Here is a 55,154-nt window from a genome sequence, read left to right on the forward strand (position 1 = left end):
TGTATTAAACTAACACACTGTAAAAGTAATAAATGTTATTTGCCATATAATTTTTTTTGTTTTCCTTTACAGTACAGTATTTATGGCCAGACTAAATATATTATGTTATTGTATGTGTAGACTTATCCCAATTTGGAACAGGATAACCATGCGTGATTTCTTCTCTATTATTCTTTTATACCGCTTATGCGGTAAATTAATTTGTGTTTTAAATAAAACTAGCGACAATCACAAAGGATCACACCCGTTTTTCACTAGTGTAGTATAAAATCAGTTTTTTTTCCTCCACCTTATCCCACTAGGTAGGGTCGGCACAGTTAATTATTTTCTTCCATTCTCTTCTATCAGCCGTCATCTCAACACTCAGTCCTCTCTCTCATATCGTCATTCACACACTCCATCCATGTCTTCTTCGGTCGACCTCTTCCCCCTCTACCTCGCACTACCATGTCCATACATCTTCTAGTCACATGTATCTCCTCTCTACGCATCACATGTCCATACCACGCTAACCGTCCGCATTTTAATTTGTTAATTACCGGGGCTACTTTCACACTTCCTCTGATTTATATGATTCCAATGATTCTGATTATAGACTAATTATTTTATCACTGTCTTTCACTATCCAGCCGGTACATAGCTCAGCCGGACTGCGATTCCGGATATCTTTCTTATCCGTGTCCGGTTTTTAGATGATCTCCATCCAAACAAGAGGCAGGTCCTTGTTAAAACCGAACCGAAATCCGAAGGAGAATGAGGCTGACATACTTTTTTTTATTGTTTAGGTGGGTGGACGAGCTCACAACCGACCTGGTGTTAAGTAGTTACTGGAGCCCATAGACATCTACGATGTAAAGGCGCCACCCACCTTGAGATATAAGTTCTAAGGTCTCAATATAGTTACAACGGCTGCCCTACCCTTCAAACCGAAACACATTACTGTTTCACGACAGAAATAGGCGGGATGGTGGTACCTAGCCGTGTGGACTCACAAGAGGTACTACCACCAGTAATAATTACGCAAATTATAATTTTGCGGGTTTCAATTTTATTACACGATGTTATTCCTTCACCGTGGAAGTCAATCGTGAACATTTGTTGAGTACGTATTTAATTAGAAAAATTGGTACACCTGGGGTCCATATACGCTTTAAAAAAAATTTAGAAAGTGAGTTTTTTTGCATCGTTTTTATGATATGCATAACGAAATGATTCCTATTCCGACAAATACTTCGTCGGACATTGACATAATATATTTTATACGAGAACATTAATTGTATTACATGTTTCGTAACACTAAAATAAATGTGTTTTTAAAATGAATGTTTAACGTAATTTATTTAAGTGGAAACTCACCAGTAACTGAAATGCCAAAATTGATTTTTTTGATAAGTTAATTACAAATTCAAAAAATAAAAATAAAAAACTAATTAGTTTCTCTGCTTCCCCACTTACACCGCTTCCATTGCATTGTAGCCACATTGAACAATTAGTATCCCACGAATCTAGCGAAACTAGTTTAGTATCGCACAAAAATGACTATGTTAAACACATTATAACTAACACGAACATAGGTTTTTGCGAATATGCACACATCGCCCCTCAGACCTCAGCCCACTGAGTTTTTCGCCGGATCTTCTCTGTGTCGCGTTTCCGATTCGGTGGTAGATTCTGCGAAGCACGGCTCTTGCTAGGGTTCGTATTAGCAACGTCGTCGGGTTTGAGCCCCGTGAGCTCACCTACTAGTTAAGGTTACGCTGAAATAGCATCTCAAGGCTATCAGCTTAGGTAGGAAAAAAAACAGTTAAATTTTAAGTGCACAGACGTCCACTGCTGGTTTTAGGCCTCATCCAAGCTTCACCACAGCGACCGGCTCTGAGCTGATCAAGTTACGTCTTTATATACGCTGTCACCACTTTATTTATTTATTTATTTTATTTATTTATGTACACACAAAAAAGAAGACATAGTTCAGAGTAATAGGAAAATTATTATGTACAAAGGCACTGCTTATTTCTTTAAGAAATCTCTTCCAGCAGACCTGCGAGAGGATTATGAGAATAATAATTAAAAGTGATGAGTGTGTGTAGAACAGCTAAAATAACAAATACAACATGAGAATTATAGTAATGTAACACATAGCAAATATTGTTAAACTTTAGTAATATCGGCTCCAGCATTTAGCATAATACATATTATTTACATGATGATAACATTACGGTTTAATATTGCGTTTTTATTACTATAGTTATATTGGCGCGTGATCGGCCTTAAATGCGAAGATTTTAATTAGATATGCCCACGAGTCGTGAATGGCCAAAGAACTTTAGAAAAGAAGTCTATTCATATTTACCGTGAACTGAAATTTAAGATAACCAGTGGCTTTAGTACGATTTTATAATTTAATCTATTATAGGGTGTATTGATATTGTTTTGTTAATTGCTCACACGATAATGTTAATCGATCGAGATATATAAATATCAACAATAAGATAAATAAGATGGCATAATAATTTAAACCTTGCGGAGTTTCGAAGTCGTCGCGTCGTGGCCTAAAGGATAAACCGTCCGGTGCATTCGTGTTGAAGGGATGCAACGGTGTTCGAATCCCGCAGGCGGGTACCAATTTTTCTAATGAAATACGTACTCAACAAATGTTCACGAGTGACTTCCACGGTGAAGGAATAACATCGTGTGATAAAAATCAAACCCGCAAAATTATAATTTGCGTAATTACTGGTGGTAGGACCACTTGTGAGTCCGCGCGGGTAGGTACCACCGCCCTGCCTATTTCTGCCGTGAAGCAGTAATGCGTTTCGGTTCGAAGGGTGGGGTAGCCGTTGTAACTATACTGAGACTTTAGAACTTATATCTCAAGGTGGGTGGCGCATCTACGTTGTAGATGTCTATGGGCTCAAGTAACCACTTAACACCAGGTGGGCTGTGAGCTCGTCTACCCAACTAAGCAATAAAAAAAAATCAACAATAAGATAAATAAGATGGCATAATAATTTAAACCTTGCGGAGTTAGTGTTTATGATCGAATTTCGATCGTTATATCATTCATAATATATTTCATCGTTTTCAGCAGCAGACTAACATACGACCGCGTCATAGCGATGATTCAATGTCGCTCAAGGACATCAGCAACGGGACACAGCTGCAGTCTACTTAAAAAAAAACTAAAATCTATGCTTTTTAAAATTTAAAAATCAACTTACTTTTAGCTGTGTAAAATCAAAACACAATCTTAAGTAATGGGTACACACAATATTTAGATTACAATCGAAAACAGAGATCATTATTAAAATTCTAATCAACAATTTTATCCTCTGCGTCCACTTAAACTACGGAGCTATACAAAACGACAGAAATATTTAATAACGAAAATAATAAACACGTGATTCTAACGAGAAAGAGATTTTATGTATGTAAAGAAAAACCTTTTTTTACGTAATTTTTATATAAAACCTTTTTAATTAAAAAAAAAAAGGTTTTTAAAGAAAAACCTTTTTTTACGTAATTTTTATATAAAACCTTTTTAATTAAAAAAAAAAGGTTTTTCTTATATAGATTGACTGAACTCTCTGTCATTTTGAAAAAAGAGGAGTTCAGTCTTATTTAATTCAAGAATACTGTGTAAAATAATTTGGGAAAAATAAAGGCTTTAAATGTTATTTAAATTCGATGCGACTGTGCCGGTGTTTGAATCCTGCAGACAGGTACACATTGCTCTAATGAACTACGCACTTAAAATGTCTCCAAGAATGACTACCACGATGAAGGAGACGCATAGGCACTATCACACTCCAGTTGCTACGAAGCAATCATGACTATCGTACTGAAGTATGAGACTTGCTTCGTCAATACACCCGTGTGCTTTAATGCGAGTTTTTTAACGTTCTCGATAGCGTAAAAGTTAACTCGAATTTGTATGCAGTTGGAACAGCGCCCCTAGCGGCAAACGTAGGCAAACGTTCCAACTCATACAAATTTGAGTTAACTTTTACGCTATCGAGAACGTTAAAAAACTCGCACTAAAGCACACAGATGAGCTAACAAGTAATTCACTTGTCTGTCCAATCAAAAATAAAGGATCTCTAAGCGAGAATCGAACCGCGACACGCCTTTTTGTTTTAGTCAAATGAGCATACGGTCCAGCTGATGTTGAGTGGTTACCGTCGCCCATGGACGTCAGCAAGGCCATGGACGGCCAGGGGCATGGACGGCCAGGGGCAGAGTTGAGCAGATATCCGATAGAAAAATAATAAGAATACCATAATCTCTACTTACAACTTCCTGTAAAATAGATTAAAAAAATAATTCGCTTTTAATATGACAAAATATCAGCTTCTGAATACGATTTACCCACTTTCTTTTATTTCTTAGATAAGACGTCCGTTACATTCATAACTAGCGATGCACCGGTGTTCGAATCCCGCAGGCGGGTACCAATTTCTCTAATGAAACACGTACTCAACAAAAGTTCACGATTGACTTCCACGGCGAAGGAATAACATCGTGACCTAGGATCTCTTGTGAGTCCACACGGGTAGGTACCGCCACCTTGCCTATTTCTGCCGTGAAGCAGTAATGCGTTTCGATTCGAAGGGCGGGGCAGCCGTTGTAACTATACTGAGACCTTAGAACTCATATCTCAAGGTGGGTGGCGCATTTACGTTGTAGATGTCTATGGGCTCCAGTAACCACTTAAGAACAGGTGGGCTGTGAGCTCGTGCACCCATCTAAGCAATAAATAAAAAAATAACGATTGTTTGCCCGATGCGGGAATCAAACCCGCGACCCTCGGCACAACAGTCGAGCTCAAACTACACCACCGCCTACCGCCGTGGGCTTGTCCTACCATTTAAGTAACAAAAAATAGTTAGAACTCATGTCTCAAGTTCAGTGGCGGCATTTACGTTGTAGATGAAAGAAATGTATTTTTGGTCTTTACACCTAGAGCTGGTATTACTGATGTCTACAGACCTTGATATATTAAGCTGAGCGAGGAAATCAACCAAGCGGAGGACATTAAGATTTTCGTGCGGAAAGCATCTCTTCCCCAGTTTACTGAACACCACTTCTCTCTCTCTCTTTCTTTTTCTCATTCTACCTTAGCTCCCAACCATTCCATACTGATACCTTAATATAGTTATATTCTAAATTATAATTTAAGCAATTTTAAACGATTCAACTCACATTTGTCTGAAATTTTAATGATTTAATACTTTATAATTTGTTTTTTTTTATTCCTTAATATCTTAGCTAATGTCTTTATGTCGGCAAGGAGTAATCAGTTGACTTCGGCTTTCACACAGTAGCTCGTGAATAGGTACTAAGCAAATAAAACAAAGGTAATCGGATATCGAACATAGGAGAACTGTGCTGCTTGTATTTGTGCATATTTGTACACATTTGTAGATATTTGTACATATTTATAGATATTTGTAGATATTTGTACATGTTTATAGATATTTGTATATATTTGTTTGTATTTATATATATTTGTACATATCTTTATAAGAACGGAGCTTTAAGCTAAAACTCTCCGGCGTTATGACGTGTCGCTCTTCAACCAAGACTTTAGATGTCGCAAGACAGTCTTGCGTCTGACATTGCCAATGTCCAAGGTCGATATTGTCCACTCCCCGTCAGCCGAAAGCTTGCAAAGCTGAGATTGAGAGTCAAGTGAGTGGAAATGAGGAGTGCGAAGTTGAAGTGTATGGTATATTGCTCGCAACAGACAGCCGCTGGGGCTAAAAGATACTATGTGACTTTCCATGAGGTGGACTGTGATATACTTTTGGTCGCGGGAATCTGCGGGGATGACAGCATTGTGAAGCTTGAGGTCTTGAGGTCCGAAGTTAATCATAACTTAGAAATATTCTCGCACAATACTTACGCTTAGCTGAAAATAAACAAAAAAAATTAATACGACAGTGCAATACTAAAGTAGATGCAAATTGAACTCCCGGGGCGGTTTTTCTATGGCTTAAATAGGCAAACACTTAGTGCTAAGTGGTTAATGGGGTCCACAGACATATCGACAAAGTAAACGCCGCTTTGAGACATGACTTCTGAAGTCTCAATTTTACAGTCCAACGGCTGCCCCACCCTTCAAACTGGAATGCATAACTGCATCACAGCATTCTTTGTTGTGTCCGAAGTCACCAGCTTTGGACACACCAAAAGCAGAGTTCTAGAGCCGTAACAATGCCGCATCAGCGCGAGCACCAAGTGTCGGTTCTCGCCAAGGAAGAACCTCGTTCGTTTTGACTGGCTTAGCTAAGGCTAACTCTGAGGCTATCAGCTTAGGTAGGACAAAAAAACCGCCAAGGAATTCCAGAACATTCCAAATTGCTCTTCTTTATTCTAATCTTTACGTCATTCGGTCGCGAACCAATTGACAAGCGAATGATCTCCCAAGCAAGCAAATCATAAGGAATGATAATGATCAGTCGTCGTGGCCTAATGGATAAGACGTCGGGTGCATTCTTATCTAGCGATGCAATGTTCTAATTCCGCAGGCGGGTATCAATTTTCCTAATGAATTTTTTTTTTATGATTGAAGGATTACTGGTGGCCCGGAGGCCTTTCCAGTTTCACTAGGACAGGTGGGCGAGCAAAGGCTCAGCCAGGAGGGGTGGGATTTGCTAACAGCTACCCGAGCGCCTCCGAAGAAGACCTAACAAATCAAGAGTAGCTGCTTCGCGAATGAATCTACTACCGGATCGGAATCGCGACCCGCTGAGAAGATCCGATGAGAAACTCAGCGAGCTGATTCATGGGTTAGGTTGCACGGCGAACTCTTTGTCGAGTTCGGCGAGTACGGTTACCGAGATCCCTAAGCCTGCTCCTAGTGTTAGAGCGGAAGGCGTCTAATGCAAAGGTTATTGGATCTGATGGATCCGTAAGAACGTGTCTAGGGCGTCGACGGTGACTGGCTCCTGCGTGATCAGGATTCGGGGAGTAGTCAGCGGCGGCAACGATAAGGCGATTATCATGACGCATAGCCTTATCGAAGTACCGTTCCGACGCTGACTTCATGTATTTCTGGATAGATTCGTGGCCCAGGTCGTCGTGTAGGTCAACGTTCTTCACGAACCACGGAGCTCCGACGGCTAACCTGCAAAAGCGGGATTGTAGAGATTGGAGGGTGTCTATGTGCGTGCGGGCTGCGTGAGCAAACACCACACTTGCGTAAGTCATGACGGGCCTTATGCAAGTTTTGTAAAGCGTCACCTTGTTCCCTAATGAAACACGTACTCAACAAAAGTTCACGATTGACTTCCACGGCGACAACATCGTGACCTAGGACCTCTTGTGAGTCCACACGGGTAGGTACCGCCACCTTGCCTATTTCTGCCGTGAAGCAGTAAGGCGTTTCGGTTTGAAGGGTGGGGCAGCCTTTGTAACTATACTGAGACCTTAGAACTTATATATCAAGGTGGGTGGCGACATTTACGTTGTAGATGTCTATGGGCTCCAGTAACCACTTAACATCGGGTGGGCTGTGAGCTCGTCCACACATCTAAGCAGTAAAAAAAACTTACCGGTTGCTGGAATAACAATATTGAACTATGAATATTACTTTGACAACAAGTGAGAAAGATCGATTTGTTGAGGGCACTCGGGCGCCCTCTGTCGCGCGCTCACGGTACTAAGACAGGATCCCTCCTTCCACTACCAGTTTTAACTGTATCTAGTTCCATCAGCGTTTAAATCATGACTACAAAGAGGACAAACACAAACAGACATTAATGTTTTTTATACATAAGGAGACTATGATTGACAGTGAAAATATAACGCCGCCCGTTTTCGACTAAACGTAATTGTGTGGTCTCATTAGGTTCACGGGTGCTCAAGAATGAACAGCAACTTGCTTACTGGCCCGAAAACTCGACTGCATATACCGCTATAACCCAACTAGTATTTAACTTAGATTTATCTAGGTTTCATACTTCAATGGATTTATTAGGGTCTTTTGCAGTTGTCAACGACTTGACATTGCTAAAATGACGTAGGTGACTTTTACATTGCCAATGACCTAGATGACTTTTACAATAGTTTTTTTTTTTTTTTATTGCTTAGATGAGTGGACGAGCTCACAGCCCACCTGGTGTTAAGTGGTTACTGGAGCCCATAGACATCTACAACGTAAATGCGCCACCCATCTTGAGATATAAGTTCTAAGGTTCTCAATTATAGTTACAACGGCTGCCCCACCCTTCAAACCGAAACGCATTACTGCTTCACGGCAGAAATAGGCAGGGTGGTGGTACCTACCCGTGCGGACTCACAAGAGGTCCTACCACCAGTAAAAATGTGGTCTATGCTTTTCACTGAAGTATGAAACCTAGGTCTACGCTTTTACATTGCCAATGACTTAAGTGACTTCCTGTCATGCTAGCTAGCACGTCTGCTTAAATTGTATTGAGAATAAAATAGGCTATATTTAAATCACCAATATTGACTATACCTAATACTATCTATCTATATATAGATAAAAATGAATTGCTGTTCGTTAGTCTCGCTAAAACTCGAGAACGGCTGAACCGATTTGGCTAATTTGAGTCTTGAATTATTTGTGGAAGTCCAGAGAAGGTTTAAAAGATAGATTAATATGAAAATGCTCGGAATTAAATAAAAAATAACAATTTTGTTTTTCCTTTGATGTGTCCCCCGTCGGTCTTTTATTTATCGATTGAGGCACTACGAAGTCTGCCGGGTCAGCTAGGCATTAAATAAAATGAAAAATACTTACACCCTTCAACTGAAACAAAATATAATGTGTTTTAATCATACTATTACAGACACAACACAGCTTCCCGTCCGTTCTTCTAACTAAGTGGTAATTCAGCGAAGCACTGCTCTCGCTAGGGTGAATCCGGTCATCGTTCTCGTCGAGTAAATTAACCCACAGACACAGCCCAAAGAGTTTCTCGTCGGATCTTCTCAGTGGGTCGCGTTCCCTATCCGGTGGTAGATTCTGTGAAGCACGGTTCTTACTAGGGTTCGTGTTAGCAACGTCGTCTGGTTTGAGCCCCGTGAGCTCACCTACTAGTTAAGGTTACGCTGAAATAGCGTCTCAAGGCTATCAGATTAGGTAAGAAACTAGCAGTCAATTACATATGTAATTACGTGCGTAATTCTATTGATTGATGTACAAAATGGAGCCATACTACGGAAAAACGGTACTTACATTGCCAATGAAACGTGCGACGCATGAAAGAGAAAACGTTTTAATTATCATAAATATCATTATAGTGAAGTCGGCGTGACTTAAAAGTTAACACGCCGGTCTACTATTATCAACGCGACTGTGCAAGAAATTAATTTACGTCTTACATCGTACCTATTACGTCTCTTAATTAAGAGATGGCGGTAATGTCGGAATCAAAACAGCACAAATCAAATCTGTTGCTCGTTCGTTCTATTTCACCGATCTTTTTTTATGATTGAAGGATTACTGGTGACCTGGGGGCCTTTCCAGTTTAACCAGGACAAGTGGGCGAGCAAAGGCTCAGCCATTCAACGATCTAACCACAAATAGGACTGGTTTCTTCTGCAAATAGGACTGATCAAGGATAATAGGACTGATCCTCTGCTTTCGGTCTTCTTCCAGACTGTTCGAACCCCGAATTTAGACATTTCAATCGCACCCTTACCTACCCTTAACGAATATAATGAAGTATCTTTAAAAAATTAAAACAAAACCCTTACGTATCGATCCTGTGGTAACAAATAATAAACATTATTAAATTAGATATGAGATTCAAACAAAAATAAAAATTGATAAAATTAAAACAAACAACACTTACTGTTACCTTGAAAACAATAAAATCGATTAATTGATTTTCTGCTTAAATTTAAAATAATTAGATTATTCAATTCCACGGCTAGATGTCACCACGCGTCGAAAGTTGTATTACATTCTAAAACCTAGATGTCGCTAGTAGTGTAGCTGTTATTTAATTTTCAAAAATGTCGAAAAATTAATTATACTTACAACATTCTAAAAATAAAAAATCCAATATTAGCGGACACGTAATTATCGAACTTAATTATATTAATTAATTTGAACGCCGTACCTCAGGCTGAAATCACAATCATAATTCAATTCATTAAATATGTATTTATATCGTGCACATCAGAAGAAGTATCGGTCATCGTTCTCGTCGAACCCATCGCTTGCGACGAAGGGCTCGGCGAATAAATTAACCCATAGATACAGCCCACTGAGTTTCTCGCCGGATCTTCTCAGTGAGTCGCGTTTCCGATCCGGCGGTAGATTCTGCGAAGTACTGCTCTTGCTGGGGCTCGTGTTAGCAACGTCGTCAGGTTTGAGCTCCGTGAGCTTACCTACTAGTTTGGCGAACCTAGAATAACCCCTCGTGGTTACTAGAAAAGGCAGGAAAAAAAAGAAGAAGAAGTATTATCAGAAGAATAAACGCTGAAGGATTGGCCGTGTTTTAAGATTATTTCCTTAGGTATTGAAACAGGTGGTACAGTCGCTGCTACGGTTTGATTGAGACGACCTCATTTCTTGAGACGGATTGCGGCATTGACCGTGTATGGCTCAACAGCTTCGGCAGCTGCGGACCACTAGATGTCTCATTACTCAATGTATGTACACAGAGAGAGAGAGCCCATAGGTGTTATTGGCCATGCATTTGAGACGCTCTTTTCAAAACAATTAAACCATAAATGCTAAATAAATACAGTAATCAAACTTACAGCCGTCTGTAATATTTTAAATTTGATGTTAATAATCTCTTTAAAGGAATTTAAACAAAATATGTGCTATTATAGAATTATATTAGGTATATTTGTCACTAGAACACATTAAGACGGTTGGAGGGATTTAAATGAAATTTCACGCAAGAACAATTCAAAGATTAATTCTTTTTGGACTAAAATTTGACGCGAGTGAACGTGGTACCGTAAAATGGGGGGAATCGGGACACCTTTTAAGTACGACATTGATTTTTATCGTTTTATTTTTGTAGTTATACTAATAAAACAGAGATCATATTGGTTCCGGTAGTTTAAATTTTCATTTATAATGCGATAGCATATAGTTTATTAAAGAATAATCTTAAGAAATTACGAAATCACTTGTCCCTATTCACCCATATGTTGGGTGAATCGCGTGGGGCTAATAGAGTTTTTCGCTAGGGCCGGCACTATTTAGTTGTTAGGTAGTTGTTAGGTAGGCACCTAACTTTACGTAATTAATTTTTTAATATATTTAATGAGTTACAAAACTATTTAATATTCTTAAACACAAAATAAAAGTAATTTTTAGTTCAACAAAGCTAAATCTGTAACGACTCAACAAAAGTATTGTGACATCCCAGATTTGTCCCTATTCTACATCTAGTCCCTATTCCCCCCAATCTACTGTAATACTTATAGTTACTTCGCATTTTCACATTACAAGCAATATTTACGCGTTCCATGTGTTACGCCATTAATAGCTAACGTTTACTGATTGTAGCAACCGCCTTGACCTGTCCAAGTGCTTTATGTAACTTCAAACCTCAGAGTACACACAGAACCGATCCGCGGGGGTCTAACATCTCTGAGGACAAACAAACGCAGATCCGACCTACATCGGGCGTGTTGACGAAACAGCCGTCTTTCTATTTATTTATTGCTTAGACATTGATGTCTACAATGTAAACGCCGCCACCCACCTTGAGATATGAGTTCTAAGGTCTCAGTTTTAAGAGTGCAACGGCTGCCCAGCCCTTCAAGCCGAAACGCATTACTGCTTCACGACAGAAATAGGCAGAGTGGTGGTAACTACCCGCGCGGACTTACAGCACGTCCTACCATCAGTAATAAAGTATTTAAGCTGAAGTATTCGTGTCTAAATCAGTAAGTCAGATCTATTGACAATAAAGAACAGGAATTAGCTCCTTCAAATGTAATTACTATTGCCAAACGTCAAAATAACCATCATAGCGTGCCGGTAGTGTAATAAAGCGTGGTATTTATATCAACAATAACATTTGTGCTTACTCACATCGTTTGTCTAAAATAAATAGAAAAAATAAATTTATAACTGTTTGCAGTATGTACTACAATGTGTATTATTGAAGTGTGGTCGTCGTGGCCTAACGGATAAGATGTCCGGTGCATTCGTGTTGAAGCGATGCACCGGTGTTCGAATCCCGCAGGCGGGTACCAATTTTTCTAATGAAATACGTACTCAACAAATGTTCACGATTGACTTCCACGGTGAAGGAATAACATCGTGTAATAAAAATGAAACCCGCAAAATTATAATTTGCGTAATTACTGGTGGTAGGACCTCTTGTGAGTCCGCACGGGTAGGTACCACCGCCCCGCCTATTTCTGCCGTGAAGCAGTAATGCGTTTCGGTTTGAAGGGTGGGGCAGCCGTTGTGACTATATGAGACCTTAGAACTATATCTCAAGGTGTGTGGCGCATTTACGTTGTAGATGTCTATGGGCTCCAGTAACCACTTAACATCAGGTGGGCGGGCTGTGAGCTCGTCCACACAGCAAAGCAATAAAAAAAAAAAAAAAAAAAAAAAAAAAAAAAAAAAAAAAAAAAAAAAAAAAAAAAAAAAAAAAAAAAAAAAAAAAAAAAAAAAGTGAAACTTCTTTAGGCGCATGAGGGTAAAATTTTTACAGAACGTCACGCAGGTATGCAACGGAAGTGACGTTTAATTACTACTATTAAAATTAACTACTTGTCAAATGTCAGTAGTAGTAGTTGTTGTATTTTTCCAACTGGAAAGGCAAATGTATCATACCATACAGCCTAATATTTCATAATTTTTTTGTGAAAAATGTTAATAGGAATTGAAATGAAATGAAAAGAATTTGGAACATTAATCAAATAGCATGAAATTAAATTAGTCAATTCAATTGGCAAAATATTGGTCATTTACAATTTAGAAATCTAAACATAATGTGACTGTCAACACTGAGGTTTGAGATTGACATTTGACAGACTTTTGGCGGGAACATGTCTTTCTTTTTCCCTTCCTCAAAGTCTCGGAAATCTAAAGTTTTAGATTCGTATAAATATAAGCAAGACTCATAAATTAGTTCGCCAAAAAAGTTTCACTTCTGACATGTATACTTTGTACGCACGCACTTTTTTTTAAATTTTTTTTTCAAGTTAAACTTAACAGCGAATTCTATCATCAATTAATATGACACGTTTTTGGTTGTTACTTTTTAATGCACTGATGGGTGGACCAGCTCACATCCCACATGGTGTTAGGCGGTTACCGGGGCCCATAGACATCTACAACGTAAATGCCACCACCCACCTTGAGATATGAATTCTAAGGTCTAGTTACAACGGCTGCCCCAACCTTCGAACCAAAATGCATTACTGCTTCACGGCAGAAATAGACAGGGCGATGGTACCTACCCGTGCGGACTCACAAGACGTCCTACCACCAGTAATTACGCAAATTACAGGGTTTGATTTTTATTACACGATGTTTTTCCTTCACCGTGGAACTCAATCTTGAACATTTACGAGAGAAATGAGACGTGGTATACTTAAATTTGGTTTATGATTGCCTGTCTATGACCTCAAAATTGGATTTGAGCACCTGTATTTTGAGAGATCCTTTGCATATAAATGCTTTATTTGAATATTTAATCACAAAATCACACAAGTTAGGGACGAGCAACTTTATTTCTGCAGTGAAGTGAACACGCGTTCTTGTTTAAAGACTTCCCAATCTTCGCCCCTGCCATTGAGGAGGTCAATTAAGTCATAAACATGTTCCCAGGTAGATAACATCCATTTTTCATTACCGTGAACACCTGTAACAGCTTAAATAAACCGTGTACTCATTCAACAATCCAGTGAAATGTAATAATGTTAATAACTTACGCCAATCTGTAAATGAAAGCGAATTTTAAAAACCATATTTAGTTTTCTTAAGAGAACCATTTTGAAAATTAAACTTCAGTTGTTTATTTTTAAGCTTTTCTCTTTTAACTTTGTGTACTTTTTTTTATTGCTAATTGGCTGGACGAGCCACAGCCCACCTGGTGTTAAGGGATTACTGGAGCCCATAGACATCTACAACGTAAATGCGCCACCCACCTTGAGATATGAGTTCTAAGGTCTCAGTATAGTTACAACGGCTGCCCCACCATTCAAACCGAAATGCATTAATGCTTCACGGCAGAAATAGGCAGGGTGGTGGTACCTACCCGCGCGGGCTCACAAATGGTCCTCCTACCAGTAAAATCGTTTAACTTAGTGTTGCGTTAATGGCAACCATAACCAATGGGGTCGCGATTTCGACGGCTTAGATTCGGCGGAACACTGCTCTTGCTAGGACCAGTGTTAGCATTGAAAGACTTCCCACGACACGTTTTCATTTTTTTAAATTCATGTAAACTCACCGTTAGCTGAAATAAGTAAATGATAATTGAATTACAAAATGAAAAAAGAAAAAAGAAACAAATTAATTGTTTGTCAGTAAAGTCGTCTTACGGACGATAGTTTTACGTGATGACGTCAGTAGCGGAACTAATCGAACTCCTAGCTGTGACGACACGCGGAAGAGAGATAAACGTGTCACAAGCTAACGCTTTGTTTTTATTGCCGTATAGGCAGACGAGCATACCACCTGATGGTGATTGGTTAGAGTCGCTGTTGGACTTCAGCAATGTCAGGGGCAGAGCCAAGCCGCTGCCTACCATTTAATACTCTCCACAAGCCTCGTTTGAAGAAGGACATGTCATAGTGCTTGGGAAACACCGTGGAGGGGAGCTCATTCCAAAGTCGGATGGTACGTGGTTAAAAAGATGTCTGGAAACGCACTGTTATTACCGCAGTGGCTCCAGGTAGTATGGATAGACTATACTCCGGTGGCGGACGGTGCGATGGTAAAAACGAGACGATGGTATCATCTCGAAAAAATTGCTCAGAGCACCTCCTTGGGCCGATCGTGCCTCTTTATCGCTTATTCCGCGCTCTCACTCGCACGCTCAGGCTCAGACGGAACGTGACACTTTTTCGTGCGTGCAGCCGGCGTTCGCCGAAAATTATAAGACATTATCACGTCAAAAATGTTTCATTTTATTTCACATATGATTATAAATATGGTTCTCTTTACGTACCGTTACTTCGTGCTGGAAATAAATTTAACTGTCAGTCTTTAACTGGTACACTTGTTAAAACTACGTTATTCTTTTGTTTAGTGCTTGGATGGGTGGACGAGCTCACGGCCCACCTGGTGTTAAGTGGTTACCGGAGCCCATAGACATCTAGAACGTAAAGGCCACCCAACTTGAGATATGAGTTCTGCGATCTTAATTTTAACAGCACAACGCTTGCCCCAGCCTTCACAACAAAACGCATGGCATGGCATTATGGCAGAAATAGGCAAGGTGATGGTACCTACCCGTGCGGACTCACAAGACGTCTTACCACTAGTAATTACGCAAATTAACATTTTGCGCGATCGATTTTTAATACAGTGATGTATGTCCTTTACCGTGGAAGTCAATTGTGAACATTTGATAAGTACATGTATTTCATGAGAAAAATTGGTGTCCGCCTGCGGGATTCGAACACCGGTGCATCGTTAGACACGAATGCACCGGACGTCTTATCCTTTGCGACTTCGACCAATCTAGTCCAAAGACACAATCAACTGAGTTTGGTTCGATTCTGATTCGGTGGTAGATTCAGCGCAGCACTGCTCTTGCTAGAGCCTAGTGTTATCTCTCTCATCCTAAGTCCTGTGGACTCACCTACCAAGCTACGCGTAGTCGAAAAATCATCAAGGATTGGATAGGAAAAGAAACAGGTATTACTGTATAAACGAATAGTATCTTCACAGTAGAAGTATGTAGTTAACTTCTTGTTTCTAGACGTTTGTTCTAGCGACGCTCACGCCGTGAGCACCAATGACCCCACGACACCGTGTCAGCTATGTGAGCTTAATTATTTGACAAAAATGTAAGTTGTACTCACAGCGGCCGTACTATTTAGCTGTTAAAAACAAAACAAAAAACTTATTAGATCGCTTTTGTGTTTTTGAATTTACTATAAAAATTAATTTTAAATGTTGTTTCTTTGTTTTTACAAGTCAGTATAGTATTTATTAGTTGTAAGTGGTATGTAGGTTGATAAATTAATGAAACAAATTAAATAAAAATAAAAATGGTGGGCGTGCAACTTGAAAAAAGTGAAATTTCTTTTGTAGTATTGTAGTTTTCTTCACGTTTCATCCATAAATCATATTTCTTTTGTAATAGGGAACGCTGTGTAAAAGAGAAACGACCTAGCTCGCTTAGTCCTCTCCCTCTCTCCACGGTCGAGTGTTTCGCGAGACGCTCTGTCTATTTTCTCACTCTCGCTCGTCCTAAATTGTATCTTTTCTCTCTAGCCGTAACGAATCTGTCGCGAGTTAAATTTTACTCTCAAAGCGCCTGAAGAAGTTACACTTCAAGAAACTTTGTTATTACAGAACAACATATTGAAGTCTTAATTAAAATTACAACTATAAGTATAATTAGAAGTTTTTAGATATTATGCATCTTCCACCTCCTTGCTTCGACTATATTACTATCACGACACGTCAATCTGCTCTCGGCGACGTAGACCGCCTCACTCTCGGCCTTCGGCTTTAGCGACATTTTTGCAACATTACAGGAGAACCATTTAAAGTTTAAAATTTGGAAAAAAATATCATTTAAAATTTGGAAAAAAATATCATTTAAAATTTGGAAAAAAATATCATGACCCAAAAAATTCTTTAGATATTCGAACAGGATAAACTTAACAGAAGTTCAATTAAAGACATCGAACTGTTGATGCTGATGCCATATAAAATGCACCTTTAATTACAGAGATAAATGTCGCGTGTTAACCGAAATGACGCTTAAACCAAATAGCATTTCACTCCTCCGATTCTATTCAACATATTGAAAGTATTCGACACTTCGCTAACATCCTAATAGGTACTCTACCTACGACACATGAACAATATCTGACAAACGTAATACAGGTATCATGCGACAGAGACAACGCTATAGCCGACCTAAGCCGACTGTCTCTTTCCAACGACCGAAGTGCAACATTTATTGCCGGGCACTGTACAGCTTACATGCCAATATAAATGAAAATACTTAAATCAAATTATATTCCAAACTCTTACTGGCTCTGTGTCGTTGCCAACTGTGTTCTGGAAAGAAAATTATAACATTAGATGTTGGGGTATTTGAGACAAAGGGCAGATCTTCCACTGAACGGCTGTTGTGTTCTTTAGACCTATGCAACGATCCAAATGTTCGGACTTGTACCTTGAAAATGTGTTATGCCCGATATCAAAATATCTTACTCCCTATTATACCCAGAGATTTTATGGTTTTTTTAAATAACAATCCAATATCCATAAAGTAAAACTATATAGTTTGATCTGGAATCTAACTATAGATTTTTGAATTACAACAGCAGACCTGTATTAATTTTAATTAAACTAAAATATAATTGTACTCATAACAGTTGCTCAGTACTCAATTTAACAAACAAAACTTGGCCACCCTATTACGCTAAAGGTTCATTTCTTTTCGCAAATACACCTAAACGCAGTGAAAAAATTCAATACTTAGGTATCAATACAGCCAAGTCTTCATTTTTTTATTGCCTTTGTAGGCTGACGAGCATACGGCCCACCTGATGGTGAGTGGTTACTGTCGCCCATGGACTTAGGCAATGCCAGAGGCAGAGCCAAGCAGCTGCCTACTAAATTTTATTTAATTCCCTCACCATTTTTCCTACCCGCATCCCCTTCAAACCGTTCGCTATTAATCCTAGAAAGAACGCACCGTAACATACAAGCGCTCATTAAATTACTTACTGTAGTAGCTGATTTTTCAGACTGAAATTAGATGGATAGATTAATAGTAAATGAATAATAAGATTGAATCCTTTACTATGGTTTGAACATGGTCATGTTCTCGTCCGTTCTAAACAAACCTTCCATACAGATGGAACGAATGGGTCGAACGAATTATAGATCCAATATTATTAGTACGTAGATTCTTTTTTTCCCACTTAATCGTTGGTAAATTAAGACCGATTTCAGTTACCGGTAGGTGAGCGCATAGGGCTCAACCTGAGAGAGCTTGCTAGCACTAGCCTTAACAAGAGCAGCGCATGTGGAAATGGAGACTAGGAACAAAAGCATCTCTAGCCTATGTAGCGCCCGTGTTCAATTATTCCGATCCTGCGGACAGAATGGAAAACAGTTGACGTCGCCCAAAACACGTCATTTCGCATGCACCGGTCGTGGTTCTCGTCGAACCTGTCGCTTGCGACGAAGGGCTCGGCGAGTAAATTAACCCACAGACACCGCCCACTGAGTTTCTCGGCGGATCTTCGCACGTTTCCGATCCGGTGGTAGACTCTGCGAAGCACGGCTCTTGCTAGGGTTCGTGTTAGCAACTTCGTCAGGTTTGAACCCCGTGAACTCACCTACTAGTTAAGGTTACGCTGAAATAGCCTCTCAAGGCTATCAGCATAGGTAGGAAAAAAAATTTTCAATTATTACCCTAGCGACCTCTAGCAAACAGGGTACAAATCTAATGGGTTCATTGGAACCACTGTGCCTAAGCCCTGCACCATAGGAGAAGCTGCCACAAATTAATTAATAAAAAAAGTGAGCTAATTAAAAATTAAATACGTTCTGTTGACTCACCACAGCTGAAGGAGTCTGTAAAAATATATTTAATATCAAACATTATAAGAACTTCGAGAAGGAATCAATATTAATACTGATTTATCTGCTTACAGTGACAGCTACTGATGAATTCTGAAACAAAAATATTTCTATGTTAGCTTTTAACGCCTTCAAGATTCAAACTGGTGGTAGGTCCTCTTGTGAGTCCGCACGGGCAGGTACCACCACTCCGCCTATTTCTGCCGTGAAGCATAATGCGTTTCGATTTGAAGCGTGGGGTAGCCGTTGTGACTATACTGAGACCTTAGAACTTATATCTCAAGGTGGGTAGCGCGCTTATGGTGTAGATGCCTATGGGCTCCAGTAACCACTTAACACCAGGTGAGCTATGAGCTCGTCCGCACATATAAGCAATAAAAAAAGACCTTCACAATAAATGCTAAATTCAGAAAAAATATGGCTGCACTCACTTCCGCCGCGGCTGAGTTATTCTAGACAGGAAACAGAAATAAACACATTAATATAAAAATAACTAGGAACAAATCACGCACGGTCATCTGGCCCCAAATTAGGATTCCCTGTGTTATGGGTATCAGAGACTGATAAACATACTTGTATATATTTTAATTTATATATAATATTGTTACGCGCTGGGGTTCGGGATAAATAAAAATTCTACCGAAGTACAAATGAGAACTGTATTAACACTTAAAACACTTAACAAACACTTTAAAATTCTTAAATCCACTTCTTCCGTTCGCTATTTCCCTTCGAGTAGATCCGATTACTAACTGACTGCGTGCCATCACTGCAACGCTTTTATAGTCGATACGACATCCCTTGAATTACCGAGAGCATTCCTCACAACTCGAGTATTTTCGATGTGTGTTCCGCTATCTGACAATAGATGGCACTGTACTTCTCAAGCGTTCTGGATGTTTCTAGATCCTTTGATATTCATTTTGGCTCTTTGGCGATATATGGCGTTACTCCTGCCGGCGTAACCATATATAACTAGTCAGGTCATAAGTATTGTCACACAGTAAAAACTTTTCTTTTAGAATGCTGGCCACAAAAAAGTTTATTGAATTCGAATTTCGAATTGTTCATGAAAACAAAAGTGTATACTTTTAGAATTTTACTCATTTTTAAATACGGAGTGGACGCTTAAAGAAGACCGTGTTGCAGTTAATGCGTTGCATCGTTGCGGTTACGCGCCAATTCAAATTTATAACATACTGAAAAATTTGAATATAACCAAAAGATTCGTTTATCGTTCCACCAAACGATACAATGAAGACTCTAGTGTAGATGACAGGTCAAGAAGTGGTCGCCCTCGGTCTGTTAGGACTCCAGCAGTGATAAAAGCTGTGAAGGCGCGAATTCAAAGAAATCCCAAACGTAAGCAGAAACTGTTGGCCCTTCAGATGGGGTTAAGCAGAATACGCTGAAAAGGGTGTTAAATGAAGACTTAGGGCTTCGGGCATATCGAAGAAAAACAGGACATCGTTTGAATGCTTGTCTAATGGACCTGAGACTGAAGAGATGCCACGCTTTGTTGAAGCGGTACGCGGGAAAAAAATATCGGGAAATTCTTTTTTCGGATGAAAAAATTTTTACCCTAGAAGAGAGCTACAACAAACAAAATTATAAGGTGTACGCACACAGTAGTGAAAAAGCGAGCAACCGTATTCCGCGTGTCCAACGAGGTCATTTTCCATCCTCGCTCATGGTATGGTTGGGAGTTTCTTATTGGGGCTTAACAGAGGTACATTTTTGTGAGAAAGGTGTAAAAACGAATGCAGTTGTGTATCAAAATACAGTCCTGACGAACCTTGTGGAACCTGTTTCTCATACCATGTTCAATAACAGGCACTGGGTATTCCAACAAGATTCGGCGCCAGCTCATAGAGCGAAGAGCACACAAGACTGGCTGGCGGCGCGTGAAATCGACTTCATCCGGCACGAAGACTGGCCCTCCTCCAGTCCAGATTTAAATCCGTTAGATTACAAGATATGGCAACACTTGGAGGAAAAGGCGTGCTCAAAGCCTCATCCCAATTTGGAGTCACTCAAGACATCCTTGATTAAGGCAGCCGCCGATATTGACATGGACCTCGTTCGTGCTGCGATAGACGACTGGCCGCGCAGATTGAAGGCCTGTATTCAAAATCACGGAGGTCATTTTGAATAAACTTTAGTATCATAAGAATCTATGTTTTGTTAAGTTCATTTTGGTATATGAATGGTTACATAATGAATAAACTTGTTTCAATTATTTTACATTAAACAGGTGACAGAATTTATGACCTGACTAGGTAGATAATAAACGCACAGACAAAGAGCAAACAAACCTGTTCATTACACAATGTTTGCCCGATGTGGGAATCGAAGCCACGACCCTTGGCGCAACGGTCAGAGGAGCTAACCACTGCACCACTGAGTCAGTCGAAAAGAAACTGTTTCCACGATTAATTGAAACAACTTTATACGCTTTAATCTGGCGTTTTTTTACGATTCGTTACGTCCGTGACCAAGGAAAGGACCAGTGCTCGATACCATGTAACATATTTTTTTTTAAAGGGATTTTATGACCTGGTAATTAAGACCTACGTCATGTCCTTATTTACATTCTTATTTTTATGATAAATGATAATATGGAATGAAATGAAGATGATAAATTTGAGACATTAATCAACTGGGATGAAATTAAATGAAACGAGATGAGATGATACGGGATGAAAATCTCAGTAAAATGGTGGTCATTTACTGAGATTTTTTCAGTGGACTTTTTGGAGGAACTCGAGAAGTTACGTCCAGCAGCTTTGTTTCATTTTCCCACATTTGTGCACTTTCACGGAAACTAAACAGTTAATAAACCACCGTTATTACACATTTAAACCTGAAGAAACACTAAATAAACAAAATAAAACAAATCACACAACTTCACTCCTCGCGTTCCCGCCAAAAAGTCCACGTTTTTATTACCATTGTAATGACAGCTACCGTCACAATGGTAATAAAAAGATTTTAGGTATATTCGTTTCCGAATTATTGGAAACATGGTAAGTTGAAAGATTCCAGATGTGATATAATCTTCCAAAGTAATTTTCATTAAATACATCTCCGATTAACTTGAAAACTTTAACAAGGATTAAGGACCGGTGACGTTACAATAATTTAATTACTCCATATTATTTCATAAACGAAGAATAATTAGATATAAGTACACCTTTGAATCCAAACGAAACTTACATTCGTGTGGTGTGTAGCCATCATAAAACACAAGATATTTGACAGATGCCTGAATCCCGCTTAAGACATTTTCAGGATAAGCTTGCATATATACAAGTTCCGAACAACCTTCGGAGCGTCGGTCTACCGAGCAATATCACCCGCTCGCTGGAAAATCTTCCCTTGTCGTATATTCCCCACGATTTGTTCATGTTACATTGCGTGTCGTAAAACGTTTTTGTGTTACATTGCGTGTTTCAAAGACATCCGGTTATTGAAACCGGCATTACTTACCATCTTTGTTTCCTAGAATCAATCCTTGTATGTAAACTTACCGAGGCTATATCTGCTGAGCTCTAAAAGAATAGAGAATGTTTATGAAATGGTTTTTGGAACAGTTGGTAAGGATCTTGTTAATAATGTCTGCTACATTAGATTTGAAATAAATCATTAGTGGTGTAGCGAAGGGTCATAGCTTCGCCGAATGCGAAGGCGACCGCAGTGGCGCTCAGCTTGAAAGAATTTGCTAATACTAGCCCTAGCAAAAGCAGAGCTGAATCTACGACCGAATCGCGAACAACTGAGAAGATCCGGCGAGAAACTCAATCGGTCCACGAACTACATAACCTACATACGCATGTGTCTAATGCTGCCAAGATTCCGGCTTGGGAATGAGCTCCCCTCCACGGTGTTTCCCGAGCGCTATTACATGTCCTTCTTCAAACGAGGCTTGCGGAGAATATAACACGGTAGGCAGCGGCTTGGCTCTGCTCCTGGCATTACTGAAGGCCATGGGCGACAGTAACCACTCACCATCGGGTGGGCCGTATGCTTATCTACCTACAAAGGCGATAAAAACAAAATAAAAAATAAAGAATTCCAAACGGAAGAAGATGTAACTAAGTGTACAGGGGCGTCCCACTAAATGCGACGTTAATGCAACTAAAGCCCGGGGGTAAGAGCTATTACTTTTTTTTACTACAGATTTACGACCCTAAAACCCACCTGGTGTTAAATGGCTACCGAGACTTATAGACATCAATAACGTAAATGCAGCCACCCTCTTTGAGACATGAGTTCTAAGTCGCAGTTTTACAGTACAACGGTTGCCCCACCCTTCAAACCGAAACGCATTAGGTACTGCTTCACGGCAAAACTTTCAGAGTGGTGGTGGTACCTACCCGTGCGGGCTCACAAAACGCCCTACGGTCAGTAGTGTATTCGAGAAACATGTTAAGTATTAAAATCCGGGTGTAGCATTTAATAACTTACCACGGACGTGTTTGCGGAACTCTAAAATAATAAAGAATTTGATTATATTTGAGTTAAACGTGCATATTGTATTCAAAATTTCCTTAGTGTATAATAACTTACCGCAGGCGAGACTGTGGAACTCTAAAATTAAGAAGAACGTCAGCATATTTGAGAAATAAATTGTGGAATTAAAAACTATCCTACAATTAATGTATTTACTCACCGCGGCCGCATCTGTAGAGGTCTAAAATATGGCAGAATTCAAATATATTTAAGTAAAAAATAATAAGTATTAAATCAAGTATCCAAATAATAATTTTTATACAAAAAAGACATACCGGATCTTCTGATTTCTAAAAATAAATACGTTTAATTTTATATTGTGTGACATTGTTTATTGTACTCTCTCAATATATGTCAGGGAAATATTGAGGATAAGTCTTTTGGCTGAATGGCGAAGAGTTAATTGAACTTATGTAACTTATTTAACATATTTTGATTTTGTTAATATGGAGGGTTGAAATAAGGAGCACCATCTCAGTGTATTACAATTGTCCGCTAAAATGGAACCAATTAACGTGGCGCCTTGCTACTGTGGCCATTTTAAAAACAGCGCCATTAACTAGCACGCTTGAATCTTGTTATATACACATCGTTTCCACTTCCTACACTAGCGCTGAGTCTTCGAACAACAACCTGCTGTTTACAGATGGGCACCTTTTCAATTTGTCCGCTACACAATATTGGACTTATTATTATTATTATTTTTTTTATTTATTGCTTAGATGTGTGGACGAGCTCACAGCCCACTTGGTGTTAAGTGGTTACTGGAGCCCATATACATCTACAACGTAAATGCTCCACACACCTTGAGATATAGTTCTAAGGTCTCAGTATAGTCACAACGGCTGCCCCATCCTTCAAACCGAAACGCATTACTGCTTCACGGCAGAAATAGGCGGGGCGGTGGTACCTACCCGTGCGGACTCACAAGAGGTCCTACCACCAGTAATTACGCAAATTATAATTTTGCGGGTTTGATTTTTACTGCACGATGTTATTCCTTCACCGTGGAAGTCAATCGTGAACATTTGTTGAGTACGTATTTCATTAGAAAAATTGGTACCCGCCAGCGAGATTCGAACACCGGTGCATCGCTCGATACGAATGCACCGGACGTCTTATCCTTTAGGCCACGACGACTTCAAAATTTATTACCTTATTAATATAATATTATTAATTTATTACCTCTATCCTCCATATTTTTTAATTAGTATCTTTGAAAATACACTGTCTGTTTGTCTTTCAGTCCACAGACCTTGATTGCTAAACGTAAGCCTATCCAAGCCTCGCCACATCGACCGATCCGAGAGATTGCCACGATGGCCAAATCTCACCAGTGCAAGAAAAAGAAATACAAATCACTGGACTTAGCTTCTCGGGGTATTTAAATTTGTCTTTTTATTCGCACGGCGGCATCTGCTTGGGTGAACTCATTTTTAAGCCGTACTTTATGATCTTTGTGATGCATTAAGATTCCTTCATTAAGAAGAGCACTTGTTAGATATCCTAACGTGAGCATAGTTACGCCGCGCCGCTTGACGCGGATAGGGGTTAGCGGTAGGCAGCGGCTTGGCTCTGCCCCTGGCATTGCTGAAGTCCATGGGCGTCGGTAACCACTCACCATCAGGTGGGCCATATGCTCGTCTGCCCTACAAGGGCAATAAAAAAAGATATCAGGTTTGTGTTATAAGATGGAAGACCTTAAAAAACTCACCGCTGGCATCATTTGAACTAAGATTAAGCTCAAAGCAAATATGTATTTTCCTTGATGCATTCTGAAATGGTAAGCACTGATTTTTAGATTGAAATTCTATTGTCATGTGATTTAAAGAGTTGAGAAACTGATGAAAGGCAGAGGAAACAATGCAGCCACTTGGAAGACAAGTACAAAGTTGCTTATTTTAGAGAAGAAACTGTTTATCTGATGCATGAAAGAGGAGTGCATGCGGCAGAGATGCGAATGTTGAGATGGATGTGTGGAGTGACAATAATGGACAAGATAAAGAATGAGCATATCAGAGGAAATGTGAAAGTAGCCCCGGTAATTAACAAATTAAAGAGTAGACGCTTAGCGTGGTATTGACATGTGATGCGTAGAGAGGAGATGCATGTCACTAGGAGATGTATGGAAATGGTAATGCAAGGTAGAGGGGGAAGAGGTCGACCGAAGAAGACATGGATGGAGTGTGTGAATGACGATATGAGAGACAGAGGAGTGAATGTTGAGATTGCGGCTGATAGAGGAGAATGGAATAGAAAAATTCGCTGTGCCGACCCCACCTAGTGAATAAGCTGGAAACAAAGAAGAAGAAACTGTTTATCTGTTAACCCAGGATAAATCGTACTAGAATCTATACTAATGTTAAAAATGTGAAAATATACTTGTTTTCGTCTTTGTTTGTCTTTCTTTCACGTTGAAACTAAGCAACTGGTTATCTTTTTTTTAAATAGGTAACGTGGCAGGTAGCCGTCTTAAAACTGAAGTTATTTGACAGATACCTAAATCTCGCTAACGACCTTAACAAGATAAGTTCGCATGTATACAAGTTCCGAACAACAACATTCGGACCGTCGGTCTACCGAGCAATATCACCCGCTCGGTGGAAGATCTTCCCTTTGTTGTTAAAGCCGCAGTAACTATAACTACAGCAGATTGGGGGGAATAGAGACTAGAGTTAGAATAGAAAATAATCTGGGATGTCACAATACTCTTAGTGAATTGTTAGATTTAACTTTGTTGAACCGAAAATGACTTTTATTTAGTGTTTAAGAATATTAAATAGTTTAATTTAGTCATCAAAGTTTTGTAACTCATCAAAGATATAAAAAACTTAAATACATAAAAAAGGAAAAAGTTATTAGGTCGCGTAGCGTGTCTATGTCCAACAGTGGACTAAAATAGGATGTTAATGGCCATGATTAAGGAGAGTGACATAGGCTTTTTTATTGCTTAGATGGGTGGACGAGCTCACAGCCTGTTGGAAACCCAACAAAATGGTATAAAACCTTTTTTATTGTTGTCGTTGTGGTTTTTGACATTACATTTGAAATTTGCATTTTGGAATGTCTTAGTTTTGTCATTCTCTTTTCATCCGTGCTATTGTACGCGATTTATAAAATTTCTAAAATATACAAATTTTATACGTGCAATCCTCGCGAGTTTATTTATCAAGTTCCTTGCTAAACCTAATAATACAGTCCACTACATAAATTGGTCCTTCGAGCCGGATATTAATGTTAAGTGGTTAAGGCCCATACACATCTACAACGTAAATGCCACCACCCACCTTGAGATATAAGTTCTAAGGTCTCAGTATAGTTACAACGGCTGCCCCACCATTCAAACCGAAACACATTACTACATTACGCAGAAATAGGCTGGGTGGCGGTACCTACCTACCACTAGTGAAAAATAAATACAAATATATTCCGCAAAAACATATACTTCTAATGTAAAAGCAATTTTAATCCCGTTTACGCCCCACATATAATCGAAGAAGACACTAAAAATATATAGGTACATATTATTTTAAATCAGGGGCTGAGAGGTTATTTGGTTTAAACGACATTTTTAGTACTCTACAGGAGAGCCATTTAAAGTTTAAAATTTGGGAAAGAATATCATAACAAAAAATAACTTCTCCAGCTATTTGGCTAATAGAGTAAACTTAATTGAAGTTCAATTAAAAACATCGAATTGTCGTAGTTAATACCAAATAAAACGGACCTTTAATTACAAAGATAAATCGCGTGTTAAGCGAAATGTCGCTTTGTCGCGTGTTAAGCGAAATGTCGCTTAAAACAAATATATATTATCGTCGCTTTTATAATATTTACCTGTACATATAAATTTGGTTTTTCAAATACAATTTTCGAATATAATCAAGCCAGTGTGCGCTTAGCGTTTCATATAGAATTTCAGTTTCAGCAATAAAATTGTTTATCGTGAAACTAAAATTTATTATTACACGTTGTAAATTCTTAACTTGATATTCGGTTTCATTGTTGGGCAGTTATACGAGTAAGATCGATCGAGTATCCCAAAAGCGGTTTTGAGCATGGATGTGGATAGGCGGCAATTCCACAATTCGTGGCGCCCTAAAGTATAAAGCATCTATTTAATGTACAGACTGACTCGGCAGGTTGTGGGTTCCGCATTGGGCAAACATTCGTGTCAACAGCTTTGTTTGCTCTTGGCCTATGCTTATCTATATCTGTACTAATATATAAATCTACAATGGTTTTTTACGGAAGTTCCGGTATAACTACTGAACCGTACATCCGATTGACTTGAAACTTGGTATCCATAAAGAAAATACATGTACTTAATGGATAGGTTAATATTTATATGAGTGTTGGACTCCCTACACAGTTGTGAGGGCGTTAATGATGAGAATCTTTGTGGGGGTGAGAAATAATAATGTTAATTTTAAATGCCCAGCGATGCGGACGGGTACAGCTAGTATCTATATATGTATACATTTAAACGTATATAAGTATTTATGTCAGTCTCTGGTACCCGTTATTCCCGATCCTGCGGACAGAATGGAAAGCAGTCGACGTCGCCCAAAACACGTCATTTCGGATCCTCCCGATCCACTAACGGTGCTTTTAGGCACTGCAAACACCGGTCATCGTTCTCGTCGAACCCGTCGCTTGCGAGGAAGGGCTCGACGAGTAAACTAACTCTCAGACACAGCCCACTGAGTTTCTCGCCGGTTATTTTCAGTGGGTCGCGATTCCGATCCGGCGGTAGATTCAGCGAAGCACTGCTCTTGATAGGGCTAGTGTTAGCAAGCTCTCTCAGGTTGAGCCCGTGAGCTCACCTAGCCGCGCGTATATGGAATAGCCTCTTAGATTACCAGCGAATAGGTAGAAAAAAAAACATCGTTTGATAAAAACCAATTCCACAATTTTTTTTCGTAATTACTATACAGACATAGCAACAAAAACAACAACAATAAAACGAACTCTCATACAAATATATACAATAATTTTATTTACATATAATTTTTTATACAATGTTCAATTTGTTCATTTCGCTTCCTCAGTCTTCTCTTTGTACGTGACAACGCCTTTCTCGATCATCTCCGGTATTTCCACCGCCAGCCAGGGACCGAGCTAGAAAGGAAAGTGTAATTGGCAAGTTGCAGCAGCTTCCAAGAAAGATTTACATATCGACGCTTGAAAGGCAAACGTGACTAAGCGACAATGCGTGAACTTTACAGTAGACTAAAATTTAAACCTGAAATACCTGAAAAAAACTCTATTTTAACGAATCTAGTTGTAGGATTGAAATGATTTTAATAGACCTAGAAATATATATTTTTTGCGAATCGAATATGGTTATTGCCTATCATTTATGTATAAAGCAGTTATTGTCGCTTAGTCACGTTTGCCTTTCAAGCGTCGATATAAATATATTAACTACACTAATCAAACCCAGGAAGTTTCTGAGCCGATAAACAACAAACGTAAGTCGTCGTGGCCTCAAGGATAAGACGTCCGGTGCATTCGTGTTGAGCGATGCACCGGTGTTCGAATCCCGCCGGCGGGTACCAATTTTCCTAATGAAATACGTACTTAACAAATATTAACTATTGACTTTCACAGTGAAGGAATAGCACCGTGTAATAAAAATAAAACCCGCAAAATTTTAATTTGTGTAATTACTGGTGGTAGGACATCTTGTGAGTCTCGCGCGGGTAGGTATCACCGCCCTGCCTGTTTCTGACGTGAAGCAGTAATGCGTTTCGGTTTGAATGGTGACCTTCTCCAAGCGAGGCTCAAGAAAGCTACCTAAACTATCATAGCCCATGTTAAATTGTGAGCTGTAATTCTGACAATCGTCAGAATTGGATATCCTTTAAAACTAACAAAATTTTATTTAATTAACTAGCTGACCCGGCAGACTTCGTAGTGCCTCTATCGATAAATAAAAGACCTAAACTTTTGTATAAAATAAACTTAAAAGAAACAAAAGAAATCCGTCCGACGGAGGACACATCAAAGGAAAAACAAAATTGTTATTTTTATTTAATTCCGAGCATTTTCATATTTTCATCTACCTTTTAAACCTTCTCTGGACATCCACAAAATAACTCAAGACCAAAATCAGCCAAATTAATCCAGGCGTTCTCGAGTTTTAGCGAGACTAACGAACAGCAATTCATTTTTATATATATAGATAGATAGATGTATCATGCTATTTTCTTGAGTAAATACCATGAGAACTCACCCCAAGAGCCATGGCATGGGCAATCCCGAACCTGGGCACGTTCCTCGCCCACAACGGCTTGAAATGATCAGTGAGGCATATCTTGCCACCTCGGTACATCTTCGCTGTCTTACCGTCAAGACCAGGCAGGGCTATTTCTGGCGCGGTCTTTGGATATGTTATCGGTATCTGAAATTGCAAGTGTTTATAAGTCTAGATTAAGCCATTACGTTAGAAGGGACTTGCCAATAGACATATTATATTACGCATTCATGAAAATTTTCTACTATGATGAAAAAAATGTCATGTAATAGAAATCAATGGGGAATTTATGCATAATACTTATAGTATTGTACGCCCGTGCGAGAAGATAGTACTATTATTCTATACATTACTACACTGGAGAAATAATGAGTTTCCAATTTAAACAGTTATACAACTGTTACAAGAGATAACATTTTTTTTATTGCTTAATTCAGTGGACGAGCTCACGGCCCACCTGGTGTTAAGTGGTGACCGGAGCCCATAGACATATATACAACGTAAATGCCGCCATCTACCTATTTTTTTCTACCTAAGTTGATAGCCTTGAGAGGCTCTTTCAGGCTCAAACCGGAGTATTGCTAACACTGGCCCTAGCAAGGGCAATGCTTCGCAGAATCTACCACCGGATCGGAAACGCGACCCACTGAGAAGATCCGCCGAGAAACTCAGTGGGCTGTCTCTATGGGTTGATTCGCTCGTCGAGCCCTTCGTCGCAAGTGACGGGTTCGACGAGGACGCTGACCGGTGCTTGTGGTACCTAAAAGCACCGTTAATGGATCGGGAGGATCCGTAATGATCAGTTTTGGGCGACGTCAACTGTTTACGATTCGGTCTACAGGGATCTACTTTGAGTTCTAAGGTCTCGATTTTTGCAGTATAATGACTGCCCCACCCTTCAAACCGAACCACATTACTGCTTCACGGCAGAAATAGGTAGGGTGGTGGTACGTACACAAGCTAACTGACAAGATGTCCTACCACCAGTTATACCATGAAATCGAGACATCAGTATCATGTCTGAAGTTGGAAGACCGATAATTGTCTTCCTGCTAAATAGAGTCCACATGCTCCTCGCTCTTGCTATAAAGCGGTTACTGTAGAAACTGCACATCTTTGATTCCCCAACGTGAATAGGCTGCAATTCACATCAAGCTCTTATACGTACTCATAAGTATGTTATGTGCAATGGCAGTGTTGTGACTAGAAGTGACAATTGAAATTTTCAACGTTGTTATAATAAAGTAGATACATAAGTGAACTAATCTGTTACCAAACTTGTGTGCAATTTCTGTAATTCACTCAATAAAATAATAAAACATCATACAAGTGAATGAGAAACTCATAGCATTCAAATGTTTTTGGTTATAATAAATGAACATTACTCACGTCAAACTCAAGGTCAAACTCATACTTCAGGAGGTTATGAACAAACCAGCATTTGCCGAACCATCTGGTCCCGGTTTTGTCAGACTCGAGACGGAACCAGTCATTATCAGCAGACTTGTTGTTCTGTACGTACTGTAATAATAAATAAAATACAAAATAAAATAAAAAGCCTTTTATTTCTTGCATTTTAAAAAAAAGTGACATTAAAAAAGTGACAGTACGTACTATAGTGTAACATAAAAATATCTATTAATTACTGTTTACGTACACGGATCTTCTGGATGGGCGATTTTTATAGTTCTGGGCTGTATCATCCCAATACCAAGGTGAGCGATAGAATTCATCATGTGGTATCAGCTGTGATAACTTATTGCAAAATACAATATGGTTTTACAAATTTGAAGGGACCCAGGCCTTAAATGAGGTCAAGCCCGATATACTTGGAGACGACTACCTGGAGACATGTGGTCATTCTCAATAGCATTGTATAGAAGCTGTAATTGTAGAATGCATAGCTGCATCTTGATAAGGTTGGGGCACTGAACTGTGTGAGCCCACATTACACCCTACCTTGTTTAACCGGTAAACATTTATCTGGAATTTTCAATGATTTCCTGAACAGACTTTTTGTTGCTTATAGTCAAAATACTTGAACCAAAATAAGACACAAAATACGTATACAAGAAAATTATTATCTGAAGTGAAAGTAATTTTGTGGAATTTTAGGTTACATGTATTTGATGCAAAACACGTAAGAAACTTACAGAATGTTGCAGCATATTCTTGTGAAAGTAAACTAGAATAAGCTGACTCTGTTAATAGTGAGAATTGAAATACCTTTATGAGCGCTTGGTACTCTTCTTTTAATCTGTTCACCCATAGCTCCTTGTCCCTGGGTCCTGCTTTAGTCTGCAGTAGAGGGATGCTACTCAAAGTCCTCTTAGTGCCTTCATCAACCATTATTAATGGATATTAATCATTAAAACATTTCAAATATCGAAATATCAATGTCGAAAATGTACCATAGACCTATATAGTATACTTCATTGAAATGTACACGTTATTGTGTATGATTGAATGTCAAATTTACATTTGACATCAATGGCTTCAGTAATGTGTCAGAGTGGCAGTTACATTTTTCAACAGGAAAGATGACGGAGGTGATACCCATAAACCTTTTCTTTTACATGCTCTATCACATAAAAAATATGTAAGGGCCATTCATTCGCCAAATGACTTTTAAAAATATTGTAGAATAAGATTTAAAATAATGATTTCAAATTCAAATGTGTAATGATATATATTAAGTGTATAATCTATGGCCATATTAATGAGAAATGAGAATATAATGTCAACTTACTTTCATACACTGAAGTAATATAGGTCTTCCTGTTTCCCTACCTTTACCCTTGTATGTGGCTAAATGCACAAACCGTGCAAGCTAAAAAAGAAAAAAGAAAAAATTAATAGGTCTACACTGAAGTAATATAGGTCTATGCTTTCATAGCACTCATTATTGTCAACAACTTCAACAAGACACTGACTGATGTATAGCTTCAGCTTCGCTTCTACGACCTACGTCATTTATTTGTTAAAAACAGTGGTTGAAAATAATCTCAATGTTTTCACAGAAGAATCAATTTTTAATTTTTAACGTTATTCATTTGAATCGTTATTAATAATAATAGATAATCGTTTGCATAATAATTTGAACATATAATTGAATAAATTATGTTAACAATCGCTGCAACCGTCGTTTATTGGAAAGAGATCTAAATTTAGATATTGCATTAGCAACAAACAATAGTTTTGAAATACGCGATAGGTATGTTGGATTTTTAACTAATTTTATGTGCTCGTCTAGTGCATGGTCATGTGAGCTTATCCTAAATGAATTTGTGCCATCGTCTTGAATATCGGCGAGTTTGCAAAGCTTACAAAGCGCGTAGCAATAGCTCGGTATTGTGGTTTTCCGTGAATATTCAATCGAAGGGCCACCCACCAAACGGTCAGGGTCAGGGTCCGTCATCAACTGTATTTTTCATATAGGTACCAAAGGCCAGGACATTCGAAAAGAAATATATTGGTAGGCAGGTAAACAGGCAAAAGTGACAAAAAGCAAAAGCAAGCAAAAAGTCTCACATAGCCATCTGGCTCCAATAAATGTTTAAATAAAAACATATACAGTCGTGGTCAACTAATTAGGGACAATCTCTAGTTAAGCCAAATTGTGAATATTTTTTTTATTTTCCAACGAGTCTTAGCAATATTCCATATCTTTTACATGTAAGTGTAATTAGTCATTTATGTGCGCGATTATACAAACAATAACAACTTCTTAAACACTAAACCTCTTTACAGTATAGCTGATACAATATCATAGTGCTATTGGTTCAAAGAATGCTGGCTGGCCATTTAATTAGGGACACTGAGGTATTGCGTTCTAATTTCATAATTGGAATTTTAATACTTTTTTGTTTCTTTTCTTATTGTTTAGTGGTCGTTTTGGCGGCAATCCAGATTTTTTATTTTAAGTTTTGAGAATTATTTTGAAGAAAAATGGGCAAAAATAAAAGTTGCAATCCAACACTACGAAAAATTATCATGAAGTTTGTCGAGCGTGGTTGGTCATACCGAAGGATAGCATTTAAATTTTAACAACAACATTTAAATTGTTCAAAAACTATGGTATGCAATGCAGTGCAACATTTCAAGCGCTATAACACAGCTTTAAATGTGTCCAGAACAAAAAAAAACGAGAAAAACGACTTCGCAAGAAGATAGAATGATAACCAGGTTAGCTAAGAAAGATCCGTTTCTAGGCTCTATTTTAATTAAACACGAAGTGTTTGGGGCAAACGAAAGAGCCGGTGTATCTGCGAGAACCGTTCGACGACGTTTGGTAGAAGCAGGGTTGTTCGGAAGAGTGGCTCGCAAAGTACCGTTGTCGAAGAAAGAACATAGAAATGCTCGTTTGGCATTTGCACGTAAATATGGACATTGGACCTACGCCCAATGGCAACATGTACTTTTCTCTGACGAGACCAAAGTTAATTTGATTTCTTCAGATGGAAGGCAATATGTACGGCGTCCTGTAAAAGCGGAAATGAATCCAAGATTCATAAAAAAACAGGTGAAACATGGCGGTGGAAACATTAAAATATGGGGTTCATTTTCTGGACGTGGAGTGGGACCTGTGAGGAAAGTTCAGGGTAACTTAGACCAACCTCAATACAAGGCAATATTGGAAGAAACTATGCTTCCCTATGCTGAGGAGCATCTCCCTATTATATGGACGTTTCAGCAGGATAACGACCCGAAACATACCGCCCATTCAGTCAAGTCGTTTCTTACCAAGTTTGTATCGGTGCTAGATTGGCCAGCAAATAGCCCGGACCTCAACCCAATTGAGCACCTTTGGCACGAAATCAAGAAAAAAGTTTCCACTTATCGTAATACAAATTTGGATGAACTTCATGAAGCTTTTTGTGGGGCATGGGCAAACATTCCTGTCGAAACATGTCAGAAACTGATAATGTCTATGCCACATCGGTGTTAAGCGGTAATTACTAACAAAGGTTTTGCTACTGGGTACTGATTTTACACGTAATAAAATGGAGCTGTTAAAGATATTATAACACTGAAGATTATAAGTTTTGTGTAACTGTATTTTTCATTATACTTTACTGTCCTTAATTAAATGTCCACTACAGAATTGTACCTTAATATTTAATACATGTTTAATCTTTGATATTAAATAGTTTTTCTATTTATTAAATCTTTTATTTACAGCCATTTATAGCATAATAATCGGACCACATTATGCAAATAATAGGTGCTGAGAAATCAATGGGGTTTTATTTTTAAATGTACATAACCGGTTATAGCCCTTCACTATCTTGAATGTCCCTAATTAGTTGACCACGACTGTATATAGATACTAAACAACCAGACAAAGAGCAAACAAACTTCACGTTCATAACACGAATATTTGCTTGATGTGGAAATCAAACCCACAACCCTTGGCCCAGTAACAACAGTCATTATAGATACCATGTTACGTATACTATAATTGTGTTAACGATTGGATAAAAGATAATACATTTATACATATAAATATTAATAATTAATATGTTAAACAAAATTTATGTACCTCTTTTTACAAAAATTCTGCAGGTTTTTTTTATTTATTGCTTAGTTGGGTGGATCAGCTCACAGCCCACCTGGTGTTAAGCGGTTACTGGAGGCCATAGACATCCACAATGAATAAAAAAGATGAATAAAATTTCCCACATTTATAGAAAATATGGAGAAGGCACACACACGCATACATACTCTTTTGTTTATTGTTAAAGTCTGTGGTCAAATCAAGAATAGATTAATATTGTTTAATAATAGTTGCCTACAGTGTAGTCTTGGTGAAAACTGATTAAAGAAGTATAATAGTCTTTGAAAATAGAACCAATAATGTTCAAACTTATAATTTCATTTAATTACAGTTGTAATTCGACGACTGGGCGACCACTAGTATATATGAATACACATAGATAAATAAGTATTTACTGGGTACATAATGGGTTCAGAACAGTCATCGGTACCACCTAAAAGGCAAACCCAAAGAGTGCCACTAGTACGGAGAGGCTATACTATTGCTGTCTCCAATGTACAAGGTAAATAAGTACAATTTCATACTTAAACTTGTAGGGGTTTATATACATTTACAACACATTCTATATTACGACAGTCTGTAGCGTACAGATGGTAGAGCCGGTCGTTTCTTGCCAGGCACCATAAATCATTAGCTACCAATGAACTTTAATTTCTACATACTGTTTAATAGGTGACTGCAACCCAATTATACATCACCTAAAAATTATTTTCAAAATTCTTAAAGCTCAACTTTACTTACTGGGAAGATTTTTATTGTGAAATAAGGCTACACGTGTTTGTCAATGAACTTTTACTGTTATTGTAGTGTACGTATTGAGGTCCACACCAACCACAGTCAATAAATACATATAGTCAATGCAGTTTAGAGCTATCCATGTATAGCAACGTTACTCTATAACTATAAGCTAGATTGCTTTCATTTGTAATTTGTGATTATAACAACAGTATGGTAATCACAATGTCAGAATTAGTATTTAAGAGCTAAAGGCTATTTGGTTTAAGCGACATTTTTACAACTTTACAGGAGAGCCATTTAAAGTTTAATTTTTTTACAAAATATCATAAAAAAAAAAACTTCCTGAGCTATTTTTAATTAAAGCTCAATAAAAAAAATTCGATCTGTTTATTTTGATGTAATGACAGTAAAAACTAAGATTAAACTATAATAAAAAAACTATGCTTTAATTCATTCACAGAAACATCAAGGCATGACCAGCAGACGAGTGGAAACAATTCACCAGGAGCAAGTGTTTGCTCAGACTCGGAATTGCCTTACATATCATATACTGTTGATCGACCTATAGGGGGTATGTACAGATGTTCACAATTGTAGCTTTCATTTAAAATCAGCTGATGAGTAAGGTCAATTGCATGTCAGTGGCTCCTTAGTGTTGGATTCAAAATATGATTGTACTTTGAACGTCCACTAAATATTAATTATTGCATGAATATACCACATCTCAGTTACAACCAGATTTATTGTGCAAGTAAAATCTGATCCTGCTGTGAGCGTGATGAAGGAGTTCACCCATCTATAAACAATTAAAAAAAAAAACATAAGGGATACAACATTTAAAAGCTAACTTCCTCCTCCTTTCATCGATAATCCTCAATGTTATAACTTCTTTACATTATCACATAAACATACTTAATATTACTTTAACTTACTCACTTTACTTATTATTCCTCATTGAATTTAAGTAATAGTAGTTCAACTAAGATCGAGGCAAAGAGATCGCCCGGGCGCAGTCCGACAAGGTGGTGTGATCAAATCCGCACCACACTAGGGATCCCAATCCACGAAACCCTTCACGCGGCCAATGATCGGAGGCGCCGGAGGGATTGCAAGAAGTAGAATCCTTTCAAAATATGATGGTCACGACCCTCAGCAGTAAGGAAACGACGCGAGGAAGAGTTCAACTAAGATTAGCTTAAGTTATCACTATTGTCGGGCGACCCGAGACGCACAATTTTAATACGCTTTTATTAGCTTCAGACGTATGTATGTTAGTATGTAACGGAATCTTTGAACATGATTTTGACCCCCTTCAAAACGTCGGATTAACTCGAAATTTGGTATACTTATTAAGGACCGATGACAATTCAATTATAAAAATTTTTTAGAAAAAATTGAAATTCAACTAAAAAATGAAAAATAAATTTGAATTAAAAATAGTGTAAAGTAGTGTAAAGTAAAAAAAGATTTTATTGTAAAAAGCGGGGTGTTTTTCAGAATATTATCAAAATAACCCTTCTACTCATATCTGTTCATAAAATATGTATAACTACTAATACCGTGCACCCCACGCTTTTTTTACAATAAAATAATTTATTTTCTATTTTTTAGTTGGATTTTCTATAAAAGCTTATTTTCTTAGTTTTTTAAACTATTATAATTTGTATAGATCTATTGTTAATTCTTTGATTGTTTCACTGTAGATTCCCCGAAGGCAGCTTCTAAGAGCCAGAGGATCACAGACAAGAAGTCGTTGCTGCAACGCCGCCAGTTGAGCCTGCAGGCGCGTAAGGCGAGACGCACACGGGACATCGTCGTGGTCAAGCCGGCCACTGACGAACAGCTGGACGAGGATATAAGGAGATTACAGGTGAGAAGAAAATTACGTTTTTGAAGTCAAACTTCTTTAGGCGCGTTGAGAGTAAAATTGAACTCGCGACAGATTCGTTACGGCTAGAGAGAAAAGATACAGGTTAGGGAGAGCGAGAGTGAGAAAATAGACAGAGCGTCTCATGAACCTCTCGACTGTGGAGAGAGGGAAAGGACAAAGCAAGCAAGGTCGTTTCTCTTATACACAGCGTCCCCTATTACAAGAGAAATTTGATTTAAGCATAAAAGAAGTTTCTCTTCTTTCACGTGCACCAAGTTGCACGCGCTCCTTTTTTTGTAAATAAAGTTTCACACAGCTGAAGACATAGTGCATGAAGGGGCTAAGTACAATTTTTAAGATATTTGACTTCTTACATTGAATGAAGGTTTTATGTGCCCATCAACCATATTCGACCTTAAAACGCCGAGTTTAAAGGCTATTTTAAGCCATGTACGAAGAAAAAGTACAAGTCACAAAGGGGATGGCCCATTTTAGGCCCAAAGCGGACAATAGATTATAGAAAAAATATTTAGTGCATTAATTTTGTCATAAATAAATATGCATTTACTTTCTTGCAAATAAGCGCCACTATAGTTTACAATAAGTAGTTTAAAAAAAGTAACTCTATTGAAAAAACAAGGATTTTTATTTTTGCGGGAAAAATATTGCCAGCTTCAAATCCTTTTACGTATGAAGTAAATATTTTGAGTATATAAATAAAACATATAAATAAATCATTTTAAGTATTATCATTAATCAAACGATTTTAATGGATTTTATGCACATAAAATAACATCGAAGACATACCCATTGGACTTTAACTTGTAACTATACTTGAGACCTTAGAACTTATATCTCAAGGTGGGTGGCGCATTTACGTTGTAGATGTATGTGGGTTCGAGTAACCACTCAGCAACACCAGGGTGGCTGTGAGCTCGCCCACCCATCTAAGCAATAAAAAAAACTTTACTAGTATTGTTATTTAAATATGTACAACTAAAACAAAAACATAAAAAATAATGTGTACTCGTAAAAAAAAGATTAAGATATAAATCAATTATCGGTTATTTAAAAAAAATAATCGATATATGAATTTCATGTAATTATTTTTCTTTATACTGACAACACTGAATTTAATCTGACTGACTGACACTTCGCTTGCTGCTTGTGGTGTTGTGCTTGCGTACAAAATGGATGTGTTTTGATTTTTCTTCGATTTATTTTACTTTTATCAATAACGTTTCATACTACGACTAAAAAACATTGTGTGAATTGTGGTTTTACCCTGACCGAGATTTAAAACCGTGTATATGCTCTCCTTTGCTATTTTTAGATGATACTAATTGTGTATGAAGATGAAGAAAATATAGATATTTAAAGAATTAAGTGTGTTTTTATACCCTATTGGATAAAAATACATTAGGAACATCTTAAACATTAAGAAAAGAAAAGTTCTTGAAGTATCTCACAATCCGACACTTATTTATATAGAAAATTAACCTCAAAACGAGTTTTTATTTTTATTATATTTTTTATAATAGTGGCGTCAATTTCAATATATTTTTTAGATATCCAATACATTTAAGAATTTGAATCAGTACATTTTTATAGTAATATTTGATGTCCATCTTGGGCCTAGCACACTATGGAGAGTGGGCAATCCCCTTTGTATCATATCCCCTTCATCCGCTGATGTCTTCAATTGCTACAGATGTTATTAAGTTTACTTTTAACCAGTATAGGGCTTACAAAAAAATTATGAATTCCAGGAAATACCAACGTTTTTGCCGATAATGAGAGGTACATTAGGATTGCCCGGAGCTAGAGACACTGAAATATTAGAAGGTAATACATACACGGTACAGATTGCAAAAAAAACCTATTTAATTTCTTTAACTTATTATCAGATTTAAGCATCTATAGTAATCCCCCTTATAGCACGGTACTTTTATAACGCGTTTTCTGATTACGCGATTTCAGTACATCGTACATGGATATTCCCCCATGTAATGCAGGAATTTCACACGTTCTATTTCTGTGCAGTCAAATTAATAATGATTTGTACAGTTGATAAATAATTTCGCGTACCTTAGCACATTGTGTCAATTATCATTGTGTTGTTATAAAATTAAATTAAACGAATTTATTAAATTTATGTTTCTAGTTTTTTTATTGTAAAAACATTGACTATATTGTATTTATACATTACGTGTTATATGGGGTCATGCAAGCGCGTTATGCGAGAATACTCTTACAACGCGTCTCCTATAACGCGGAACCAATATACCGCGTTATAGGGGGGATTATTGTAGTTTTCGACTAGCTTGCTGATATTGTAAGATCTATTGGCATATTGCAAGCATCCATGAGTACAGTAGTCGATATGAGAGAATATATTATCCTAAGTACTTAACTTTAATAGAATTATAGTATGGCCGTTGCACTATAAATAAAACGTGAGATTAAAAACTCATCTCTTAAGATGGGTGACGGCATTTACGTTGTTGATGTCTATGGGCTCTAGTGACCATTTAACACCAGGTGGGCCGTGATTACGTCCCTCCTGTGAACAATAATTTATAAAAAAATCTTAAATTGACAATTTATTTGACGACCAGTGTTTGGGGGAGGGAGATTTGGGGACAAAGCAAATTTCGTTACTTGGTATCCTTAACCCTTGATTTTGTCTGATGGTTTTGTTGTTAGGATTACAATCCTATGTTTTATGGTGGGGAGAACCTTCACGGGTCAGTAACTGTCTCAAGAAGGGGCTTTTAAATTTGAGTCGCTTTTAGGTCTAGATTATAAGCCTTGGGTCCGATTGACGACAAGGTTACAGGCGCATTTAGCGGCCTGTGCTCATCCACTGGCAGCCGAAGAAGTCAGCCTGGCATCCAAGATCAAAGAAGTGAGTATTCACGATCCCCTCACCTGCAGCATGGTTCCAGTGATTTCCATTTGATTATTAGAGACACTTTACTGATGGACGGACGTCTTGTGAGTCCGCACGGGTAGGTACCATCACCCTGCCTGTTTCTGCCGTGAAGCAGTAATGCCTTTGGGTTCGAAGAGCGAGGCAACCGTTTAACTATATTTGAAACTTTAGAACTCATGTCTCAAGGTAGGTGGCGGCGTTTACGTTGTAAATGTCTATGGACTCCGGTAACTACTTAACACCAGGTGGGATGTGAGCTCGTCCACCCATCTATGCAATAAATAAATAAAACAAATAAGGAGTACGGCCTTTAGAGACTAACTTCCTCCTCTTGCGTCGATAATCCTCAATGCTGAAGCCAACCGGTCACTGTCCTCGCCGACCCGTCGCTTGCGACGAAGGGCTCGACGAGTAAATTAACCCACACACACAGCCCACTGAGTTTCTCGCCGGATCTTCTAAGTGGGTCGCGTTTCCGATCCGCTGGTAGATTCTGCGAAGCACTGCTCTTGCTAGGGCCAGTGTTAGCAACACTCCGGTTTGAGCCCCGTGAGCTCACTTACGCGTCAAGGAGATGCTGAAAATGCTTCTCAAGGCTATCAGAAACTTATGGGTCGTCTTATCAGTCAGATGCGGAGATAGCTCGCTTGTACAGTCAGCTAGTCGACAGACAGAGGACTAACGCGAGACACGCCGAGAGGCTCTCCCGTGTCCACGAAGTGGCCCATCAGCTCTCCCGCTGCAATTCCTTATTGAATCAGGTAAAGAATCCAACAGACGTGAATGTACAGGCAACCCGCCTATAACACGGTATTTTACAACACGGTTCCGCTCTAACACGAACAGAGAAATTCCTCAAAGCCCTGTTATAACTCGGTATTACTACAACACGACAACGAGACTTGTTTGAAATTATTTAAATATTTATAAAATGGTAATTTTTTAAGGCATTATGTATGAACACACAATATAATATTATGAGAATAATCGAAAATTTACTGCTTATTTTTTATGTATAATAGCTAAAAAATACATACAGGCACAGTTGATATGTCTTATTCAAAAAAATTACTCTCCTTTTTGTAGTGGCTTCTAGTCTCATATAACGCGGTTTCTCACAACACGCGTCTTTGTAGGAACGTATCTATCGTGTTATAAGAGGATTAGATGTATTAAACTAAAAAGATGTTTTGTGTGTAAAGTTTTTTGAATTCACTCCTGTAAGTTCATATTGGATCAGCTATTTGAAGCTGTTCATGGAATTGGTCGGAACAATTAAGATTTAGACCTCATGCCTCAAGGGGCAGTGGCGGTGTAAACGTCGAGCTGTCTACGGGCCACAGCGCTTGTCGTAATCGACAGTGTCCAGTCGAAAATATTATAAAAAATAATACCTTTCTTTTTTTGCAGACCATACAAGACATTGAAGAGTTAAATTTAATTTTACCCGAAGATAAAAGGTTAACTCCCTTTGTTTGGAACGAAGAACTTTGAAACATAAAATATCTTTTTTATATTACTGTTGTCTGGAAGAAATGGCTATTAACCGATACTCAGACAAAAAACTATAATGAGATTAAATGGTTCTAGATACATAGGAACTCTCGTATTGTGTCAATGCTATTTTAGTATTATAAAATATAAACGAAACTAGTCATTATTATTGAAATTAAATCGCCTGTCATAACGCGAAATTAGCTCATGAGTGCTCACGGATGCTCACGAATGCACACTCGCTCACCGGACGCTCATATATACAGCGTTACCGGAGTCTATATAGTCGACACGTGTGCTTATTAAATTCGAGTGTTCACGGGTGCTCACGTTAAATGTAGTTCGATGGGTCGAAGGTTGAGGGTTTCCGAGTGGGATGCTTCCGCTCTCGGTCTGTAATGATGCCACCGCGCTTGAAGGTGCTTTAGGGGTCCTCGGATGCTGACCATTTATCTCTCCTCAAATGAGGGTGTTCCCGTGGCGGTCAAGTCCTGACTAATGGCGCTCCGGCTGTAACAACGTGTATTCCTAAGACTGTAACATTTAAAAATAAAAATGTACCCTCTGAATTTCGTTTTCTTTGTCTTCGTCATTTATAGTTGTAAATAAATAATATGTAGGTAGTTTAAAAAAACTAACAAAATACGCTTTTATAGAAAATTCAACTAAAAATTGAAATAAATTTTAATAAATTTGAATTAAAAATAGTGTAAGAAAAAATTATTTTATTGTAAAAAAAAGCGTGGGGTGCATGGTATCAGTAGTTATAAATATTTTATGAACAGATATGAGTAGAAGGGTTATTTTGATAATATCCTGAAACGCGTATTTTGTTAGTTTTTTTAAACTATGATTTATTTTTAATTTTTCAGTTGAATTTCAATTTTTTTAATAATTTTTTTTAATAGTGAATTGTCATCGGTCCTTAAATAAATAGTACATATACCAAATTTTGAGTTAATTCGACGTTTTGAAGGGGGTCAAAATCATGTTTAAAGATTCCGTTACAAACTAACATACATACATACGTCTGAAGCTAATAAAAGCGTATTAAAAATGTTACTGGTGTAAAAATTTACTGTGTTTACTTTTACTGGTGGTAGGACCTCTTGTGAGTCCGCACGGCTAGGTACCACCACCATGCCTATTTCAGCCGTGATGACCCAAACAGCTTACCGGTGGTGGGGCGTCTGTGGGGGCTCGCGCAGATCGGTACTCCAGCCCTAACCGTTTCTACCGCAAAGCAGTACCTAATTCATTGTTTGATACAGTCGAGATTAGAATCTCACGTTTCACAGGATGATGGGACGTATTCACGTCTATAACCTCTAGCGATCTTGGTGAATTAGCTGGTGGTAGGACCTCTTGTGAATCCGCGCGGATAGGTACCACCGCCCTGTCTATTTCTGCCATGAAGCAATAATGCATTTCGGTTTGAAGGGCGGGGCAGACGTTACTATACTGAGACCTTAGAACTTATATCTCAAGGTGGGTGGCGGCATTTGCGTTGTAGATGTCTATGGGTGCCGGTAAGTACTTAACATCGGGTGGGCTGTGAGCCTACCACCTGAGGTCCTACCACCAGTAAAACACGAATTTGATAGGATACGACAGAGATTTGCGTTACAGGTCCCAATCTACCCGAAGCTTTTTGGTAAACAATAAAATCTTCATTAGCTCTTGGGTAAATAGATATAAATATGTAGTTTAAAGAAAGTCAAACATTCTACTTATTTATTAGTTGATCTGAATATTAGAGCGAAATTATAAAATTATTGTATCGACATTGGACCCTGATGCGTGTGCGAATTTTCAAGTCAATCTGACGTCTTGGAACGTCGTTGGAACTTCTGAGATCACGATTTCGATCTGGTGGCAGATTCTGCAAAGCACTGCTCTTGCTAAGGCCAGTGTTAACAAATTCTCTTAGGTTGAGCCGTGATTTCCCTTACCCGTCCCGGGGTAGCTGAAATAGCCCTTTAATCTACCAGCGAATATGTAGAGGAAATAAAATACAAATAAACATCTGAACACACAAAAAAACAGCATTATGGTCTTCAAGGCAAATAAAAAAAACTGCATTGATTTTTAACAATGCATCAAATTAGTCAAAGGTGAAACAAATTAAAAAGTAATTGCATAACTATTTACATTATTAAGACTTATCAAGGTTAAAGTGTTTTGTATTTTACATTAAAAAACATTGGAAGGTTAGAATTGTAATGATTAATCTCGTCTGTAACAAACAACGAGTTTGTTTTATTATTTTTTATACTTTTGACTCGGTGGCGCAATAATTAGATTCTCACATTGGCCAAACATTCACTTGATGAGCACTAAGTTGTTGCTTTTTATCTGTTTATTATATACATGTTATATACATCTTACTATATATTTTAGAGTTTATATATAGGTATGTATATGTATGTTTAGATGCCGTAAATGTCATCATTGAGACGGTCTGGTAATAACCCTGAAGGATATGGAGACATTGAAATTAGTAAAAAATAATAATAACCGTGCACAAATCACGCACGGTCGCCTGCTCCTAAGCTAGGATTTCCTGTAGTATGGGAACCAGAGACTGACTGACATCATCATGATACTCCTGCCCTTCTCCCAGTCACCTTGGGTCGGCGCAACACGTCTTCTCCTTCCATACTCCTCTATCATATACCATTTCTTCGCTCACTCCCCTCTTACACATATCTTCTTTCACGCAATCCATCCATTTCTTCTTAGGTCTATCTCTTCCTCTATATCCTTCCACATTCATACTTAAAACTCTCTTAACAACTTCATTGTTATTTCGTCTCATCACAGTCCATGCCATGCCAAACGCGCACTTCTCAACTTCTGTCACAGGTGCCATTTTCAGACTTTCTCTAACATATTAATTTCTTGTTCTATCGCGCAGTCCGATAAGGTGGTTCGATCCACACCACGCTAGGGATCCCATTCCACGAAGCCCTTCATGCCGCCAATGATCGGAGGCGCTGGAGGGACATTGCAAGAAGTAGAATCCTGTCAAAATATGACGGTCACGACCCTCAGCAGTGAGGAAAGGGCGCGGGGAGAGGGTGGCGATATTGATATTTGGACGTCCACTGGCTATTACTTATAACCAATCAACGCCAGCTCATCCGGCAACTGAAGCAACAAAAACGCAGCATCAAATGACAGTTTTAATAAACACATACATACAAACTAATTTATTCGTTAATTATAAATTCTAATTTCATTTTATGGTAATATTAATTTTCGTAATCGTACGGATCTATAATTAAATATTAAATCAAGAGTTCCGCGTGCAGCTAGTCCGATTAAGGATTTCTAGCGGTGTTATGGGTGCCGAAAAATCATTTGAGAATTGCGAATGAGCGAAATCTTTACTTTATACGAGGACTACATCTTCTACCTCATCTTTCCGTCACTACTGAGGATTGCGAACATGAGGACTTTTTTTGTTTGTTTTGCTGTCATGTTAGCGTATGAATTCAGTTTTTTTACATAGTACTGTCATAGTGAAGCCAACTTGTGAGAAATGTTCACAAATCATATACAAAAAAAACCTTCCCCTGTCGGTGAGCCGTATCAAAATCGGTAGCGTGTCTTAAAGAAGCAGAGAAACGGACAAATTTAGACAGAGACTAAAGGGTTGTGAGACGAGGGATCTGTATGTCTGTAATGTTCAAGACTCAATATCGTTTTTCTCTGTTTGCCAACTTTCTTTGTTTAGTAGCCATTGACTGAGCTGGGTTTTCTAACCACTTACAATCAAGTGATTCGTAATCTGGCTCTGATGGTAACAGAAATGAAATGAAGCTATATAGGAAAATAAGGACCGAAATTATGGAACGCTATGAGATATTTCTGTTTAAATCTATATTGAGAAAATTGATGAAGCTCCAGGTTGGATAGTGTCGTAGTTATGCCCTAGTTCTCTTTATCAATGGACAGCAGTGTCTGTTCTATGTCAGGCGAGCCTAAGCTTGTGTCTCTTTTTCTCTCTTTCTTCCCAGCTATTTATCCTACATGGTGGTGGGGTCAGCTTCCCTTACTCCTCGACGTCGCTATGTCTTCAACATCCTCGTCAGCAACATTGCATTCCCTTTTGTTCTTCAGCGCTACATCCTTCCACCTTGTTTTGTGTCTACCTCTAGGACTCCGACCGGAGAGGTCGAGCAGTAGCGCCAAATTTCCGACGTAATCAGGTGTCTTCCTTTTTACGTGACCATACCATCTCAGCCTATTCTCCTGCATGTTGTCAGCGTTGTTCCGTACACCGAGTCTTCCACGCATGTGCTTTTTTTTCTATTGCTTAGATGGGTGGACGAGCTCACAGGCCACCTGATGTTAAGTGGTTACTGGAACCCATAGATATCTACAACGTAAATGCACCGCCCACCTTGAGATATAAGTTCTGAGGTCTCAGTACAGTCACAACGTCTGCCCAACCCTCCAAGCCGAAACGCATTACTGCTTCACGGCGGAAATAGGCAGGATGGTGATAACTACCCGCACGGACTCATAAGACGTCCTGCCACCAGTAATTAAACAAATTATAATTTTGCGAGTATGATTTTTATTACACGATGATATTCCTTCACCGTGGAAGTCAATCGTGAACATTTGCTAAGTACGTATTATTATAATATACGTGCTATATACGTCTACTGTGATTTGCAAATAGGAAATCTTCGTGTCGCACAAATATTTGTGTTATTACAATGCCCTTTGCTATATCATACTTTCGCACTTTCACAATTCAAGAAGTATTTACGCGTTCCATGTGTTACGCCATTAATAACTAACGTTGATTGTGGCAGTCGCCTTGACCTGTCCAAGTGCTTTATGTAACTTCAAGCCTCTGAGTACACACAGACCCGATCCGCAAGGGTCAAACATCTCTGAGGACAAACAAACGCAGATCTGTGTGCTTAGTGCGAGTTTTGTAACGCTCTCGATAGCGAGCCAGTTTGCTCAAATTTGTATGCAATTGGAACAGCGCCCCTAGCGGCAAACGTACCCGGTGTTATTTTATGAGTGCGAGTTCATATTAACGTTGTGATCTCGTAACCGAGTAATTTTACCGAAATGAGTACTACGAATGACATTTGTGCGAGTGCGTGTTACAAATTAGTGGATTTTAACGTTTCAATCGAGTATTTCTTTAGTAGTTTTATTTTTCCAACTAAAGAGGCAAAAATATCATGCCATAGAACCTAATTTTTTTTTATGAAAAATGATAATATGGAGTGAAATGGATTTGATTAATTTGAAGCATTAATCAATTGGCATGGAATGAAATGAAATGAGATCAGATAATATGGGATAAAATATAATCTCTGCAAAATGCTGATTATATACTGAGATTTTTTTCAGTGGACCTTTTCGAAGACTTCGAGAAGCTACGTCCAGCGGTTTTGTTTAATTTTTTTTAATTTTCGCACTTTCACAGATACTAAACAGTTAATAAACCCACGTTACTTTGTTATTGCACAGACGGGTGGACGAGCTCCCGGCCCACCTAATCTTAAGTGGTTACCGGAGCCCATAGACATCTACAACGCAAATGCCGCCTCCCACCTTGAGATATTAGTTCTAAGGTCTCAGTATAGTTACAACGGTTGTCCCACCCTTCAAACCGAAACGCATTACTGCTTCACGGCAAAAATAGGCAGGGTGATGATACCTACCCGTGCGGACTCACAAGACGTCCTACCACCAGTAATTACAAAAATTAATTTTGCGGGTTTGATTTTTATTACATGATGCTATTCCTTTACAGTGAAAGTCAATCGTAAACATTTGATAAGTACGTATTTCATTAGAAAAATTGATACCCGCCGGCGGGATTAGAACACCGGTGCATTGCAAGATACGAATACACCGGACGCCTTAACCTTTAAGCCAGGACGGTCTCAAAATTACACTTATACACGAAGAAATATTAAATACGCATTAACTAAGAAACATTAAATAGACAAAATAAAACAATTCACACAATTTAGCTCCTCGCGGTCCCTCCAAAATGTCTTTTCACCTTTTTTTCCTAGTTGTTCAATTGTAAATGAATAAATCAAAATCAAATCGAGTTTACGTTCTATACGGTGAAAAATGAAGAATTGTGAGTGTGAGTTGAGATATGCTACTCGCTTCGCAGGGCGTTTATTCACCGAGAGCAGCAATAATATTATTTCTCGTATATTGGTAGCACGTGATGTTTTGGCATTAGACCGTCTAAATGAAATACAACGCATTTTAACAGCATTTTAATGGGAACCGACTACTTTCAAAATTATTCGGGTAATGTCACGTGTTCAATACTATTTTGTACCTTTAGAATTAAAGTGGCTCAACCCAAAATTATTAGTTTCTGGTAAACTTCAATATTGTAATACAATAATTGTATTTTTTTAGTTTTTCGGTTTAAACACTTTAAGGCATGCCATTTTATTTGAAAAAGACAGAAAGAGTACTTTGTCCTTTTCTAGACTAAAAGAGACTGTTTAATTTTATAAGCTGATAGAATAATATAGAAAAGAATAATAGGATACCCTCTAATCGTCACATTGGAAAAAGGTATGGCTTTATCATTTTATCATTTAAATTATTTTTTATTGCACTTATAAAACTAATTTAATTTACAATATGTAACTACATATATCTATAACTAATCCGTACTTGTCAAATTCTTCATAAATTGTCAATATTCTTAATAAAATTCCTATTAATAATATACAAGTGCAAATGTTGAGCTGCTTGCCAGAAATGATATAATAGTGCTTTGTTTTTTTGTTGTTTCCTTGTAGGCTGCCTGTAATAATCTAAATCTGTGTGAAAGGCAATAAATGATTTTATTATTATCTACTAATGGTAGTCCAGTGGTCGAAATTTGACCATAATTTATTTAAATTTTAAGTTTGAACATTATTATAGTTCTATTGTCACCTTTCTATTATCATCATTTCTATAATAATCATTGCTCTATGTCGCCAAGGCTACATTATAGAAAAATAATATTAAAGACAAAAAATATTAATCTATTCTCAATTTGACTACAGATTGATAAATCAATAAACAAAAAAAGTATAAATGCATGTGTGTGTGTGTGTGTCAAATACATGGTAATGTGTGTAAGGTTTTTTTATTCATTTAGTTTATTTTTTTATTGTTTATGCACAATTAAAAAAAAAAAATTAGCAATCTGCACTACTTCTCTATATTCTCTATGAGTGTGGGAAATTTCGTACTTCTCCGTCCGCGCAATTTTCGTAAAAAGGAGTCCAACATTTTTGCTGCACGTATTACCTACTTAAAATGTAGGTTCTTAATAATAATACATAAGTGTTTTGAAATATAAAACTAATCTTAAATTTTTTAGTTATACCACTTCCATTCTAAGGGTGCAATTTCGTAAACAAACTTTGCCGTAATGGCGTAACCTTTAAAATACACGAAAACTGCCCAGCATAAACATATTTTTTTAGTAACTTTAATAGAAGTATTAGAATTAGAATCCGAAACTACCGCTACTATGCCTCCCCTCGTACGCCCTTCAGGCCAACCACCGGCTTTCGATGACGATGACAAGGCTGAGCTGCTGGCCGATGCACTGCAAGAGCAGTGCACCACCAGCACTCAATACGCGGACCCCGAACACACCGAGTTAGTCGACAGGGAGGTCGAGCGCAGAGCTTCCCTACCGCCCTCGGACGCGTTACCCCCCATTACCACTGACGAAGTTAGAGAAGCGATCCACAACCTCCAACCTAAGAAGGCACCCGGCTCCGACGGCATCCGTAACCGCGCGCTTAAACTCTTACCAGTCCAACTGATAGCAATGTTGGCTACCATTTTAAATGCCGCAATGACGCACTGCATCTTTCCCGCGGTGTGGAAAGAAGCGGACGTTATCGGTATACATAAGCCGGGCAAACTGAAAAACGAAACCGCTAGTTACCGTCCGATTAGTCTCCTCCCGACGATAGGCAAAATTTACGAACGTCTCCTTAGGAAACGCCTCTGGGATTTTGTTACCGCGAACAAAATTCTCATAGACGAACAGTTCGGATTCCGCTCAAAACATTCGTGCGTACAACAAGTGCACCGCCTCACGGAGCACATTCTGATAGGACTAAATAGGCGTAAACAAATCCCGACCGGCGCCCTCTTCTTCGACATCGCGAAGGCGTTCGACAAAGTCTGGCACAACGGTTTAATTTACAAACTGTACAACATGGGAGTGCCAGACAGACTCGTGCTCATCATACGAGACTTCTTGTCGAACCGTTTGTTTCGATATCGAGTAGAGGGAACTCGCTCTCGCCCCCGTCATCTGACTGCCGGAGTCCCGCAAGGCTCCGCGCTCTCCCCGTTATTATTTAGTTTGTATATCAATGATATACCCCGGTCTCCGGAGACCCATCTAGCGCTCTTCGCCGATGACACGGCTATCTACTACTCGTGTAGGAAGATGTCGCTGCTTCATCGGCGACTCCAGATCGCAGTAGCCACCATGGGACAGTGGTTCCGGAAGTGGCGCATCGACATCAACCCCACGAAAAGCACAGCGGTGCTCTTCAAAAGGGGTCGCCCTCCGAATACCACTTCGAGCATCCCACTCCCTAATAGGCGCGCAAACACCTCCGCCGTTAGCCCCGTCACTCTCTTTGGCCAGCCCATACCGTGGGCCTCGCAGGTCAAATACCTAGGCGTCACCCTCGACAGAGGGATGACATTCCGTCCCCATATTAAAACGGTACGCGACCGTGCCGCCTTCATATTAGGACGTCTCTACCCTATGCTTTGCAAGCGAAGCAAACTGTCCCTCCGTAATAAGGTAACTCTCTACAAAACTTGCATACGCCCCGTTATGACGTATGCGAGCGTAGTGTTCGCTCACGCAGCCCGCACCAACTTGAAGCCCCTTCAGGTTATTCAATCCCGATTCTGCAGGATAGCCGTCGGAGCACCATGGTTCCTGAGGAACGTGGATCTCCACGATGACCTGGAGCTCGACTCTGTCAGTAAGTATCTACAGTCGGCATCATTGCGCCATTTCGAGAAGGCGGCACGACATGAGAACCCTCTTGTCGTGGCCGCTGGAAACTACATACCCGATCCTGTAGACCGAATGGTAAACAGTCGACGTCGCCCAAAGCACGTCATTACGGATCCTCCCGATCCATTAACGGTGCTTTTAGGCACCACAAGCACCAGTCACCGTCCTCGTCGAACCCGTCGCTTGCGACGAAGGGCTCGACGAGCGAATTAACCCCTAGACACAGCCCACTGAGTTTCTCGCCGGATCTTCTCAGTGGGTCGCGTTTCCGATCCGGTGGTAGATTCTGCGAAGCACTGCTCTTGCTAGGTTCAGTGTTAGCAACTCTCCGGTTTGAGCCCCGTGAGCTCACCTACACACGTTAGGGTGAAGCTGAAATAGCCTCTCAAGGCTATCAGCATAGGTAGGAAAAAAAAAAAAAAAAGAATTAGAAGTTTATTATAGAATTTATTTAATTGTAATTACATATTTAGACATACTTAACATAATTAATCTTGGAATAGGTAATTATTTCAGCTTTTTTTAATTAAAGAAATTATGTTTTACATAGGTTTAATCATTTACCCGTTGAACGTTTATAAAATGATTGTATTTACGGTAATAGTGTTGAAGATCTTCATTAGGTGGCCCAAATATACTAAAATTATTACGAGCATCCATCCTTATTTATAAATGTGTAAAGAAGCAAAATTATTATTACATTGTTCAAATTTCTATATAATTTATAAATATAAATCTGTACGTATGTACCTGTAAATATGTATATTGCGCGCGTGTGTGTGTGTGTGTGTGTGCGCGTGTGTATGTGCGTGTGTGTATATATTTCTATAATAGATAGATACACAGTGTGCAATTCATTTCGAAATTATTCTTGCCCATCTAATGGTTGTCTGGAAGAGATCACTCTTAGCGATAAGACCAAGAAAAAATGTTTCACAATATTTATTCATTTTGTGTACAATAAAGAATACTCTTTCACTGGTGGTAGGACCTCTTGGGAGTCCACACGGGTAGGTACCACCACCCCGCCTATTTCCGCCGTGAAGCAATAATGCGTTTCGGTTCGAAGGGTGGGGTAGCCGTTGTAACTATACTGAGACCTTAGAACTTATATCTCGAGGTGGGTGGCGCATTTACGTTGTAGATGTCTATGGGCTCCAGTAACCACTTAACATCAGGTGGGCTGTGAGTTCGTCCATCCATCTAAGCAATAAAAAAAAAAAACAACTCTATCTCGCTCTCTCTCTCTCATCAAACAACTCTTTAAAAAAAAGCAATGATTTAATAAGAATTAAATGAAAAAGCAAAGAATTAATATGTATTTACAACTAGCTAGACGTTTATAAAATTTTCTAACCGAAAAAATATATGTGTATAAACCATTAGAATAGATAAAACCTTAAAAAACAACATTATTATTAAAAACGAAAGAAAAAATCTTGATATTGTATTGGTTTCACGGCAAAATTTTTAGTGACTACTTAACTTGCTTGAAAGTGAAGAAATACTCTCAAAATCCATTAATTTGTAACTCGCACTCGCACATACAATAATCGAGAGGCTCACTTCGGTAAAGCTATTCGATACATGAGACAGCAACATAAACAAACCTTCTCTCTCCCACAAAATGAGATTCATAAGCTTACCACTAGGTGGCACTGATACAAACTCACACAAATTAAACATAACATTAACATCGACTGAGTAATTAAAATAACTCGCACTAAGCACAGGTACATTACCCATTACCCGACTAATTATAAATATCGTTAGAAAGCTTGGCATTTCAATTAAACGCCTTAAAAAAAAACTTGCGTGCTACCAATATAAAAGAAAAAATTATTGCTTCTAAAGATGAATAAACGTCCTGCAAATCGAATAACTCGCACTCAGAGCTCCGCACGTTTCACCGTGAAGAGCGTACACTCGATGCGAGTCATTCGATTCGATTTTTGAAACTCGCACTAAGCCTACTGACCTACATCGGGCGCGTTGGCGACACGACCGTTTGAAATATTCGTGTCCTAATCAGTAAGACGCTGAGAGGCACTGCCGTGTTGCCTATATCAGTTCGGAAGGACGGGACAATAATGTTACAATAAAATTGAGGTTCCGACGTCATGTCGTCGTGACTTATAAGACTGATAAGACGTCCGGTGCATTCGTATTGAGCGATGCACCGGTGTTCGAATCCCGCAGGCGGGTACCAATTTTTCTAATGAAATACGTACTTAACAAATGTTCACGATTGACTTCCACGGTGAAGGAACAACGTCGTGTAATAAAAATGAAACCCGCAAAATTATAATTTGTGTAATTGCTGGTGGTAGGACCTCTTGTGAAACCGGCCTACCTGCCTATATCTGCCGTGAAGCAGTAATGCGTTTCAGTTCGAAGGGTGGGGCAGTCATTGTAACTATACTTGAGATCTTAGAACTCATATCTCAAGGTGTAAATGTCTATGGGTTCAGGCGTCTTTTTATTTTTTTATTTTTATTACTAGATGAGTGGACGAGCTCACAGCCCACCTGGTGTTAAGTGGTTACTGGAGCCCATAAACATTTACGACGTAAATGCGCCACCCACCTTGAGATATAAGTTTTAAGGTCTCAAGTATAGTTACAACGGCTGCCCCACCCTTCAAACCGAAATGCATTACTGCTTCACGGCAGAAATAGGCAGGGTGGTGGTACCCACCCGCGCGGACTCACAAGAAGTCTTGCCACCAGTCTGGTTGTAATGTTACGGACGGTATTCGGACTTTCAGGCGACAGGTGGGTCTTAGGTCCTATTCTTTTCCTTTCATCTTCGTTGGCTCCCGTCTCAGCGAAAGACCCGCATACCGCATATCCTTATGGCGTGCACTTCTTGAATGAAATGCAATGGTTCGAAGATGTTATAACCGTAAACCATCTTTAAAATCCTTTGACCCAAAGCCCTAGATTTTGTCAAAAACTCAGACAAACACGTAACCCAATAACCCAGTCAGTTTTAATGTAATCAATGAGCATGCAAATCTTGATTATGTGTAATTTATATGTAAATTTAAAAAAATATATATTTGTGTATTATGTAAGCGTTACGAAAGTTTTAAAACTTTTCACTTTTGGATTTTGAATGATATATGTGTTTTAAGGTGTGCTTGTGTTTACCCCGTGAAATGTTACGGCCAATTAAGTTTTAAAAATTTATGCGCGTTCTGGAAAACAAACCGTTGAGTAGTATATTAGCGTTTCACGAAGTCATTCCCGCCGATGCAAATTCTTTCATTAAACATATGGTATATTAAGATTTGAATATTTATATATTGTTTTTGATTCAAACGATTAACAACATTTTTACGTGTAAGTTGTGTTGGTGAATATGTAATGCAATTACGAAAAAGCATTCCGCGTGCGAACAGGTTTTTTATTGCTAATTCTTTTAATCTTTCGTTATCTATATGAAGCAAAAACTTCGTACCCCTTTTTACGAAAAATGCGCGGACAGAGGACTATGAAATCTCAAACACTAATAGAGTATAACAATATAGAGAGGAGGACGATAGAAAGGAGTGCAGAATGCTAATATTTAAAAAAAAAATGCATTAATAATACATTAAATACCGTCAAATGGGGTAAATAGGGACAAAATCGAACTTCAGATTGAATTTTAACATAGTTCCAATTAAATAGTCACTGCTTAACCAAAGAAATAAGTTGAGTCTTGAACGTACCTAGGTGATAAAAACCGTTACATTATTTTAATTATTCAATTTAAAGAAATAATCGGAAAAATAATGGAAATCCCAATTTACCCCGCATTCGGGGTAAATTGACACGGGTAAGGGTTAAATTGGGATATTTGTAAGGGTTGTCAGTACGCGGTACTGCGATATATAGGTAGGTAGGTAGGTGCCATACAATTATTTATATGGACCGAAATGATGAATACAATCCATAATTTAAGCACAATACACAACATAGTGTAAATTAAGCTGG

General features: G+C 38.6%; 2 protein-coding genes across 2 annotated transcripts; one reads left to right on the plus strand and one right to left on the minus strand.

The window, feature by feature from the left end:
• Positions 1 to 28,230: 28,230 nt before the first annotated feature.
• On the minus strand, positions 28,231 to 31,945 carry Ufc1 (Ubiquitin-fold modifier conjugating enzyme 1). The gene is made up of 4 exons (XM_028183629.2): positions 31,740 to 31,945; positions 30,903 to 31,034; positions 29,493 to 29,660; positions 28,231 to 28,375 (listed from the first exon to the last, which is right to left on the minus strand). The coding sequence occupies exons 1-4, from the start codon at positions 31,860 to 31,862 to the stop codon at positions 28,289 to 28,291; spliced, it is 510 nt and encodes a 169-aa protein (XP_028039430.1). The 5' UTR covers positions 31,863 to 31,945; the 3' UTR covers positions 28,231 to 28,288.
• Positions 31,946 to 32,399: 454 nt separating this feature from the next.
• BORCS5 (BLOC-1 related complex subunit 5) lies at positions 32,400 to 42,676 on the plus strand. The gene is made up of 8 exons (XM_089737707.1): positions 32,400 to 32,727; positions 35,402 to 35,572; positions 36,269 to 36,379; positions 37,512 to 37,678; positions 39,448 to 39,523; positions 40,474 to 40,586; positions 41,240 to 41,374; positions 42,024 to 42,676. The coding sequence occupies exons 2-8, from the start codon at positions 35,476 to 35,478 to the stop codon at positions 42,105 to 42,107; spliced, it is 783 nt and encodes a 260-aa protein (XP_089593833.1). The 5' UTR covers positions 32,400 to 32,727; positions 35,402 to 35,475; the 3' UTR covers positions 42,108 to 42,676.
• The last annotated feature ends 12,478 nt before the right edge of the window (positions 42,677 to 55,154 follow it).

This window comes from Bombyx mandarina, chromosome 23 (genome assembly GCF_030267445.1).
Source record: "Bombyx mandarina strain Sakado chromosome 23, ASM3026744v2".
In the NCBI taxonomy this organism is placed as follows: domain Eukaryota; kingdom Metazoa; phylum Arthropoda; class Insecta; order Lepidoptera; family Bombycidae; genus Bombyx; species Bombyx mandarina.

Excerpts from the sequence above, each read along its gene's own strand:
- BORCS5 (XM_089737707.1), top strand. The coding sequence starts at position 35,476 with ATGGGTTCAGAACAGTCATCGGTACCACCTAAAAGGCAAACCCAAAGA. Across the intron at positions 36,380-37,511 it reads TGTTGATCGACCTATAGGGG|ATTCCCCGAAGGCAGCTTCT; the intron begins GTATGTACAGAT and ends GTTTCACTGTAG. Across the intron at positions 41,375-42,023 it reads GCAATTCCTTATTGAATCAG|ACCATACAAGACATTGAAGA; the intron begins GTAAAGAATCCA and ends CTTTTTTTGCAG.
- Ufc1 (XM_028183629.2), bottom strand. The coding sequence starts at position 31,862 with ATGGTTGATGAAGGCACTAAGAGGACTTTGAGTAGCATCCCTCTACTG. Across the intron at positions 29,661-30,902 it reads AGTTTGACCTTGAGTTTGAC|ATACCGATAACATATCCAAA; the intron begins GTGAGTAATGTT and ends TTGCAATTTCAG. Across the intron at positions 28,376-29,492 it reads CCCATGCCATGGCTCTTGGG|CTCGGTCCCTGGCTGGCGGT; the intron begins GTGAGTTCTCAT and ends TTTCCTTTCTAG.